The sequence below is a fragment of the Prosopis cineraria genome, unplaced genomic scaffold (genome assembly GCF_029017545.1).
Source record: "Prosopis cineraria cultivar Desert tree isolate PC_DT_omini unplaced genomic scaffold, ASM2901754v1 PC14, whole genome shotgun sequence".
Lineage (NCBI taxonomy): Eukaryota > Viridiplantae > Streptophyta > Magnoliopsida > Fabales > Fabaceae > Prosopis > Prosopis cineraria.
The window spans coordinates 21,350,045-21,422,133 of record NW_026555345.1 but is presented as its reverse complement, the minus strand read 5'-3'; the positions used below and the strand labels follow the sequence as shown (position 1 = coordinate 21,422,133).

The 72,089-nt window shown below is 30.5% G+C and overlaps 4 protein-coding genes and 1 long non-coding RNA gene across 15 annotated transcripts; all 5 read left to right on the top strand.

Moving 5' to 3' along the window:
- The first annotated feature begins 2,637 nt into the window (after positions 1-2,637).
- Positions 2,638-6,249, top strand: LOC129293617 (cell number regulator 2-like). 2 transcript variants are annotated; one of them, XM_054931675.1, is made up of 4 exons: positions 2,638-2,790; positions 2,902-2,973; positions 3,052-3,261; positions 6,055-6,249. In XM_054931675.1, exons 1-4 carry the CDS (start codon positions 2,673-2,675, stop codon positions 6,129-6,131), a joined length of 477 nt encoding a protein of 158 aa, XP_054787650.1. In that variant the 5' UTR covers positions 2,638-2,672; the 3' UTR covers positions 6,132-6,249. The 2 variants fall into 2 exon arrangements, with proteins under 2 accessions (XP_054787650.1, XP_054787651.1); XM_054931676.1 differs by lacking the exon at positions 6,055-6,249 and adding an exon at positions 4,987-5,272.
- Positions 6,250-19,719: 13,470 nt separating this feature from the next.
- Positions 19,720-21,916, top strand: LOC129293784 (probable 3-beta-hydroxysteroid-Delta(8),Delta(7)-isomerase). 2 transcript variants are annotated; one of them, XM_054931887.1, is made up of 5 exons: positions 19,720-19,957; positions 20,870-21,013; positions 21,134-21,242; positions 21,397-21,503; positions 21,608-21,916. In XM_054931887.1, the coding sequence occupies exons 1-5, from the start codon at positions 19,804-19,806 to the stop codon at positions 21,652-21,654; spliced, it is 561 nt and encodes a 186-aa protein (XP_054787862.1). In that variant the 5' UTR covers positions 19,720-19,803; the 3' UTR covers positions 21,655-21,916. The 2 variants fall into 2 exon arrangements, with proteins under 2 accessions (XP_054787862.1, XP_054787861.1); XM_054931886.1 differs by having other exon boundaries at positions 21,397-21,916.
- A 10,631-nt stretch (positions 21,917-32,547) lies between these two features.
- LOC129292184 (cell number regulator 2-like) lies at positions 32,548-34,360 on the top strand. The gene is made up of 4 exons (XM_054929738.1): positions 32,548-32,697; positions 32,810-32,881; positions 32,985-33,194; positions 34,069-34,360. Exons 1-4 carry the CDS (start codon positions 32,613-32,615, stop codon positions 34,143-34,145), a joined length of 444 nt encoding a protein of 147 aa, XP_054785713.1. The 5' UTR covers positions 32,548-32,612; the 3' UTR covers positions 34,146-34,360.
- A 5,885-nt stretch (positions 34,361-40,245) lies between these two features.
- LOC129292569 (cell number regulator 2-like) lies at positions 40,246-42,589 on the top strand. Its single transcript, XM_054930137.1, has 4 exons — positions 40,246-40,337; positions 40,454-40,525; positions 40,777-40,986; positions 42,433-42,589. The coding sequence occupies exons 1-4, from the start codon at positions 40,262-40,264 to the stop codon at positions 42,507-42,509; spliced, it is 435 nt and encodes a 144-aa protein (XP_054786112.1). The 5' UTR covers positions 40,246-40,261; the 3' UTR covers positions 42,510-42,589.
- Positions 42,590-50,274: 7,685 nt separating this feature from the next.
- LOC129292775 (uncharacterized) lies at positions 50,275-59,251 on the top strand. 9 transcript variants are annotated; one of them, XR_008588994.1, is made up of 9 exons: positions 50,275-50,424; positions 51,384-51,437; positions 54,951-55,063; positions 55,151-55,387; positions 56,658-56,832; positions 56,909-57,032; positions 58,245-58,532; positions 58,625-58,729; positions 58,803-59,251. It is a non-coding gene; the product is annotated as an uncharacterized LOC129292775 (long non-coding RNA). The 9 variants fall into 9 exon arrangements; XR_008588991.1 differs by having other exon boundaries at positions 56,909-58,532; XR_008588990.1 differs by having other exon boundaries at positions 56,658-57,032.
- Positions 59,252-72,089: the final 12,838 nt, after the last annotated feature.

Sequence of the window (72,089 nt, the reverse complement as noted above, 5' to 3'; positions counted from 1 at the left end):
CATGAGATTGGAGATGATAAACTTCTGTTTTATTTTTATTTTTTTTACAAGAGAGAGAAAATAAATATATGCCAACACAGATTGGATTTAGTGAAAGAGGTTAGTACCTCATGATGTAATGAATTAAAATTTGAATCATTGTTGTGAGATACTTCCTCTTTTAAAAATATAAGGCATTTTTAACTGAATCTCACCCCCAATAAAGCAGTTACTTACTTTCAAATTAATCCTATCTTTTCATATTTACCTTTATTAAATACTCTATAATAAATATAAAGTCATTCATCAATAGGAGCACTTAAAAAAAGAGTAATGATTACACCTTGAAAGACTAAAAATGACTTATATTTTTAAACATCCAACTCTTCAAAAAATGTCTTATATTTTTGAACAAAGAAAGTATATTCGCATTTAATACTAGGCTGTATCTTACATAGAAATTGTCTTTAATAGTAAGATACCTATGAGCAATCAAAAAGAGAAAAGAAAGAAAATAAATACTCCCTATAATTTTATTTATAAGTCACTTATTTTATGTAACCAAAAAAAAATTTAAACTTAATTTATTCTATTTTAAAATTTAATAAGATTTCATTTCTACTCCTAATAAAAATAATAAAAATTATTTTTAATATTTTTTTAACATTTAATTAGGGTAAAAAAGTAAAGATTAATATAAAAAATAATAAATTATCTTATAAATAGGATTATAATTAATCTTATTTTTATCTTATGAATAAGACAAAGGGAGCAAATGATTTATTATTAAGAAGAAGATGAAGAGAGAATGAGTCAATGAGGGCTGCAATATAGTACAAGTCCAATCTTAATGATCTGTAAGGATAAAGACTGCCAACTATAAGACAATATTGAGTCAATGTCAGTACTTTGGAGGGATTATTCATTGGCTTGGAATGAAATCAGAACGCAACCTTAAATTGAAGATTCTCCCAAAATGTCCCTTGTTGACAATTTGGCCTTCTCTTTATCTATAAAGTTAGGAATTAAGGTCGGCTCAATTTTAAGAGTTGATTTTTAAAAAGTTAAGGCATAAAAAGACTGACTTTAATAAATTAGATTATATTTTAAGATTTTATTTTGCCAAGTGATTTGGCCTTGGCCCTTGAGACTAAAAGAAAAATAATAAAATACTTTATAAATATGATCGAAATTAGTTTTTTTCCTACCTTGTAAACAAGACTAAAGAGGAGTAAATAATTTACTATTAAGAAGATGAAGATGAGAACGAGGAATGTAATATAGTACAAGTCCAATCTTAATAATCCATAAGGATAAGACCGCCAACTTTAAGGCAATATTGTGTCAATGTCAATGGCTTTACAGGGATTATTCATTGGCTAGGAATGAAATTGGATTACAACCTCATCTTTGAAGATTCTCGCAAAATGTCCCTCGTTGAAATTTAGCCTTTCTTATATCTTATTTATAGAGCTGGAAATTAAGGTTAGCCCGACACTTGAAAGATTAAGCCCTAAAGAGTCAGCCTTGCTAAATTAAATTATATTTTAGGATTATATTTTGCAAAGCTTAGCTTTAGTTCTCAGGATACTTTATTTTGCAAAGCTTAGCTTTGGCTCTTAGGGCCAAAAGGCCGACTTCATAACCTTGGTCCTAATATATGTTTTTTCTTTTTCAATTTAAAAACCTAATAAACATATTTATAATTCAATAAAAAGTTATTACACATAAAAGATTAAGTTTTGAAAAATAAATTTAAGTAAATTCACATCACAACAAGTATAGCTTAATCATAACCCAAATCCAATGTCGAGTTGGATTCATAGTCGGATGGATGGAAATGAAGATTGGATTGGGATTAGGATTGTGTCAAGTTGTTGGCGTTGCAAGTGGTAGGGAAGCCAAGCTAATGACAGAAGATGATGGTTCTTTTTTTTTTTTTATTGGAATGTCAAGCTATGGAAAAATCGTGCAAGGAAACTAAAATCAAGTCATGTCTAAAGCCATAAGGTTAATACAATCAAATGATAGATTATCTAAAATCATAATATCAAAATTATTTTGGGATGTCTAATGGGCTAGTAAGTCAGCACATCCATTCACTTCTCTATAAATATAAACAAAGGTGATTTTATAATCCTTCATGGTGAGCGGTGGTTCCGTTCAAGATTGAGAGTTTTTGTGGAGGCTGGACTTCTGCTGTCGTGACTCTTGAAGTGGTTGAATCCTTCTCCTTTTTAACTTCATTTCGTGACTGAGAGTCTAAGGTTTCAATCTTTCACATGCACTTTTAATTTTACTTTGTATTTAAAATTGAAATAAAATAAATAGGTCTAAAAAGGACCAGCCATTTTTTTTTGGCTCACTAGGGCTGGCCCTTTAAATTTTTCTGTATATTTGAATAAATGCCTTTCTTCTAATAATATATTCCCTTTTCCATTTTCTTCACACTCATTAAATATATCACGGTCCAAGCGCGCGAGCAGTGGTTTTATATGCAAAGTAGTTAATTATTTTTCTTCATACTTGAATAAATTCCCTTCCTTCTAATATAAATGAGTCACTGTCACGTTTCCTTATTTATAATTTTGTTATATTAAGATAATAAATGAATGGATGTCAGCCAATCAATTGATAATAGATGAGAATCGGAAAATGGCCTATATATACACAATACAAAATTTCTCATATATATGTCTAGCTACTTCTTCCTCTTCAATCAACTGACGTTCAAAATGAAGGTCGCTGATCATCCTCGTCATGGACAATGGACCACAGGTTTATGTGGATGCTTTGAAGATCCTGGAAACTGTAAAGTTCTCTCTCTCTCTCTCTCCCTCCCCCCTCTATACGAACTCACAGTCAATTCATTATAATTCAAGTGTGTCTTAACGTTGTTGATTGTTTTTCATTCTGTTGAAGGCTGCATGACCTGTTGCTGTCCATGCATTACCTTTGGTGAAAGTGCTGAAGTCATAGACAAAGGAAATACATGTGAGTGATCAGAAATTATAACCTTAATTATAGAGAAGTTGATCATATTACTCTTATTATTATCGTGTATATTTGCAGCTTGTGCGTGCGCTGGTTTAGTGTTCTATGCTCTGTCGTACGTGGGATGTGTGGGCTTGTATTCGTGCACGTACAGAAGAAAACTGAGAGGCCTTTTTAACTTACCAGAAGAGCCATGCAGTGATCGCTGCATTCACTGCTGTTGCACTTCTTGTGCTATTTGCCAAGAGTATAGAGAGCTCAGAAACCGTGGAATCGACCCCTCCTTAGGTATATATATATATATATCTCTCTCTCTCTCTCTATCTCTATCTCTATCTCTCTCTCTCACAAACACACACACTTCCTTTTTTTTTTCACTAGTTAGAAAGAGAAAGGCAAAGTGAGGGAAAAACTGAAGTGTGAGATCTACCATATTTTCTCTCTAACTTTTAGAGTGATTTTGGGAGTAGACGTAACTTTTAAAAGGACATAAAGACTACAGAAAAAAGGACTAAAAATTTATGGTAAAAGACCAAAAAATTATAGATAAAGATCTAAAAAATTATAAAAAATGATCAAGAATTAAATTGATCATTTTTTATAATTTTTTATGTCTTTTTCTGGTCAACTAATACTTAAAGCTTATTGTTATTAACAATAGTAGCTAGATTATATCATTTTCAAAAGTTTAAAAAAATATTACATAAAAAATGAGTTTAAAGTCCTAAATGTTTCTGAACTTATAGTATAGGGGTCAATTTGCTCATTTACATTAAAAATATGTAACTTTCCAATTCTATTCTTCTTTACGATTAATAATTATAATAAATTATACTCTACGAATTCAAGTGATAATAAATAAACAAGGGGTAAAATTAGAAAAAAAAATGAATTACTCTAATTTTGCTTATTTTAAGGATGAGAAGGATTATACTTATTAAATACATTATATAAATGCATTAATAATTACAATTGAAATCTTAATTGACCATCTTTTTAAAAGAAATAATAAATAAATTACGGATGCAGTTGAAAAAAGCTATAAAAACTATTTAATGCCTTATAACAAAGCTTAGCTTGTGAAAAATGTCTTATATTGTAGTTCTAAAGAGAATATGTGTATATATGTTTCTTTGTTTGTTTGTTTGTTTTTTTTATACAATGTGTGTATATGTTTCTACTCCTCTGTAAATATATACCTTCTAGTTTATCCTCTAAAAAGAAATAATATGTGCTTGTTTATTTTAATCCTTAAAATAGCATTTCATGTTTGATATATATATATATATCATTCTCTTGGTGAGTTCATAGTTAAAATGACCGAGTCTGTTGCAGGGAATATAATTAGATTGATGTCCTTGTATACATATTGTCCGAATAAATAATAACTCTCTTATCTTGCAATTCTGAACCTCTCTATTTATAAGGTGAAAATATATAGAGAAAAAATATAAAAATATATATGAGTATAAAGATGAACGCTTGAAGTGTATAAACACACTTGTATTATTTTAATTTGTAACACTTCTATTGCATGACTTTATGGATATATGTACTAGGTATATGAGTAAAATATACTGATCTCCTTTATATTTTACCTTGATTATAAATATCTTCCTTTTATTTTTGAACCTATATTAACTTCTCCTAGTATAAATAGTTACAAAACACAAGCATCTTCTTTATTTTTAAAATTTTATTTTTATCCACCTGACCATTAGTTAAATCGTTAAGTCATATATATTATATCAATATATCTATCTTTAAACATACATGTTGTCTAAAAATCATTCAAAATACCAAAAAAAAAAGTGCATATAGATTTTAAACTTTTTTATAATTTTAAATTTTATTTATGTGAACATATCTATTTTGCAATATTTTTATAACTAATTTCTTATCCATAGAATTTGCAATTCCGTCCCTATTCGCTAATTTTCTATGGAATAGCGATAAATATTTTCCGTCACTAAATAAGGATAAAGTTATTCTAACTTTTGTTACGCAATGCAGTCTACCGCTAATTTTTCAACAAGCTTATTCAGTCACAAATATATTAGGTGGACCAAAATATCATTGCGACGTCACTTGGTGGATCAATGCCACCTCACTGCCATGTCATCGCCACATCCTAGTTATCCAGTGGACCACTGCCACGTCACTGCCATGTCACTACCGCATCATTTGTCACTACCATATCAAATATTATCACCTTCAATTGTGTTTTGGTTAAGTTTGAACTTGTAACCCCATACTCTCATGTGCCTTTGCATCTACCTTGTTGCCAGTTGAGCTAAAAGGAACATTTAGTCTTAATTAACAAATTAAATATATAATACTAAACCACACAAACATATATTAATAAATATATTATTTAAATTATTATTACATATAGTATTTAAATTTACTTATTTTTTAACATTATATTTATTTATTAATATGGAAAAATTAATTTCTATATAATAATTATTTCTATTATATTTTATTTTAAAAAAGTAATTTTGATAATAAATTTAATATAAAATTGAAAAATAATTTATTATCATTATATATTATATTATAATTTGTATCTATATAATATATAATATTTTAAATTTTTATTTTATAATTATTTTATTTTATTTTTATTTTTAAATAAGAATAATTAAGTATACAATTTAAATTATTATTAATAATATAAAAATAATTGAAAATAATAAATTATTTTAAATTATAATTTTAAATTATTTATTTATAGCATAATAATAAATTATTAAATAAATTATATATAAATATATATTATAAATAATAAAATTAAATTAAAAATAATTTATGATGGAATTAGCGATGGAATTATGACAGAAAGTTTTGTGATGGAATTTTCTGTCTCAAATTCCATCACTAAATCAGAATAAGATATTCTAACTATTAATGATGGAATTTTTTGTCAGTAAATTATTTTTGACCGATTAGCAATGAGATAATGATAAAATTTTAATGATAGAATATTCTACAGCTAATCTGCTGGTTTTTTTTTTTTTTGGTAATGGTATATATATTTTGACAAGTTCTAATCCCTGTAAGCGACACATGTATACACAGGTTGGGCTGAGAATGAAGAAAAAATGAACAGGGCCACTCAAGTGCCTCCAAGCGTGGGACCATACATGACTCGCTAGAAATTTCTGCGCGCGCGTGTAATTCCTTTAGTATCTTTCTTCTGTGTGCGAAGTGCATGATTAAGTACGTTGGATTTGTATTAATATAAATAAAATATACCATGATATATTACGGCAAGATTGAGAAAATGTCAAATAGTTTTTTAGAATATCAAATTTTTCCTACTTACATGCAAATAATAAAATTTTTAATCAAGGAAAATAAGACACAAAAATTTCAGTAATCAATTCTAATATGCCATAGTATATGCTATGCAACCAATAATGCAATTGACAAAACAATTTTCAAACAAGTTAATTCAAACAAGTTTCAAACATAAACAAACAAAATATGTAAGACTATTACTTTATCTTTTCTTTTTTTTAAAACTGAAATTCATAGTTGACACCTAACTCACCTAATCAAAGGTAAACTTGTTCAAGCTATAAAATGTCACTCATGAATTAGATGATGGTATACTATGTGGTATAATTTATTTTCAAATAATAAATCTTCCAAATAACCTTCCCCAACCAAACAATTCATGCATATATGATTTCCAAATAGTTATGAATTTCAAACAATATTACATACTTCTAAAAATGAAATTTTCACACTAAACATAAATATATATCAGTTTTTTTTTTATCCCACTTGCAATATAATTTTGGAAGCAATAATTATACATTTTCAAAGCATATATTATCAACTAACACTAAATTTTTAAAAAAAATGCATACAACCAATCACACAATATACATTACAATATAGTAGTAGAAGTTACCTTTACTTTTAATAAGCAAGTTTTTTCAAGTGAGTTATCACCACTAACAATGCTAATGCTATGCTCTATATAATATTTAATATTAAACATAATTAATATTGCTGATTAAATACTATTCTCAACATAATCCTATGGTTAAATTAATTACACTCATTAAACCAACGCCCTTTCATATACTTTAAATTTTAAAAATTAATCATCTTTATTATTAATTCACTGTTAATACACTCATTTAATATCCCATTAACATAATTAACCTCTTGGGAGCTTTAATTTAGCATTGAATAAAACCCAAAAATCAAGATCGTGCCTCAAGCTACAAACCATCATCCCAATACCTTACAAATATTTTTTTTAGCTCAAATAAACTTCTAATCATCATAAAGAAATCTCAATTTTCTCTAAACTTTATTTTCTTAAAAAATTTCAAATCACTACTACAAATAAATTTCTCTATTCCAATTACATTTTCATAATTTAATAACCTCATTTCACTCATTAAAGCTATTAAAAATAATAATTTTCTCAAGTCATCCTTAATCTTAAAATTCTTAACATTTACAATACCTACAAAAACTACTAATGTTCACATTCAATAACAAACCTAAAAAATCAATCTATTTGGTCATCAATATAACCTCGATTAACTCAAAATAAACCATTAAATTTGAGATGTCATTACCAAAATCCTAAATCACAAATTTTCAACTAAACCCTAACTTTAATTCCTCAAATCAACTAATTGGGCAAAATCCACATCATATAAATTCTTATTCCACATCATTAACTCCATTAAAAACTAAATAATCAACTGAAATATCCAAAAGCTCAAAACTTATCAAATTTTAGATGCTTAACTATCAAGAAATTAGAAACCAAAGAGGATAAGTAATTAAGAAAAAAAAAATTGAAACACTTGTATGGCTTTGACAAGCGCCAAATCACATCCAATTATATTTTATTATGAAACCCAGCTCCCAACTCTCTCTTACTCTCGCTCTTACGCTGCGCGGGAGATGAAGAAAAAGATTGATGGACCGAGAAGCGAATGGGGGTGGGTGTTTGCCTTGTTCCATGGTAGTGTGGGCCTCGTGCATTTTTTTTAGTGTCATCATTGTTTGTTATTTTTTTCACCTCTTACTTTCTTTGTTTATTATTTTTGTCTATTAATCTTTATATATAATTTTTTTTTACTTACCTGAAATCTTGCATGAACTCAAATCCTCAGTTGATTTTTAGTAACATTTTTTTATAAAATTCCAACACTTCCATAAAATTCAAATGAATGAACTTAATTTCTATATTTTGTTTAAATATAAATTTTCATATTATTTAGGTAATGATGATATCCTAGGTAGAGAAATAATTTATATAATTTTGTTTGATTTCATGTAGCCTTTGTTTATTTCCAATTTTTTTATAATCATTGCTTGATACTCATCTTTAAAATTTAATTCTTCTGGGACAAGTTTTCTTTTCTCAAATAATTATCTAGTAATTTGTAATTATGCCATAAAATAATCTCATCAAATATAAATCAATACTTATAAATATTTATCACCTCCAATTTACTCAATAGATCAATTTCTAACATTGCTTAAATTCTAAACCAAAATTAGAATAATATAACAGTTGTTCACTCCTTACAAAAATTTTGTCCTCAAAATTTAAACTACCTAAACTAACACCCTTAAAAATTTTCTCAACTCACCTCCACTGAAGATTCTCAAGCATGGTTTCCCATCTTAACTCCATGTCCCCTCTTAAATAAGAATTATTATTATTTTTCTCATGATTTTCTTGCCATTTTCCCATCTTAACATGGTCCTATTTGCTAGCCTTGATTTTCATATACCTATATCATCAATCCAGGGTTGCAAATACCACGACACAGACTCTATTATATCTTTAGCACCATTGTACAAACATCACTCTCCAATCTATATATATATATATATATGTGTGTGTGTGTGTGTGTGTGTGTTTTGATCCTTACACAAAACCAGTCCTCACAATGTCATTTTATTGATCAGTGTTTACCCCTTAGAAACTCCTAGTGATTGTTCCTGAAATCTCCTTATTCCTCAAATAAAAATCACCACAAATTAAACCCAACCATACATACATATGCATATAAAATACTTTCTCTGAAAGACTAATACATCCTTAGTTTGATCTTTTCTCATTACTTTCAAATGCAAAATTTTCCTAATTCTGCGAAAACATCCGTCCGAGCCAGTTTAATAACTACAACATTTTTCAAGCCTCAAATAAACACCACAAATTACCTCCTCACCCTTAGCATCATTTACTTGAACAGTGACTTATTTTAAAAAATCTTCCAACTACATTTTCCAATAAATATACAATCGGTGAGTCTCTTGACATATGAAGAAATAAAACTTCAAAATCCTTTCAAAGGAGTCTTTCCTCTTTTTTTGTCCCCTTTCTGAGATAATCAGGGAAGACGTCAGTTACATTATCTAGGAAAACTAGCATTTACTCGCACAGGAGCATTTAATTACATGTAATATTTTTAAAGTATTATTTTTAATTTTTATAAGAGATGTTTTACATTCTATAAAAAAGAAAAAAGAAAACATCAACTTTTTAAAATTTATATGACATAAGTATGGCGCAATCAATAATAATAATAATAATAATAATAATAATAATGATAATGATAATGATAATGATAATAATAATATTTCTGATTTTATTCAATAAGCAATAAACATGACAGTAGCTAAATTCTTTGATTTGTTACCATTTTTAGTTTACTTAGGACATTCTGTAATATCTAAACTATACAAAATCAATTAAAAAAATTCTTAGCTTGATATAGCTATCTACTAATATTGAAACCATTCATGCATTAACATAACAAGTGTGTGTGTATTGAATAAAAGTGACACCATCAATTCCAACAATCAAAGAGCAATAACATTACAAGTCTCATTGTCTTCCCTGATTATTTAAAACACAAAAATTGAAAGGAGTAATCAAGCGATTGGATTTAAAACACAATAATTTGTTGGAAGTGTGTGTGTTTTTTATTGTCCTAAAATCTTCCCCCTTTAGTTCGCAGACATCTTTATTTGCACACAAATTTTAAGTTCAGAGAGATTGAGTTTGGATTTATACTTGATTTAATCCTCCAATAAATCCCCAAACACCTCAATGTAAAAAAAAAAAAAAAATTGAAATGTATGGAAAAAGTATACCCTTAAACTTTTACCCCTTGTTGGTGGCACCAGTAGTGTAGACGTAAACGACGAGTTGCTTGAGTCGTGCCTAAAAGGACACTATCCTTAAGACTATTTCGGCACATCGGGATGATGGATTGGCAATTTGTCAGGATTAAACAAGCACTTCCTGGAAAGCAATAAACCAAAACAACAGAAACTAAAAAACAAACTCAGATAAACACAAGATCAGAAGGAGAAGAGAATTTCCTTGAAAACTCAAGAAGCTGGTTAAGTTTATTTGTCCGCATCCATGGCCATATATAGTCTGAAGATGGAGACATGAATGTTGGCTCATAATTGTCGGATTAATGCTTCGGTTACACATGTATAAAACACCATTAATCTGGAGACATTAGCAGACAAATACGTCTAAGACATTAACTCACAAAATCAATTTTTACAAGTTATTTAATGCCCAAAAAACTGCCAAGGCTTCAAATTCAAATTCAAAACAGCAAAATCAGAGGTTTTTCGGGTAAGCTAAAAATAATTATTTATTTAACTATTTTGTAAAAATAATCCGGTAAAAGGAACCCAATGCCTCTTGAACTCACACACAGGGGGCGAATTGGCTAATTTCAATTGTGATTGTCATGTGTTGGCTTGTCTCATGTGTATGAGCCCCCTTCTCCTCCATGCCCATTTTACTAGCTTACTTCATTCCTTAGTATATATACACTAGGAGAGTCCTTCATTTAGTCAATGTGGGACTTTTGACACACACGTACTTTTGACACACACACACAATGATCTCCCATATATGTCAAAAGGATTTATGTTCGTCTGAGTTATTCATACGGAGGATAATCACTTTGAATTTGGTGTTTGTCGACTTGAATCAAACCTAGACTAATAAAACTTAGCACATAAAAAAGTCAGTGTAATTTTGTTATTAAACCAACAGAACTTGAGCGTGTATTAGAGGTCTTATTAATTGGATTATACCCCCACGTCACTACTATTAACGATAGTTTTGCACGTTATTGGCCATATGTGTGCCTGGTTTTAACAAATGCTTTAAAGATTTCACCACGATCTTATAAAAGCAGCCCTACTCCACATTTGTATAGGTGTTTTCATCAATTGTATCTACAATGAATACATCATCCATAAGAACTATGAAAACATTAAGAGCTTTCACTTAGGCTTCATTCAATGCATTCTAGCACTTTCTCAAGCCATAGGAAGGGACAAAAATTCAGTACTGGCAGAACTAACAAGTGACTTGTTCTTACCCATTAAACCCTCATGGGATCTCCAATCACAAAGGTTGGGTTGCCATCACCATTAATTTCAAACAGGCTTAAGTCCCATCCCCCTTGAAATTTTAATAATAAATTTCTTTCCTAGGGGCTTAGTTAATGGATCCACTAGATTTAACTCTGATCTCAAATAATCAATTAAGATGACCCTATTTTTAAGCAGCTGCCTTATAATATTATGTCTCAATTGAGTATGTCTATTTTGCTATTGAAGGTCTTATTTTTAGCCATTACCATTGCAAACTGGCTATCACAATGTAAAGATACTGATAGTATAGGCTTTTCACCTATTGGAATACTCACTAAGAAATTTTTAACCACTCAGCCTTAGTTCCAGCCAGCTCTATAGCAATAAACTCAAAATCCCTTGAGGATTTTGTGTTGATTGTCTGTTTTGCAGACTTTCAAGTTATTGCACCACTACCAAGAGTGAATATATAACTACTAGTAGATTTTGTCTCTTTCGAATATGAAATCTAGTTAGCATCACTATATCCTTCTAATATAGCAGGAAATCCACTATACAATATACCATAATTCATGGTACCTCTTAAATATCTTAAGACTCTCATTAGAGCCTCTCAATGTTTACTGCCTGGACAATAGGTATATCTACTCAATCTGCCTACAGCATAAGCTATATCAGGCCTAGTAAAATTCATCATGTGCAATAAACTCTCAATAATTTGTGCATACTCAAATTGAGCAACTAGGTCATCTTTGTGTTTTTTTAATTGTACACTCAAGTTATAAGGAGTACTCAGAGGAGCATCTTCAAGATGTCCAAACTTTCTGAGAATTTTCTCAATATAATGTTCTTGAGAAAGAAAAATTTCATTTTCATTCCTTATAATTTTTACACCTAAAATTACCTTGGCTTCACACATATCTTTCATATCAAAATTTGAAGAAAGAAAATTTTTTGTTTCACTAACAACACACATACTAGAGTCAAAAATTAGCATGTCATCCACATACAAGTATATAATCATACAATCATTATTCACAAGCTCTGTATAAACACACCTTTCTACTTCAACAGTAGAAAATTCACTAGTTGCCAAAACTTGATCAAGTTTTTTATGCCATTGCTTAGGCACTTGTTTTAAGCCATACAAAGACTTAACAAGTTTACAAACTTTAGTTTCTTGCCCAGGAATCACACATCCCTCAGGCTGTACCAATAAATTTTTTCTTCCAAATCACCATTTAAAAAAGCAGTTTTAACATCCATTTGGTGAACAAAAAGCTTGTAAATTGAAGCCAAAACAATAAGAACTCTTATAGAAGAGATTCTAGTCACAGGAAAAAATGTGTCAAAATAATCTATATTTTTTTTTGAGTAAAGCTTTTGGCCATAAACCTTGCTTTATATTTATCAATTGAACTGTCTGAAAAATATTTTTTTAAAAAAAATTCATTTACACTCAATAGCTTTAGCTCCTTAGGGCAAATATGCTAAAACTCAAGTTTTATTTTTCCTTAAAGAATCAATTTCAATTTCAATTGTTTCTTTCTAAAATTTGGCATCAGGAGAAGAAATAGCTTCATAAAAATTTAACGGTTCATCTTGCACTAAATAAGTGTACAAATCATCTCCAAAACTTGTTTCTTTTCTTTGCTATTTACTTCTCCTTAAAACCAAATCCTCATTTAAATTTTATTCAAACTCTAAATTCTCAACAGATTTAGAAACATGCTTAATTTTCAAAGGAAAAATATGTTCAAAAAATTCAGCATCCTTAGTCTCAACAATTGTGTTTTGGTCTAAAATATAACTTTTTAAAACTAAAAAAATGATAAGCTGCAATTTGTTCAGCATACCCAATAAACATACAATCAAAAGTTTTAGAAACAATTTTCCTCTTATTAGGATCGGGCAATAAAAATTTTGCAAGACACCCCCACACTTTCAAATATTTTAAATTTGGGGTAAACCCTTTTCATTACTCATAAGGTATTTTCTTTATTTTTCTTATGAGGTATCCTATTTTGTAAAAAACATGCAGACAAAATAGCTTCACCTCACAAGTTATCAGGCGCAGAAAAACTCACAAGCAAAGCATTCATCATTTCTTTTAATGTTCTATTTTTCCTTTTTGTAATACCATTAGACTCGGGAGAATAAAGAGGTGTTATCTCATGTATAATTCCTTCTTTTTCAAAAAAATCATCTAACAAAACATATTCTCCACCTCTATCAAATCTAACCTTTTTAATTCTTTTGTTTAACTGATTCTCAACTTTCGCTTTATATAAAAGAAATTTTTCAAAGGCCTCATCTTTACTTCTTAACAAGTATGCCTTAGTATATCTTGAAAAATCATCAATAAAGGTGATATAATATTTTCTACCACCTCTAATCATAGTTTGTTTTAAATCACCTAAATTAGTGTGAATTAAAGACAACAATTTAGATTCTCTTTGACTAGAAAATTGAGGTTTTTTACTTTCTTTAGTTTCTGCATATACTTCATATTTTCCAAAATCATTGTTTTTAATTTTAGAAAGTAGTCTAAGTTATCGCATCCTATATATATAACCTTCACTAGTGTGACCTAGTCTAGCATGCCACAAATCAAAGGAATCAACCATATAAACAAGCATATACTCAGAAGATTCAATCTTATTTATTTCAACAACATTCAAAATAAATAGTCCATGATTACAATACCCTTTGTCCATAAATACATTATTTTTTGTCATTACAATCTTGTTAGATTCAAATAACACTTTAACCCCAGCTTTTCCTAAAAGAGCAACTAACACTAAGTTTGCTCTAGCTTTAGGCACATGTAGAATATTGTTCAGAGCCAAAGTCTTTCCTGATGTGAGCTTTAAGACCACTTTCCCTTTTCCTTGAACTTTAGCAGTTCGGGAATCAGTAAGGTAAACACGGTCTTCCTCTTCCTTTACAAGATCATAAGAGGTAAACATCTCTTAGCTAGCACATATATGCTTGGTAGCCCCGAAATCTATTACCCATTTCTTCACATTAAAAATTAGGAGAGCTTGTGACATCACTACAGCAAAAGTATTGTCATGATAGCTCCTTCGGATCAAATTTCAGAGTGTACCGTTTCTCCGTCCGGTATCCGATCGACATGATTTTAAAGCCCACATAAAGCTTATAAAAGGTTTTACTTGTGACCTAAATTTTAAAGAAATTCAACGGTCAGATTAAGATTTGGACATCCAGATGTAAAAGTGCAATTTTTTTGTAAAAACTATTTTCAAAATTATCCAAATATCATTCTAATAGTCACAAATCTATGGGAACACTTTGGACACATCAAATAGAACTAAAAAGACCTGGTAGAACATGTAAATGATAGAAAAATTCTTTATACTAAAATTTGATCACCCGGGTGCCATTTTTTCAAAATGGACCCTAAACTCTCAAAATGCACAAATCATATAAGAGTGGCCAAAAACTATTCCAAATATCATATACACATATGAATACACATGCTAAACATTTTCACTTGGCTCAGAGATCTCTATGGGGCCCATGCACCCACTCTCTCTATCCAAGGTATATGTTTTCCTATAGCACACCATTTGCAATACAACCACTTTGCATTTGCTTGTGAAATCACATATATACCAAAATAAATATTTGCTTGTAGTGGAAACTTAGTCTACTAAATAAATTCATCAAAACCATACACCATAGCCAAGTTTTCTAGCCACAAGTCTATAAGCAAATAAAAATTCATACACAAGCCATACAATCCACACATACTCACGCACATATACATAATCATATCCTACTGGCACCCTAATCCTAAATATATTATAATAGATTTTCTCAAAAGAAAGGAGTTGCAATTCTTTACAATTCACAAACAACCCCTAGCTCTGCTCCTTTTCCCGTTCTCTACTGGTTCCTTCGCCTGAACCTGAAAATATTGAAAAGAAAGGGGTGAGACAACCGCAGTCTCAGTAACAGAGAAATCTACATTAATTATTACAAAGCAAGCCATAATCGAATAAATAAATAATAAATTTAACATAGTATGTAATTTAGCCATTTAAAATGTATGAATGCATGACATAGGCTGGTATGGCCTTTCATGACCAATAGAATGCCTCCTGATACTCTTTAACTCACAGGTAAACCTTATACCTACTTATACCTCCACAGGCACAAAACATAATATAAGGTATGATCTAATCCACCAAACTACCTATGCCCCTTCGACATGAATCCTGAGCAGTCAAAGATAACTCCCTCCCAGAGTCAGCCCAACTTACTCTCTATGTAAGGACTACCTTGGCCTAGGCACTCAACCTCACACTTCATATGTCGGATTCCCTCCCCCACTGAGAGGTGTCGAACACTCAATACACTAACCACTTTAGTGCACTGAGCTCACAATATGTAAGGCAACACTGAGTACTGGCAGTGTGCCATATAATATTAAAAGTCCACACCTTCTCATTGGTGAACTATCACCGAGATCATGCCTTTTATTCGCGTCTACCTTTCCCGAGTATTGACCACTTCAACATTCTAAGATGGTATAACATTTATAAATCTCCCTTAAATAGTTCCTTAGCCTATCTAAGGTACCTTAGTTACACTTCCTTAAGTGCAACTTCTATTCTTTATTATTACAATACATGCAAACAAATTTTATTTCCATAAAAACATTGTTAAATAATTAGAAAACATATTTGTACTATAATCAAAGTAGTACCCCATAACCCCTTATCAAGCTCATTTAATCTTTTAAAACATGAAATGCATGATAGCTAGTAATATTTATTCAAAAATAGCTAAAACAAAGTAATAAAAAATATAAATTCCCTTGTTACCTCAACCTTTTAGGACCCAAAAGGGTTCTTCTTGTACAAAATAGGACTTAGCTTATTCCTTAACTTCTCAATAAGTTCCATCAATAATTCTCTACAACATATAAGTGATCCATATCACTTATCAAGACAAATAGCATTAATGAAGACTATAACTCATGCCACACAACTTAAATTAATAAGTCATAATCCATCCTAATGGTCCATATATTAAACCAACCATTCACATAGTATCACTTAACCACCAAAATCATTTATTAGCCATCACTAGGCTAATTTTCAATTCATATAATTTTTAATTAATTAAAACCTTTACTTAGTGTCACCAACTTTTATCATTAGCCCTTATAATGAAAACCAAACCTTAATTTAAATCTTATTGGCCTCAAATAGCAAAATTATAACTAAATCAATAGGCTTAAACCATTGAGAAGCAAAACTCAATCTTTCAGGGTTTAATTTATACCCAAAACACCTCTTTTCATCTAATTATCCACTCAAAATATTAAATCACTATATAGAAACTCAAAATATCCTCCTTAGGATCCAAAGAAACAAAAGCTTACAAGAATAAAGCTTTTAGGATCAAAATTTAAAAATTTCCTCTTCCAAAAATTGAAGAAAATTAAGAGGAAGGGAAGAGGATTAAAGTAGGAAGTTTACCTATCATGTAGCTAAACTCGCAACGGTCATAAAGCCTCCTAGATTCAAGCCTAACTCTCTCTCTTTTTCCTCTCTCCTTCCTCTTACTCTCACGTGCTCTTTGTTCTTTTTTTCTGTGTTTCCTGCATTCAGTTTTCCCTTAAAAAAGCTGATATAAGACTTTAGAAAAAATTACAAGAAAAGGCCCAGTATTTTTTATTATAGCACAAAAGCTCGGGTCAACTTTGATAATTTTTTTCACAGTTAAAAATAAAATAAAACCCAACTTTTACTTAGTAAAATTTAAACTCTGGACCTCTATCAAATTATTCTAAATTTTAATTTAATTATAGATATTTTATTTTATTTTTTAAAATAAATTCAAGTCTAAAATTTTTTTAGGATGTTACACACCTGATCCAAGCTTGGACCAGTTTAGGCTCGAATATGTTTGATGAAGATTGAAGCATTAACTGATCCAAGCTTGGACCAGTTTAGGCTTGAATATGTTTGATGAAGATTGAAGCATTAAGCATTACTGAAGTCATGAAACTGCTATGAGCAATTCTAATCCAAGCATGGATAAGTGTATAGAGGTACCTCGCTCTCTATGATGTCAAACTTGCTTGGACATATGTCAACTAAGCTTAGATAGCTTGTTCAGTGCTGATGCTCTCTCTAAGTCAAACTTAAAAGTTAATAAGTGTTTCATTCATTCAAGCATGAATTATTATTTAGGCACACTTCAAGCTAAAACTTAGGATCAATCAAGCATGGTTCCATATATAACTTAAGTGTGAATTATATCACAGAAGTATTTCCAAGACACTTCCCACACTGACTCATCAAACAAGCATGGACAAAAACTTGTCCTTGCTTGGATGAGCACATAATGCTCACTAATTCTTCAACTAAGAGTAGACAAAAACTTGTCCTTGCTTGGATGAGCTCACGATGCTATGTCTAACTTCTAAAGTTGTAATTTAAGCAAGGTCCAATTATAGTTCAAGCTTGAATGAGAACCATTAAATCCTATATGCACAATGGATGAACAAACATGTGTGGAACACCTACAGTCCAAGTGTGGATGGAACAACATAAAGCATGAGCATATGTCAACAATGGTCAAACAAGCTTAGGCCACTTCTTGTCCAAGCTTGGATAAGACATTTAAGCTTAAAGGACTTATGAGCCCATAACTTTCTATATGATGTATTTTTATCATAGATAAACATGTATTTTAACTCTCAACAATTGTTAGAAAAATATCTAAGAGAAGAATAAATAAAGTAAACCTATTATATCAAATCTTCTATTGATCTTCATTCTTAAGTGTAACATGTATATGATGACTTTTAGTCTTCTTCTTCCTCATGCTCACTTATCTTTGAGTGCATCATACTTATGATAATTCCCATAATAGCTTTCTTCTTGATGTTTTGTCATTTGATTCATGATACTATATTTTTGCACAAGTAACAAACACCTTCCTCTTATTTTTGTTATTATCAAAACACATTGTTCAATAATGTGCTACATAGGACACATGATCTATCATAGTGCACATTGTTGACAACTAACTAGAGTCAACTTTCAGTGTGCAAAACTTTTTGCTTAGACCTCTAATGAAGATTATCCAAGCATCCATATGTAGATAAATAAACAAACTATCTAATGGCTTTGATTCCACAATAATTTGACAACATGTGGGAATTTTGGATGCCTTAGGCTATAACAAACTCTTTTTGCAATCTAAATAATCAACCAAGTGACCAAACTCAAACCTTAAGCCATTAGCCTCCATAACAACCTTAAACATAATTAACCTAAATAATCATGCTCAACAAGTTACAAGCATTCAAAGTGTTAAGACCAACAAATCACCACCCTAACAACATAATTCATGGTGGATCCAATTTCAAAACCTTTAGAACATGCTATGAATAGCTTTAATGTTGTAAAATTATGCATGCACTATCATCATACATTTGCATCAATACCATGAATCTATAAATGATCAATCTAGGGTTTTAAGACCCCATATGAGCCAAGATACACCAGTAACCCCTAAGTCAACCACTAGGCTATAATGCAAATGAATATACAGCTCCACAGAGAATGACCTCTAAGTTGGCAATATGAATATTTAAAATTACACGTAATATACTAGAAATCTTATTATACAATCTAAGAGTCTCTAACTTGGAATGTTTCCCCCTTGTCCTTGCCCTTATCTTAACCTGAAAAATTGTAAACAACAGGGAGTGAGATATAAAGAATTTATACATTGATTTGTATTAATAAAAGTTTATGGATCAAAGAATTCACTAGAAGCTGGATATTGATAATCTATTTAAAATATATTGACAATATTTGAGTAATATAATGATAATAAAAAATTAAATTACATAGAATCTTTAAATTTATTAAAATACTTGAACTTCTGTACCATCTTTAAAATTATTACTTTCACATCAATTATATCAAAATCATACCTTTACTCAATTTATTTTAGTATATACTATACATAAAAAATATTTAATAAATATAAAATAAATACATGTAATCTCAATTAAACTATTAAGAAATTTGAATAGTTGATTTTTTTTTCAAAGACCAACTTCTATAATATCACAAAAAAACTTATATAAATTTAAAAATTAAAAATGCATAATTTTTTAATGAAATTTTGGAAATTTTATGTATTTTAAAATTAATTTAATATTCAATACAGTTGCTAATAGTCAATAATTATAGCTGTCCAAAAGAAAACCGACTAATTAATCCTCATTTAATGTGGTTACTTTAAAAGGTTACATTTTTCTCATTCATGTATGCATTATTTATTCATTTTACATGTGCCTGCGTTGATGCTCTCAGAATACTCCACCGCGTTTTCCGGTCCGTCTCCACAGGGGTCCAGCGCAGAGCAGCGACGATGGAAGGGTCTCAGGTCTCACACAGTCATCCCTATGAACCAAGGGACTTGCAGCTTCCTGGTTTTGTTCCCTTAGTCCTCTCTCAGTCCACCATTGTTGGAGTCTACGGTGTCGCTTCTCTTCTCGTCGTCTCTTTCATCTGGATCTTCTCAGGTACCCTTATCCAATCTGTAGATTCATTCATTGGGTTCTTTTCTTCGTCCAAAAAAATGACTCTTATGTTCCAAGTTGAAATGGACATTTCTATACTTCAGGGTAATTGTTCTGATTGATTTGACTTTTTTTTATTGCCCACTAAAAAAAATTAGTATAATGCCCGTCTTTAACATGTTTGCTCCGAAGAGTTTTCCGTATAGAGGTCTTTTCTGAGGGAGAGTTTTATCTTTTCCCCACTCTTTACATGTTGAAATTATCTTCTCAGTTCTCAATGTTGTTGTATTTGGTCTCTGCTGTTCCAGAATGCATTAGATTACCTTGATTGCGTATTTGAGCGCATCATTTTGTATAGTACATTACAATATTTGGCTAGCGGGTGTTTTCCCCCCCCCCCCTCCTTGTGAAAGATCTGGAAGAAAAGTACTGGCAAGGTTTTCCTTGGAATCTTGATTTGCCCTGGCCAAATTATACATTATACGATTGCTGAAATTTATGTGGAAATTTTGATTATACACAGAAGACTGAACCTACTCTGCCATTCATTCTGCTGCTTGCAATATTTTTCTTCTTGCTGGATTTGAGGGCTATATTTTGCTTTAGACAAGAACTATGGATAAAATTTTAGAATCCAATTAGTGTGCGCGCTAAAGCAAACGTGTTGTTTCATTTTCAGTGTCTCAGTTCATTCAATTTGATTAGGAAATCACTCTGTAAGTGTGCATATTCTCTTCACGCTAGGTGCATTACCATATGAGCACGCAAAATCATATGTTCCGCTTCAAATTTCAAGTCGTTCGCCTGGATTTATTCTTGGTCATTCCAATGCAAATTTCTTCCATCTGGTAAAGGAAAACGAATATAGGTAACTCATTTTTATTTCTGTTGACATGACTGTTTATCTTTTCACAGGACGCCTGGCCAAGAGAACAATTGATCGTGTGTTAATGTGCTGGTGGGCCTTCACAGGCCTCACACACATTATTCTTGAAGGCTATTTTGTTTTCTCCCCAGAATTTTACAAGGATAAGACTGCCAACTACTTGGCTGAAGTTTGTGAGTCTCTTAATTTCTTTTTCACGTTGCTTACATCACATTCTTAGCATTTGAACTTGTAATTCCTTTCCATGAATTAGCAATGTTAGTTGATGAAAATCCTATATGAACAATTGACAGGGAAGGAATATAGCAAGGGGGATTCAAGGTATGCTGCAAGGGATGCCGGGATTGTTACTGTTGAAGGAATTACGGCAGTTTTGGAGGGTCCAGCTAGCCTTTTGGCTGTGTAAGTTCAAAAACAAGATGACAAATGTTATGATGCTGAAACAAGTCAATGCTTATAAGTCCATCCTAATTCTGGGTTATCTTATAACTTGTCAACTTCTTTTCTGTCATTTTCCATTTTCGCCTTGTGTTTATGCTGCCATTGTGGATTACAGATATGCAATAGCTACTGGAAAGTCATACAGCTACATACTTCAGTTTGCTATTTCTTTAGGACAGCTATATGGAACTGCTGTATATTATACAACAGCCATTTTGGAAGGTGACAACTTCTCTGCTAACACGTTTTACTATTATGCATACTACATTGGAGCAAATTTCTCTTGGATTGTGATCCCTTCACTCATTTCCATTCGCTGTTGGAAGAAAATCTGTTCGGCCGTCCAGAGCCAAGGCCAGACCAAAAAGGCTAAAGTTCGCTGATGCAGGGTTTCAGATTATCAGGTTTTCAAAATGATCAAGTAATTAATAATGGTGTATTGGTGGAGGTTAAGCATGGAGAGAATTTTCTACTTATCCACAGAGCATGATTAGTTATAAATTTTCAGATATGCTAGACGTTTAGATATTTAATTCTCTTAAATTTGCTTATCCTGGGATGAAAAATTTCACCATGGCCACGATGGATATTCAGAATTTACTCATTAATGCACTAGTTGGATTTCTTCTGTTTTTTGTTGTAATATAAATGTCTTGGAGATTCCTGGCTAGTTTTTAATGGTTTCCTAACAGTTGGTGGGGGCCCTCTGAATGCTTACTTGCGCATGAAAAACCTTGCAAAACAAGTTTAGGATTAAAGTACAAATTTGCTGTCAAAATTTTCAATCAGATATACCCTATATTCTTAAATATTTTTTAGCACAATTTGGCTCTAATATTTTTTTAATTTCGCACAATGTTACTTTGCTGTTACTTTTCTCTATTTTAATCGTTAACTTTGAAAATTTAGTGTGTTTTATTTTCAATTTATCAAAAGTCAATTCAATAAAAGTTCATTTGACAAAAGTCAATTTGGTGAAAGTTAGCTATTGTAACGAAATTTATATTTAAATATATTTTTAAAAGTCAGTTTAGCAAATTGAAAGTTGTTTGAATTAATAAAAATTTATGCTTTTAAAATGTACTTTTTATATGTAATAGCGAAAAAAAACATTGAGTTATAATAATTTATAATTTTTATTATAAAAATATAATATATTAGCAATGTTTAAAAAATGTGAAATAAATTTAAAATAACGTAAAATTTAAAATGCTAAATAATAAGAAAAAATATAAAATTTAATTTTAAAAAAATATGTAATAAATAGTTAAACATTTATTAATATTGAATAATTACATGATTGATGGTTCGATCTATAATATATAATTTAATCTTTAATTATATATTTATGTTGATACACGCACGTATATTTCTATTATTTATGCATATGTGATATAACAATACAAACAGTTATTACGTTTGAGATGTTTTTCATGCAAATTAATGAAAGTTATTACGTTGTTTTATTTATTAAAAAAATGTCTCAATTTTTAATCATACTCTTATTGATTAAAAAGATATAAATATATGGAAGATGGGGTTGCTTTCTTTTTCATGCAAACTCACAATACTTATAAAAATAATAATATTAAAACTATAAGAGAACGAAATTCACTGTCCTGTAATTTTTTTTGATTAAGACATTGTCCTCTAATTTTTTTAAGTTTTATTTTCTCATCATTTCAAGCTGAGTGGCTGGCTCAAGTCTGACTCCTCATCATCGCGGCAATTTTCCTCGGCCCTCGCATCATGCACAGTTCAGAATTCCCAAACACACAAATAAAGTTAAAAACAAAATTATTTTTGATTTGTTAGCGTCTGTTTCTTTTTTCCCCCTTCTCTCAGAGAAGCACAAAAACAGAAAAGAAGCTGAGTCTGGAATAATTGAGAGATTTGAACCACACCGATGTTCGAATCGATTCATCTCGTTCTCCACTTCTCGGCTCAAAACTCCTCCCCCAACCTGTCATCATTTGCCGTTGCTGGGTTTCCAACTCGATTGAGCAGCCACTAATATCATACTCATAAAATCGATAGGTTTCAACAATACGGTTTTGCATCTTCGTCGATCTGTGTATCTTCTAGCTGGGGATCTGAGAATTTTTGGGAAGGGGAGGTATAGGAGTTGCATAGAATGATGCCGTCTCACACGGATCTGGACTGTCGGATCGAGCATCTGATGGAGCTTGGGGAAGGGAAGAGATGAAGAGCTCGGGATCTGTAACTAGATAGCAGAGGAGAGACGGAGGAGCGACGACGGAGCGACGGACGATCAACGGACGAGCTAGAGACGAGTTAGTGAGAAGCAGCAGAATGAGAGACGCCAGCGTCGGTTGCACGTGAAGAAGGAGAAATATGAGGGTATGATGATCTGTTATAATATTAGGTATCAATCAGTAACTGCTCACGTGCCTGATTTGCATTTTAGAACTTATCAAAAGTTGCTTTCTATTTTTTTAGTTTCAAATCCATTTGAAAGTCTTTTTTAAAAATGTATATTTCATTTAAAAAATATATTTTAAACAATATTTTATATTTTAAAAGTTAAAAATTACATTTAAAATGTGAAATGTGAGCCACCCAATCCATCTTTAATTATTTTGTTTTGTGCCTAGCTAAACTGTCACCTTGACATCCATGCATGAGATTTTTTTTTTTTAATTATTGCCACATCATCGGTCTTCTTCCCCCCTCCATCTTTCTTCCTCAATCCTCTGCAAAATCTATCCCCAGAAAACCTAGATTTTGGCCTATTTCTCAAACCCAAATTCATAATTCTTCTTCATTCTTCTTCTCCCCCACGCGCGCCTTTCTCTCTCTCTGTGTGGAAAACTGAAAAGTGAAAACCATATCCAGATAAAATCATTGAGCAATATTCAAGTGCTAAATCATAATGAATTGCATTATGAGAGAAGCATCGACGAGATGTTAGTGTTCAAAAACTTAACCAGAGCAAGAATCTTGAGTAGAGATAGAGTCGAATCACCCATAAATAGCGTTGCATAGACAATCAGACAGAACTAGAGCAAGAAACCAAAGTAAGAATGAAGAAGATTGCATTGTCATTCTCTTCCAGCAAAAGAATACTTAGCCTCACCTTGGTTCGACAGTAATCTAAAACTCAAGTGATGAAGCCAAGGAGATGAATTTTCAATGAACACTGGGTTGATCTGAAAAGATCGAACCTAAAAACATATCAAAGTAGAAACCAGAAAGAATCGAGCCCATAAACATAGAAAATCATTACAAATTTAATCTAAACCATAAAATCCGAAGAGAAATAAGAAAATCATAATCTCAGATTTACAATACAATAGAAACCATGGGTCTCAGAATAAAACATTGAGGATTCAAATTCAAAGGAAGAACTCAAGGGCGTTGACGAACTGAATGCTATGTTGTATGTGTGTCAAAAGTGTGTGTGTGTCAAAGTCCCACATTGATTAAAAGAAAGACTCTCCTAGTGTATATATACTAAGGAATGAAGTGGGCTAGTAAAATAGGCTTGGAAGAGAAGTGGTCTCGCGCACATGAGACAGGCCAACTCAAGGCAATCGCAGTTGAAATCAGCCGATTTGCCCCCCTGCGCGTGAGTTCAAGAGGTAGTGGGTTCCTTTTATCGGATTATTTTACAAATAAATAATTATTTTGGCTTGCCGGAGAAACTCAAATTTTGGCTGTCTGGAGTTTGAAGTCAAATTTTGGCTGTCTGGAGTTTGAAACGTTTTTTTTTCATTAAACAAATTAATTTTTTCTAAACGGTTGTCTTCCCAAACGTTCCCAACGTTTCCAGAGTTGAATGCGTTTTGTGTAACTCCAACGTTTCCAGACAAGTTTTTAAATAATTTTTATGAGACTGTAACCAAGCTTTTAAACCGGTGGTAACCTCCCAACGTTCATGTCCACCTTCGGGCTATATATAGCCATGGGTTCAGACAGAGCGAAATACAGAAGCCTCTTGAGTCCTCACGGTTCTCTCTTCCTCCCTATGCCAATCTATCTGTCTGTGATTACGTTTGGTCTCCGTTGTTCTGTTCCCTCGTTCCACCGAGGAAGTGCTTGTTTAATCCTGGGGAACTGCCGGCCGTCCGAGGGTGTGCCGGAATAGTTCTTAAGGACAGTGTCCTTCTGGGCACGACTCAAGCAACCAGTTGGGAGTTTGCTGTTACACACGTTTGCCGCCGGTATTATTCAACATGCTATTCTTGGGCTCTTCCATTATGTGAGGACGTAGATGAACTCAAGGGCGTGAGTCTTAGGTTTTGGTTAAACCCTTTTCTAGGTTATGTAAAGGAAAACTACTGAAGAACGAGGGAGAAGAAGGAATGAAGAAGATGAACTGGATCGGCAATGTTGATGTGAGCATTCGATCAAACCCATTGTGCTTGACGCAGATTGAAAAACCTAGATCCTTAAGCCCAAATTGCAGAGAGAAGAGACACGATGAGTTTCAACCTAGATCATGCTCAGTAAGTTGTATTGCGATGGGGTTTGAAATGATCCTTCACAGATTTTGGTGATTTCACTGATGAAGAAGAAGAAAAGCTCCTAATGATCCATCGCCATGAAGATCTATGCATAGGTTACAAATTTATGGAAAGATCCTAATGGTCCATCACGAACGATTGCCAGAATGGGGTAGAGGAAGAAGAAAAGCAAGGGAAAGGGAGGAGAAGTAGCAGCTTCGAGAATGGCATCTGGAGGGGAGAAGTGGAATGGACAATCCAACATGGCAAGCTTACTAAGCAAATAAGGGTGAGATAACAATCAACCTAGTCAAACATTAACGGTAGACGACATTATACCAAATTTAAAAATATTTGAACAAAATAACATTTAAAAAAATGGCAAAATAATAATAAATTTTTTTAAAATATATAAATAATAATTTAGTCTTTTGAGATATCATAATTCTCCTAAAGTCTCTAAATACTTTTCTGTCATTAATGAATTTATATAAATTATCAAATTGCTCTTATTGAAAATAAATTATTCATAATTTTTCTTCTTATATTCACAATTTTTCTTCTTAAATTCACAACAATATAATAGCAAATCATAACTTCACATGTTAAATTTCTTATTTGTTGTTAAATTGTTGCAAATTTAAAAAGAAAAGTTGTAAATCATTTATTTTTAATAAGGGTAATTTAATAATTTATATAAATTCATTAATGACAGAAAAGTCCTTAAGAACTTCAAGGGAATTATGGTGTTTCGAGTAATCAAATTATTATTTATATATTTTAAAGGAATTTTATTGCCATTTTCTCTAAAAAAAATAGAGGATATCAAGTACACCTGAGTAAAAATGTCAAGGGCAGATTTATACCTTAATCTAACAAATTTATAGATATGTTAAGGCAAGAAGAGGAAATATAGGCTTTTAACTCCATAATGCATTGCGTAGTTAAAGATGGAGATATGACAATAGCAATACTGATGCTAAGACTTGTCATCTGTCAAACTATTATAGAATACATTTATGCTATGTTTGGATGCATGTGAATTTGAATTTAAGCTAAATTTATTATTTGGTAATTAAAAATGTGTGGAAATCCAAATCCTGCTTTAATTGCTTTGTAATTTCAAATCCGTTTTAAATCCTTATTATTTAAATTTCAATGAAAGCTTCTCTCTTCATTCACGTTCATTCATAAACTTCACTATCTTCTTAACTTCGACATTGCTGCCTCCAGCTGACATCACTAGTATGATGGCACCAACTGAGACTGGAATGCAGGTGTCAATTGAGACAGGAATGCGAGCATTGATCGGGACCTAACGATCAACATTTATAGGGACTGGACTGCTATCGTCAACCGAGATCAAATGGTCAACTTTGACCTATCACTAAGGCACCAATTGGGACTGGATCGTAGGTACTAAACAGGATCGAGCAGCTGGCATTGTTAGGGATAGGACTATCGACGCCTTCCTGGATGGTTAAGGAGGACAAAGAATGGACGGCATTGATTAGGACTAGACTGTTGGTTGTGATTGAAATCTAACCGACGACAATGACCTCGACCGGACGGTCGATTTTAATTGGAAATTGCACGAATGGCTAATTAGGATTGTATGACTAAGGCAAACTGAGACTGAACGGTTAATGTAGGCTAGGATAGGACTATCAATAATGACCAAGACCAGATGGTTGGCTTTGATTGAGACCAAATGGCAAGAGCTGACTAAGACTAGACCACCGGCGATGATTAAGACAAGTTAGCTAGAGTAGACCGAGATAGGACCGCTGGGGACAAGAAGGACTTAAGGGCTGACTTTGATCCGGACCAAACCACCACATCAACCAGGACCATGCTCCTTCGTTGCTAGATGCTAGTTTGCCATCATCGTCATCACTTGATACTTGTCCAATTTCATCATCCAATATTGATTTGCCAGCATTGAATCATCCAACTTATGTCAGTTTGCTGCCACCGCCATCCAATATTGGTCCATGATCACTATCTTCAATTCATTTTCCTTCATCATCTAATGCTAAACGCCATTATCAAAAGGGAATGTTCTTTTGTCATCATCCAGGTCTGATCCACAGCCCTCATATTACTGTAATTGTCTCGTGCTAATCCTTTGGCATTGTTTGGTATCGAATCGTCAATGTCAACTAGGATTGGACTGCTACTATCGATTGAGACTGGATCGTTGATGTCATTCTAGTTTCGATAGGCAGAGTCGATCGTTAACATCATCTGAGTTGCCTTTAAATTCAAACATAGAATTTAAAATTTGAAATTTTATTTAAGATCCAAACAAAGTTTTTTAATATTATAATTTGAAATTTTTTATACCATCCAAACAAATAATTTAGAATCTATAAATTTCAATTGTAAGATTTCAAATATAAGATTTTAAATTCAAATTCCTAACTTAAATCCACTAATCCAAACACAACTTTAAAAAAATTACTGAAGAATTATTCCAAAGTCCCACACAATAACTGAAAATTCTCTAAAGTCCTATCAATCACACAAATTATTATGCAGTTCCAAGGTCTTTAGAAGTAATTAATTTTTTATGCACATTTAACAAATACCCTTCCTTTGGCTTTTTTTTTTTCAAAAAAAAAAATCTTCTCCATTATCGTCAATGCCAAAACCACCATCACTGGCTAGTTATCAGTAAGCAAATTATTGGTCATGAGTTGGTAGGATTTCAGGACACAACCTCTTGGATCCCAAAAGGTTATATTATTGCTAGACCATGAAGCCATTGGATAAATACAACAACAATAATAACTGTGACAAGCCTTATCCCACTACATGAAAGCTTTATATATATATATATATATAGAACTTAATGTCAATTACAAAACATTAGTAGTCAATTCTTTTTGCCCTATTGCCATTTCGTTGGCTTTATTGTCATTGCCCTTTGCCTCATTATAAATAATTGGTGTCATGTAACTTGTGCATTTTATTAAAAACTTATTTTACTTTAAATTATTTTAGTTGTCAATGCTCTTTTTCTTCTTATCATTTTCTCTTGCTCTATTGTCAATGCCCGCTATCTCATAAATAACTGATGTGGTATAATTTATGCATTTTATTATGAATTTATTTTACTTGAAATTATTGTCATTTTCGCTTACCTTGTTGTTAGTTCCCTCTACCTAATTGTAAATAACTGCCCATGTTTTCACTACTCCTAAAAAATACTTTAATTACTACCAAATGTGTAGAGTAACAAGTGCATTGAAGCATTGAACCTTGACATGGCTCACCCAAATAAGAATGAGAATTTTTTTCCTCTATGGGTTAATTTTAAAAACCATGCTGCCTTGCGTGAGGGTGGAGATGGAAAAATTCTCTTTCCTCCTTCTTTCTAGAGTAGGAAAGAAGGGCCGGGCCTGGAGGGCTACCCATTTAAACCCATTTTTATAAAGGCTCGGGCTTCAAAAAATGATATTTTTTAAAAAAAATTAGGCCTTCAAGCCCGGCCTTGGTAGGCCCTAAAAAAAGAGCTCGGGCTTGGGCGACTCTTTTAGGCATGTTTTTATTTTTTCCTTAAAAATAAAATATTTATAATTTTTAAATTGAATTTAAACTTTAGAATATATGTTTATACTTTAAAATTAGAATTTATATTATTTATTTTTAATTTTTAAACATTATGATTTGTATTTTTAAACAATATATGAAATATTATAATTAAAATTTTTAATTTTAAAAAATTTTAAATAATAATAATAATAATAATAATAATAATAATAATAATAATAATAATAATAATAATAAAGGCTTACAGGTCTTGTCCTGAGCCTTTTATATAAGAGTTAGGCTTTAAAAAATAAGACATTTTAAGAAAATTAGGTTTAAGGGTCAAGCCCATATGGGTCAAGCCCACCCGTTCCCCCCTCCCCCCTCTTCTATTCTACCAAGAAAAAATAAATTCTAATGAAGATTAGGTCCAACAAAAGAAATTAAAGCCTATTTGGCAACTAGTTTTGAGACGAAAGAATAAAAAAACTTTATTTGGTAATACATTTTTAAAAAGTATTTTAGAAAACAAAAAATAAAATATTATTTTAGAGAATAAAAATAAAAAAATAGGTAATTTGAGATTATTATTTTGAAAAATAAGAGAGAATGAGAAAAATATATATTTTTATTTTTTTTGTTTTCAAAACATGTTTTACAAAACATCTTAGAATAATAAAATAAAAATAATTCCAAACAACTTCTTAATTTCTTACAATATGATAAATCAAAGTTTGGATGTTCATTTGGAGAAATGCTTACATTTAATTTTCAATTATACTTTAAATATGATTGTTTTTAATAATAAAATACGTTTGTACAATAAAAGAAAAGGAAAGAAAATAAAGAAATGATTTCCTATTAAAAATATGAAGATGAGAATTGAAAGCAAGGACTTTAATATAGTATAAGTCCAATCTTAATGACATCCCCACACGTTAACGAGAACAAGGACAAGGATTATTTCATTGGCTTGGATTTTAGAATGAAATTTGGCCTTCTCTTTATCTTATCTGGCTGTCTCTTTGTCAAAGGAATGATGATGACGTGGCTTCTCAGCCTCCTGGTCAGAGGCAGAACATGGTCAAGGTCAACCTTTGATGTCGAATTGAGAATGTTCAAGGAAACGTGGTTATCCCCATAATGAGCATGTTTAGAGCACCATCTTAATCATTGATTTGGTTAAATACAATCATATTAAATTTGGATAATTTACTTTTAATTTAAATGATCTAAATTTAATGATGATGAGCATCCAAACTGAATCCACACTACATACAGTCTAGCCATAGCTTTGACTGAGCAACTTCATTTTTCAAGGGTAGCATATAGTTATATCAAGTATGCTCTGTATTTCTAATTTTCCGTACAGAAAATGTCGTTGTAGTTTATTTATGTTGCGCCGCTAATCGCGGCGTTAATCAATAACTTTGCTAATACGTACAGCGAAAGCCAATGAATGCAACATGTCACTCTTCCCATAGATTACAACTGTACACAAATTAAGTCAAAGTCAACTCCAATTGTTTTTCTTAAAAGAAAATTAAAAAAATTTTAGATGAATTGAAATATACTAGAAACATTACGATAAGCGAGAACTTTAGAGATATTATATATTATTCACTAATATATTGACAAAATGTAAACTTGCAAATATTTTGAAACATATAAGTTACATATATAAATATATGAAAAAAATATACATTTAATTCTTTAACTTTATCTAAAAATTCAACTTAATCACTTAATTTTATAAGATATATTTTCCATCATTTAACCTTAATACTCTTAATTTTAAATGATTATTTTTTGAGTTAATAATTGTCATTTAAAAAATTAAATTTAATATGTAAGCATTTGAGAATGTTTTCTTAATATTTAAAAATTTAATGAAAAAAATTATAATAGAGCTAGTTATAATAGAACTAATAGTGTTAGGATTAAAAAATTTAAAATACAATTTATAAAATTAAGAGACTAAAATAAAATTTTAGGTAAAATTAAAGGCCTAAAAGTAGGGAGAATTTCAATAAAGATCCCTTTGGTCACACTTATTTAAATTTAAAGCCCGTAACTTAAGAGACCAAAATGAAATTAAAGGACTTAAAATACACTTTATAAAATTAAGTGGTCAAAATGAAATTTTATGAAATATTAAAGCACTAAAAGTAGAGAGATTTTCAATAATAAAGACCCTTTGGTCACACTTATTTAAATTCAAAGTTTCTAAATTTTTAAAATTGTGCTATAATCCAAGGATATTAATTTGATATTAAATTTATAAGAGAAATAATAAAATTGCCCCTCATTTAAATTAATATTAGAACTTCTCTACTTTACTTATTTATTATCTTACTTCACTTGTTAATTTAGCCACGGAATGTTGTTAATTTCCCTACTTAACTTATTTTTATTTTAGATGTCTAAATCATTTTAAGATAACTTATTAATTCCTATGCTATATTGTTCATTTACTTATGGACTATTGTTTATTTCCCTGCTTCAGTTGTTTATTGCTAGACTTTTATTTAATTTCATTCCAGAAAAATAAACAAATAAAGTAAGATAATTAACAACATTCTGTAAGTAAATTGAATCAACTAAAACACTTGCATACAATACACCCATCATACTAATGATAACAGGCCTAGGTCAAATGAAACAAACTTAATTTTTCTTAAGATTGATAGTTCAAATCTTGGGGATGAGAAAATAAATAATGTTTGGAGAGTTATCTCCAATATTAATTTTTACAATATTCAAATTTGACTTGATAACAGAATTCAATGGGTTATGAGCAACAAGAAACTATATAGAGTTCATGATGTGCCATGTGCAACTTTGCAAGGCCAGCCTTGCACTATTAAAATAGTGAACAAATTCAACATCTATTAAAAAATATGAAGGGAAAATGATTATTGGGTGCAAAAGGATTAATTAATAATAGTTAGTTTTCTCGACAAAATTAAATTTTGTACAAAAAATAAATTATAAATAACAATTCAAATAATTACAAACAAAAATTTCTTATTATAATCTAAGAACTATATTTTATACTTAAATACTTATTTAAAGTATCTTGTTCGACATTTTAAACTTAAAAAAAAATTATTAGGAACCCACCTATCATTAATTTAAGGTTTTGGGGCCTAATTTTCATTTTCTCAAAAACAAAGCCAAAGTCAACCGAAGGAGCTTTCTCAATGGCCTATATATACACAACATACATAAATTCTCCAATTAAATCCATCTTCACAAATAAATAAATATATATATATATATATATATATCATATCTGGCTACATCTTCACCTTCGATCAACTGATTCAAAATGTATGACGCTGATGCGAAAGCTCATCCTCATCATGGACAATGGACCACAGGTTTATGTGGATGCTTCGAAGATCCTGGAAATTGTAAAGCCCTCTCTCTTTCCCTCTCCCTCTCCCTCTCTCCCCCAAATTAACTCACTGTCAAATTCATGTTAATTCTAGCGTGTGTTGTTGATTGTTTTTCATTCTGTTGAAGGTTGCATAAGCTGTTGCTGTCCATGCATTACCTTTGGTCAAAGTGCTGAAGTCATAGACAGAGGAAATACATGTGAGTGATCAGAAATTATAACCTTAATTATTACAACTACTGTGTTAATGTTATATATAGACGTTGATCATATTACTCTTATTATTATCGTGTATATCTGCAGCTTGTGCGTGTGCGGGTTTAGTGTTCTATGCTCTGTCGTACGTGGGATGTGTGTGCTTGTATTCATTCACGTATAGAAGCAAACTGAGAGGCCTTTTTAACTTACCCGAAGAGCCATGCAATGATTGCTGCATTCACTTCTGGTGCACTTCTTGTGCTATTTGCCAAGAATATAGAGAGCTCAGAAACCGTGGAATCGACCCCTCCTTAGGTATATGTATCAAGATTAATGTAATTTTTAGTACTTTTACATTTGGGAGATTAGAGATATTGATTTCGTCTTTTAAATTTAATTTTTATCACTTCGATTCTTAATATTTACTTAGTCTTTCAAGTTTTACATGACAACAAATTAGTTCTGAAAAAAGCTGAAGTATAAATTAAGTTGTTGATATGAAATAAACATGCAGACCAAATAATACATATAAGCCAAATCTCCTAGTCCTAATTATTGATAGTAATTAATGATATATAGTAATTCAGTCCCTCACAAAATTTTCCAACAAATACGTTATAAATATTGATATAAACAATAATTTCATATTTGTGTCTTATTTTTTTTTTTAAGAATTTCATCATGGACCTAACTATTATTCGTTTTTCTTTTTGGGACTTAACAGTTATTCTTCTTAAAATTAAATTGACGTGGTTCTGTGAGATAAGTGGCATGATTTATACTATAAGAATATTATGATTTTGTACATAATTGATTGGAGCAATATGAGCAATAGTGTGTGCGTGCATTCCGTCTTTCTTTTTAAATTTTTAAAATAAATAAATCTCTTGTCTTCAAATTCTGACCCGCTATATTTATAAATCGGAGATATGGTAAAAAATAAAGAAAAGAAGAGATGAGTGTAAAGATCATGAAGGTGAGCTTATGTATATAAACACTCATATTAATATTATTTTAATTTGTATTGTGACACTCCATCCTAATACATGTATATAAATTATTCATTTACTCCGAATGTAGTTAAATATTCTCTATGAACAGTTCATTATGTCAAAAAGCTCTCTTTTATTTCTTATCTCTGTATATTTTCACAAGTTCTAATCCCTGTAAGCGACACACAAAAACACAGGTTGGACTGGGAATGAAGAAAGAATGAACAGAGCCACTCAAGTGCCTCCAAAAGTAGCACCAGGCATGGCTCGCTAGAAATTTCTCCCTCAACTTTCTTGGCTCTTCTTCTCAATGTTCGATTCTGTTCTATATAAGTTCTGTAATTCCTTGAGTTTGTTTAATTTCTTCTGTGTGAAGTGATGATTGATTACGTTATTGGATTTGTATTAATGTGTTATTCGTATTAATTAACATGAATAAAATATATACCCTCCGTCCCAAATTATAAGACACTTTTAGAAAAGATTCAATGTCCCAAAATATAGGACACTTTAATAAAAATAAGGTTTCATTAATGATGGTTTTTTAATATTACTCTTCTCATATATTCTTTTTTCAATATTCTTTTATCAATGAAGTATTAAATGAAGAGTATTTTTGAAAGTTTATTCTTTTATCTTAAAAAAATAAGGTTATAAAGTGTATTCAATGAATTTTATTAGTATGTGAGATTTTATCTAAAAGTACCTTATAATTTAGGATGAAGGAAGTATCATGCTTGTACGGCAAGATGGAGAAAATGTCAAGTCATTTTAGAGTATATTTAATTTATTCTACTTATTTTAATAATCACTATGACATGCGTGTTGCTTGTCTAAACACATATCAATACAATAAAACTACCTTGTGAGATCTATTAATCTTATAATCTTTAAAACTTGTTTAGCTTTTATAAGGCATATTTTTCTGAGATAATATGCTCAAAAATATAAAGGATATTTGGGTATTTCAATATGCAATTAATAATATTTTAAAAAAATATACTTAATTAAGAGCTGTAACTCATAAATTTTTTTAATTAAGACATGACTTATTAAATTAAGGTATACATAAAGAGTATATAATTTAAAAAAATTAAATTTTTTTGCCAGAACAAATTAATTTATTAATTGAAGATATAATTAAATTAAAAATTTCTTACAATTTTAAGTAAAGTGAGTAATGGTTATCTAATAAGTTTCTGAACATTGTGGAGTAAAATGCAAATATATGCACACCCACGCACACTAGTACTCTATTTTCTTTTTTCGCACAAACACACGCTAGTTCTCTGTACGGGTCCGTCTTCGGCACCAAGGTGGTCATCAGGCACAGAAATTTTGGGCCATCTAAATTCAGACTTTTAAAATTTTAATTTTAATTTTATATTTATTAAAATAAAAATTTATAATTTTTTAATAAATATGATCATCATCGATTTAGATAGTACTTATCTAATTTAAGTGATGCAATTTAATATTATAATTTTTATAAAGTGATTATCTACATGTACTTTGAACAGCTCAGATTTAATATTAAATTTTTATTTGCAATGTCTAGATTTAAAATGTTTATTTTTTATTTTGATGAATACAATATTAAAAAATAAAATATATAATCCTTTAACTAAAAATTTTTTAAAAATATTTTTAAAAAAATTACAAGTTAAAAATTTTATATATGAACTATGCAGAATACCTATGAATAATTAATATATAAAAAATATAAAAATTTTAATATTAAATTAGATTCTTCAAATTAAATATAGAGCAAATTATTCATTAAAATATTTATTAAAAATTTTTTATAATTTTTATACATTTTAATTTTGAAAAGTATAAAATAAATATTAAATTAATTCTTTAAATTTTGACCATCCAGATTTTGATTCAGATTGTATCATCTTGATGAGCACTGAAGATAGATCCATACTCTATTCATCCAATCCTATATGTAACTCATTTTTTAGGGAAAAAAATTAACGTAAATTTTTATGAGTCACTTTACATAAAAAGAAGAAGCATTAGATGTTTTCTTTCAAATTTTATTCTTTCACAAATTTTTATGAATAGATTAAGGTTCTATACCAAAGAGAAAATATTTTAAATATAACACATTTAAAAAAGGATAAACTAGAAAAAAATTATTTTCTAGAAAATATCAATAATTTAATTACTTTTTTATAGTTTTGTCATGGTAGTTACATGTGATTTATATATAGAAGCTGAAGAAGTATGTACAAGGGAAGGACCAACTGTAATTAGGAAGAGGCTGTTTTTTTGAAAACATATATTATCAACTTTAATTTTTTAATATTTATTATATTATATATATTACTCTAGTCCTTTGCTTTTTGTTTCCCAATGTATCACTATAGATGACAGTGTTGAGACTAATCCTTTGAGAAATATAAGTGCTAATTAAGAAGCTGTCATCTTCCAAGCAATAATGTTCTCTATATACACCTCTAGGAATCAAACTCTACAATGGTGTTTAATTGGCTCAGACTACTGCTATATGTGCCACACTCACTTAATTTCCTTTGGTCTTATTTATAAGATAAAGATAAAATAATTTTTTTTGGCTTTATTTGTAAGTTGAGAAATTCTTACATAGACTTGATGTACCATCATTCATGCTCCATCCAAAAGTAAATAAATGATATTCAAATGGCATTAAATATAAATTAATATTTTTGTTTGCATATTATTGGTCCTGATTTGTCATATTTCTAATTTTACTCCTAACACTGCAACATACAGAGCGTATTAAAATTGAGTAGTATAATATTTTAAAAGAAGATCGTTAGTTGACTAAAAAAATTATAGCAAATGACCTAAAAATTTAAATAACTTAACTAATATTAAAAATATAAATAGTTTCTTTTACGCACAAAAGGCACAACCATTTAAGTATTGTTTTGAAGAGAAGATCGATTTGTATATAAAAAATAAGAAATCAACTATAAATTTATAAAATCCTAGCTTGGATTGTTAATATTTAAAAAGTAATTTATAAATTTTTAATGAATATTTATAAATAATAATATGTAAATTATTAAATATGAAAATATTTAATATTTTATCAATACTTATTAAATTTTATTTTAATAAGACTTCAAGGTACCTAAAATTGCTAAAAAACGACCTTAAGGTGTCCAACACTTCTAAAAAAAAGTTCAATAGTAAATTAGCACTAAAAGATATTGTCATAGTCTTATTTGTCATTGTGCATAGACCCCATATACATCCACATTAGCAAAAAAAGAAAAACTTAATGGCCTCCTAATAAAAGGGTGTTTTTGAACCTCAACCAAAAAAAAAATATTTCAGGGGCAAAAATTGCCCTGCTTAAGATCATAGGATGTCCAGCGCTCCTGAAAAATAAATATAAGAGCAAAATTACCCTATTTAAGATTATAAAATACCCAATGCTCCTGAAAAATAAATACAAGGATAAAATTAAACCTTAACCCATTATTTTTATAAAAAATAAAGCAATTGAATAAGATGTCTTTATATACTTTATGAATAGTATGATTTTCTATAAGTTATATTCTTTCCTTTTAGAATTATAAGGGCTTTTAAATGAATTATACTCCCAATAAGTTAGATAATTTACTTTAAAATTACACATTCTTTTCATATTTATTCTTATTAAATAAGGTGTCTTAATTAAAAAACTTTATTAATTACACCTCAAATTAATGATATTTTTTGAAAAAAAATTATTAATTACACTTTAAAAGATTCAAAAGGCCTTATATTTTTTATGATATTTTCAAAAAAAATTCTTATAATATTAAATGGAGCGAGTAATTGATAGGAGCAATATGTGCAATAGAATTTTGCATTCCATTTTTTCTTTTTAAATTGTTAAAATAAATAATTTCTCTCTTGTCTTGATTTTTTTCCTTTTTTTTTCCTTTCTGATAACATGTCTTGAAAACTTTCTAATTCCTCTATATTTATAAAGAAAAGATATGGTGAAAAAAAGAAAAATAGAAGGAAAAAAACAGATTAGTGTAAAGATGAACGTGAGGTTATATAAACAAACTTATATTATTTTAATTTGTAACACTCACTTTTATTTCATGAATTTATGGATACACACACACACACACACACAAGTATGTAAATAATTCATTTACTCCGGACATAGTGAAATATTATATGAACAGTTCATTATATGTTCTTTCTAGCAAGTCATGCCCCGTGCTATACGTTTGGTGCCTTTTGTGGAATTCATAGTTGGAAAGTTATGAACTTTCCTGGAAAAATTAAAGGACTGAGAAGCTTGAAACGGTATTCTGCAACTTATGGTATTATTAGCTGATGTTGACTCATCAAAGCATATTTTGGTGAATGCAATTCCATAGAAAATGAAGTTTAACGAAATTGACAGCATCTCTTTCTTTGTGTATTGTTTGGGACGAAGACTTTACAAGTCTCATGGATGGGGCAATAATTTCTTCATCAATATGTCACGAACACTCTTTTTTATTTTTTCTTTAACCAATGAAAAGACTGGATGATTTGTAAGTATTAGAAGACTTGACTATGAACGATGTGATGTGTTAATAATAGATGTTTTTTGAGTATTGTTTGGGACGAAGACTCTACAAGCGTAGAGGACGTGGCAACGTCTTCATTAATTCGTCAACGCACATGTTCTTTTTCTCTATTCTACTTCTACTTTATATGCTAACGCTGTCATTTGGGAAATTTAATGGGTGTATATGTACCTTACCATTGATTTAAGAATATTATAAGTTCATAAAAAAATTCTCAGTATTTTTGCATCTTATATTCGTTTCCTTTTATTGAAACGGTCAATATTAATTGAGTTTAGTCAAATTTAACAGGATGCAAAGCAAGTTCACGGATATTCCTATGTGTATGGAGTAAATGAATGTGAATTGTCTCCCCTGTAAAAGGGCATAATGTATTCAAAAAGAGAGAAGAAGAAAACATAAATGATAAAATTTGAGCCTCCGTCAAATTTTGTCTATAGGGAAATGACAATTATTGTCAAGGTATTAATGATAATTAAAGACTCGAATTATTGAAACGTCATAAAAGAAGTATAATTTTTATTTGAACTAAAAAATAAATAATTATTAAAATTAAATAAAGAAAAAATGATAATAAAATCTCATTGAGTTATGTAAATATCATTTTAATCCATCAAAAATGTTATAATTCTCTTAGTATTTAGAGACTTTTCTATCAGTAATAAATTAATATAAAAGACTAAATTATCCTTGATTGAAGTAAAAATACTAAGTCTCAAAACAAATACTTCGCACCCTTAATTTACAAGTTTTATTTTAAGGTCCACAATTTTTCTTCTTAAACTCACAACAATTTAATAACAATTCACAAGTTCATATTTAAAATCTTGATATTCCTCAAGTGGTACAAATATTAATTTCTATGCGCAAGTTTTATTCTAAAGTTTACAACTTTTCTTTTTAAATTTACAAGAATTCAGTAGCAATTCACAAGTTCACAAATATCTATTCTGAAGCTTGGAATTTTTATTTCAATTAAAGATAATTTGATCTTTTATATTAATTTTTTAATGACAGAAAAGTCCCTAGTGACTTTAGAAGAATAATGGCATTTCAGAGGACAAAAATGTCATTTAAATAATTCAAAGTGATTTTAATGTCATTTTTTTAAATAAATCATTACCAACATATTTCATTGGAACTACAAAAAAACTTAAAACTTCATTAGCTCTGTTTTAAAATGTAATATGTCTTTACCTCTACCCCTAATAAAAATAAAAATAATTATTTTTAATAATTTTTCATAACATTTAATAAGGGCAATAAAGTAAAGATAAATATAAAAAATTAGTGAAGCTCCTTATAAATAGAATCAAAATTAATCTTCTTTTTACCCTATAAATAGGATAAGAGAAATAAATGATTTACAATTGAGAAGATGAAGATGAGAACGAAGATCAAAATTAATTTTCTTTCTGACTTTATTTCGTGACTTGTGAACGAAGTGGCTAAGAATTTAGGGTTTGATTCAATATTTCATATGCTTTTTTATTTAGCTTTACCTTGTCTTTAAAATTGAAATAAAGAAATAATAGATCTTAAAAGGACGGGTCCTTTTAATTTTTCTTCATACTTGAATAAATTCCTTTCCTTCTAATATATTTCTTTTTCTTCATACTAATTAAATATATTGTGGTCCAAAAGTGTGAGCAGTGGTAATGGTTTCATTTAATTTTTGTTAGGTTAAGATAATGAATAAAGAATGAATGTCTACCAATGAAGTGATAATGGATTTTGATTGGAATGGCCTATAAATACACAATACAGAATGTCTCATATATTTACCTACTTCTTCACCTTCAATCAACTGATATTCAAAATGAATGTCGCTGGTCCTCCTCGTCATGGACAATGGACCACAGGTTTATGTGAATGCTTCGAAGATCCTGGAAACTGTAAAGCGCGCTCTCTCTCTCTCTCTCTCTCTCTCTCTATATGAACTTCAATACAGTCATTTCATTATAATTCAAGTGTGTCTTAACGTTGTTGATTGTTTTTCATTCTGCTGAAGGCTTGCTGACCAGCTGCTTTCCATGCGTTACCTTTGGTCTAAGTGCCGAAGTCATAGACAAAGGAAATACATGTGAGTGAGAAATTATAACCTTAATTATGATAATTTGTGTTACATACAAATGTTGATCATGATGTTAATTAATAAAATCCTTTATATTAAGCATGCTTGATGGCAGTTAACTTCACCAAAATAGTTTAAGCTAACTGATTAAACACTACTTTTAATATCCATCTTCTAACTTGTAAGCGTAGGAGATTTATTTGACTTCTTTATCGCTAATACATAATAATATTACTATCATTATATATGTATATTTGCAGCATGTCCCTGCGCGGGCTTCGTGTTCTGTTGCATGGCGTACATGGGATGCGTGTGCTTGTATTCGTGCACGTACAGAAGCAAACTGAGACGCCTTTTTGACTTACCAGAAGAGCCATGCAATGATTGCTGCGTTCACTATTGGTGTACCGTTTGTGCTATTTGCCAAGAATACAGAGAACTCAAAGCCCGTGGACTCAGCCCCTCCACGGGTATGTTTTATATATGTGTGTATATGAATATATGTACGTATGTATGCTCCTTTTTGTTCATAACAATTGATAACTAATTCACAGTTATATTAAAAAAAAAAGTTAGTTAGAATCTTAATTTTTTGAAAAAAATTATACTTCCTCCGTTTGTTAATACAAAGTAAAGTTAACCAACTTTATACTTATTAAAAAATGACAGTTAAATTTTTAAAATTGTTTTAAAATATGCAGTAAAAGAGCAAATTAAGTTCTAAACTATAGATTTAAAAGTGGCTGAGACGTTAAATTTTTTTTTATAATATTCTTCTTTAATTTTTGAAAATGATATAATCTGGTCTCTCCCATTAACAACAATTTACTTTGACTATTATTTGACTAAAAAGTGACAAAAAATAACATAAAAAATTACAGAAAAAAACTGAAAATCACATTAATAGACCAAAAAATTGTAGAAAATGACTACAAGAAGATTTTATTGATCATTTTTATTAATTTTTGAGGTTTTTTTATTTTATTTTTTGGTCAACTAACGTTCAAAATTTACTTTTATTAACTGTAAAGGCCAAATTACACTGTTTTTAAAAATTAAAGAGAAATATTTGCACAAAGAATGAGTTTAGATCCCTAGATTTATAATTTAAGGGGGTCAATTTGCTCTTTTTCCTAAAAATTTATATCTTTTCAATTTTATTCTTTTTTACAATTAATAATCATACTAAATTGTACTCTATATTAATAAAGGGATGATATGGTGAAAAAATAAAAATAGAGGAAAAAATATGAGTGTAAAGATGAACGCATGAGGTTGTATAAACACATTTTAGATAGCGCTTGGATTGATGGATTTAGATTTTAGATTTGAAATCTTGCATTTCAAATCCCTGTATATCTAATTTTTTTTGTTTAGATATTTTAAAAAATTTCAAATGAGAAAGAGAGAAGAATTGAAATTCCAAACAAAAATTTAAAATTTAAAATGTGAAGAAAAGATATGAGAGTCAAAGAAATATTAATAGTGAAAATCTGAAAAATGTTTAAAGTGATTAGAATTTCAAATGACTTGGATGTAAATTAAACTTGAAATTATAAAAGAATTATAATTTGAAATGGATTTGAATTTGAAATTATATTTTTTTAGATATAAAAGGAGGAATTTGGTCCAAATTAAATTCAAATCCCCATTAATCTAAACACACTATTATATTATTTTATTTTAATTTGTAACACTTACTTCTAAACTCATATGGATATACAATACACACACATGTATATCGATGTATGTATATACAATTTAAAATGATTCATTTACTCTGAATATTCTCGCCCTGAAACAGTTCATTATGTCCAAAAACCTCTTAGTTTTTCTTTCTTATCTGTGTGCGTGCGTGCGTGTGTGTGTGTGTGTTGACAAGTTCTAATCCCCGTAAGCGATGCACAAACACACAGGTTGGACTGAGAATGAAGAACAAATGAACAGAGCCACTCAAGTGCCTCCAAACGTGGCACCAGGCATGGCTCGCTAGAAATTTCTCACACAACTTCACACAACTTTCTTGGCAATTATACTTTCGTCTCCATCTGCGTTTGATTCCATTGTGTGTAATTCCTTTGGTCTGTTTCTTCCCTATGTGAAGTACGTTGTATTTGTATTAATATGCATATGCATATGAATAAATAAAATATAGGAAGAATGACAGTAAAGTTTCAAAATAGAGAATTAATAACAATTAGGTCCTGGAGACAATTTTCTAAAAAAATATTAAATATTAATTCAGATAGTTTCAGTTATAAATAAGACATTTAAAGTCTAAATATAACTCATAGTCTACAATATAATTGCAATTACTGTTTACAATTATCTGAATTAATATTTACAATTTATTTTTTAAAAAATTTTGTCGGGACCTAACTGTCATTAATTCCCTATTTTAGGACTTTATTGTCACTTTTCTTAAAATATACCATGATATGCATGATTGAGAAAATGTTGAATAGTTTTATATGATATTAAATTTCTTCTGCTTATATTATCAAAATAGGCAAATGAAAAAAAAATGTATCACGAAATGAGATAATTACTCTATGAAATACTTAGGGGCTTGTATAAGTTTTTTTGTGAAATTCAAAATAATAGAAAGTGAAATTGTTAAAACCGAAAATAAAACTATTAATAACAAATGTAAAGTTGTTATTTGTTGATATAAGAAGCTTGGTTGTTAGTTTAATCATACAATAACCAGCGTGTTTCCTATTTTAATAACTTCGGCTTAGTTATTAATAACTTCAACTTATAAGTATAAACAGTACATCTAGCCATAATTTTAATTTCGTTATGCATTAACAATAACGCTTGCTCTATATATGTATATATATTTACAACTTTAAGTTCATTGTTAATTACTTTAGTTTATATTTTAACAACTATATATTTCTGTTATTCCGTAGAGGATCGAAGATGTTATTTGGTAAAAATATTTATGATATGTAAGTCCTTGAAAATTTCAGAGTAATTACCTCATTTTGAAGTATTTTTTGTCATTTGTTAAGATTTATTTATCATTTTTCCCAAGTAATTAATCACCATATAACATGAGTATTATTCGTCTAATAAACACGTATCAATACAAGTAACTTGTTATCGGTGAATCTTATAATCAAAGTTGTTTTATTTTTATTGAGTTTTCAAAGTGTGCATATATAGTAGTTATTTAATGAGTTTCCAATTATAGCAGTACACGCTCAACAAATGCCATTGCAACTTTGTCATGCGAGGTCCCAGATTAATTTACATTTTGGAGCAAACAACAAGATACACAAAGTAATTTTAAATCATTAATTACTTTCTTTCAATTTTATCATTTTGCAATTCTGAATGAATAAATTAAAAAGTCATGTGTGGGAGAAAATATTCTTGAATATAATGCATTTATCAGTTGTAAATTGGAAATTTTTTTTAATTAAGTCTGTATCAATAATTTAATTACCTCTCTTTAATTTTGATAAGATAGTTAAAATTGACTTTTATATAGGAGTGGAAGAAGTATAAAAATATATAAGCATTCCATCCGATCATATTTATAAGGTAAAGAGAGAATGAATTTTTTTCCATATATATTAATTAGTCATGACATTAAATTTTTATTAGAAGTTTCTCCTTTTATCCTTTATTAAATCTTGGTTAGAGAAAATATATTATTAAAATATGCCTAATTATTTTAAAAGGGGCAAAGTAAAAAACCTTTTAAATTTCTAGACAAAGTTAATTTCTAAAATTTTATTTTTCAAACATTTGCCTGATTATTTTAAAAGGGGAAGAGTTAAATATTTATTAGAAATTTTTGTTGTGATTTTTTTTAAAGCAAAGAAAATAGAAAATTACATTACAATAAAAAGATTACATTATACAAGGCATAAAGTCCATGGAAAAAACTAAATATTGAAAAGAAAATATCAACACGAACAAGTCTATGTAGTGAGAAAGTATATGTTCTTGGAAACAATGTGAGTAGAACCTAAATGAACCTACGCAAGGCAAACTGTGATGTGAATTGAAGGAAGTAACCTAATTCCATTGACATGTGTTTTTTTTTTTTTTTTGAAAATAATTATGATCATGGGTTGAATCAGTTGATGTGGATCTACAATGGATGAATTTACACTGAAAGAACATAACTTTAAATTCATGTACTTTACTCAAGTTTTATTATAGGTCTTTATATTTTTATTGTTTAGTATTCTAATTTCCTCCATGAGCAGTGTTATAGGGACCTAAAATACTAAAAATAAAAGTGTAAAGATCTAAAATATCTCTCAAAAAAAGTACAAAAAATTATAATAAAATTCAAATAAAGTGTAGAGACTTAAAATTATAATTTTTCATGTACACAAAAGTAAATTTATCAGAATGATAACAGAACAAATTGCATCAACAAGACCTTCCTGATGATGAAGTTTATTTAGAATGATAATAGAACAAATTGCATCAACAAGACCTTCCTCATGATGAAGTTTATTTAGAATGATTGGCAATCATTCCACAATACTCATTAGAGCTAAAAGTTGAAGTATGAAGTGATGAAAGGCATACAAACCATAGAGTGAACGGAAGAAAGGGCATTGAGCAAAAATGTTCAGCTTTATCGATATCACAACCAAAAGGACAGTGAGTTCTGTTTAGTGAATGATGTTTTTGCAGAACATCTCCCAAGGGCATCCTTTCACTTTGAGAAAATTATTAAAAATGTATTTAAATTTTGTGACTTTGCAAACTCTTGAAATTTCTATTGATAATTGCTTTGTTTCTTATAATGTTGATAGGTGCAACTTGCAAATAATCTCTGGTTGTGGTTGGTTTTGGTTACTAAATGAAAACGTGTCAATACTATGATATGGGGAGGGACACACATCATCCAATTGCGACCCAACTTGGTGCACACATAGCTAACTGAAGGAGCAAGACAGGGACACGTATGATTATATGTATGACGAAAATCTCGGTTAAGTCTTTGAAAAAAAAAAATAATGACAATTAGGTTTTAAATAAAATTTTTTGAAAGATAACTTGAAAATATTCATTAAAACAGTTACAAATTTAAGAATTTTAATTATACATAAGATAGTTAAATTCTAGTACCCATGGAAAAAGAACTCAAAAGAAAATTAATACTTTTAACCCTACAATAAAAAGGCAGGTCAGATAGTAAATGGGGCTCACATGTAATTCACATGGGCAGATCATGGTGACATTGATGGTTCTATGATGGAAGGATAAAGTTGTTATAAAAAAATAATTTATAAAAAAAATTATCTCACTTATCAATACAAGGTACCTAATATTTAAAAAAAATTAAGAGAAAAATGATCTTTAACCCTTATAATTAACTTATATATGTAGAAAATATTAATCATTTGATCCTTGTAATTTTAACTTAATTATAACTCAATTCTTAAACTTTGACTTATTATAATTCAGTTCCTAAAATTTTAACTTCATTATAACTTACTCCCTAAATTTTGACTCTTACAATTCAATCGTTATATTTTTAATCATTTAAACATTTATTCATATATTTTAAAAAAATAAAATTATAAAAATCAAAATTATGTATTTCCTTCTTAATGGTAATAAAATAATCAGCACATATCTTTTTATTTTCTTTTATTTTGTTGGAATAGTTTATTTCCTACTGAATTTCCAAGTTTCTGGGCATTGAATAAAGGGTTATCTACATTTTAACGTTTTTGTCAAATAAAAATGGGAAGACCGACGATTGAAAAATGTTACTGTAGCAATCTTGATTGATGGACAATTTTTCATTTATCATTCTTCCCCTTGGATCTCTATAACTGATGCCTCGTTTTCCATTCTATAATTCCCGCGCTGTTTTTCCCTGTTGCATTGAGCTGAAAGATAACACTAATAGTTGTGATTATTTGCTTTGTAGTAGTGCAAAGAGCATGTCACAAGTATGGAACACTATCAACTATATTTTCTAGCTTGCTTTTTTTTTTTATTAAAAGGCCAAAATATTTTAAAAATTTTTCGTGTTCTCTCTCTTCTACCCACACCTCAGTTTCTTTTTCCTTTTTCTTTTTTTCTTTTTTTTTTGCCCCCTAGAAAAATACAAGACAGCTAGCTATAAGCTAGTAAGGATAAAAAGACAAACAAAGAAAACTAGGCAGCTTCAGTAGGATAGTTCTCATTACAGTCATTCAGCATTAACGGTATACACACTTCAGGAGGCTCATGTAAGAACCACACGGATCAGGGGTCTCTCCAATTTTTTCCCTCCTTTTTCCTCCACTTCCCCCATCCTCACCATTCATTAATTTTATCATTTAAAAAAATTATTTAATAAAAAAATTTGAATGGTGAGGATGGGGGAAGTGGAGGAAAATGGAGAGAAAAGAAGAGGAGAGACCCCACTTCCGAGTTCACACAGCCCTGGAGGAGTACTGTGCCAATTTAGCTAAAGCATCAGCACACATATTTGCTTCACGCCGGACATAGGATACTGTGACGCCCAAATGTTCACAGATGGCATTTTGTACTTCTTCTGATATCTCCTCAAAAAAAGGATGGTCCATAGATACCCCTCTAGAGATAAAATTTTTAGCCTCTAATGATTCAGAAACAATGCATGCTTTACTAGTTGCAATATTCTTGCAAAGTGCCACACCACCTCCAATAGCTTTAACTTTCTGCCACTGTAACAAGTAAGTTCCCCATGTTATACGTGAATCCTTGAAGCCAATCACCTCTTGAGTTTCTAGCTAGTCCCCCACACGCTGCATTATTTTGCATACTCCTTGAAGCATCCATATGTATCCAGGTTTCACTTTGTAGCGGGATAATCCGATTCTGAACAAAAATAGCATCCCTGTCTTGGCAGTGAATATTAACATTACCTATATCACGTTCTTCCATCAATGTCCTTCTGCAAGCTTGGATGATATTGTCAGTGTTATATCTAGTGCCCTCAAAAATTTCCTTACACCTCATTGTTCATAACAGCCAGCATAAATGCCCAAACCCTTTGATCAGCCAATTCTTGAAAAGATTTCCTCCACTTAGATGAGGCGTTCCATTTGATCCACACCTGTTTGTTACAAGAGAAGAAAATGTCATGAAAAGGAGGGCTAAGAAGTCTCTCCCAAAGCTGTTTGGCTCTCACACAGTCTCTTAAAATGTGTATAACACTTTCCTCACTCCCACACTCAAACGGACAATTTGCATTTTGTGTTTGTCCTCGCTCTGCTCTTAGGAGGTTACTAGGCAGTCTCTCATGTAGGACCTTCCAAAGAAAAACTTTCAATTTTTCCAATAAAGGCCATTTTCATAAACATTTCCACACTTGACTAGGGCCTTCTGATGCTGTACCTTCAAGGAATTAGTAAGCACACCGGACATAGAATCTACCATCCCAACTATTCACCACTAGAAACGATCATTCTAGCCATTAAGGTCAAGCTTGACAATCATGATTTTCTCTACAATGTCATTAGAAAAATAATTTTTCAGCAGTTGCCAATTCTATTGTCTAGATGGATGAAGGAAGTCATAGACTTTGGTTTGAGGATTAAAAGGGTGATGAAAATTGGAAACATAGCCAATCAAGGGCTGTTCTAAAGGAGCCCAATGATCCCATCAAAAAATTTTCGTGGCTCCATTTCCTATTTTCTTACTAACTTCCTACGCGAATTTTTCCCATAAGGCAAAGATGCTATTCCAAATATGAGAAGCATTTCCCTTCTTGGTCACCGTTGGTATGACTACCGTCCTCACTTGTATTTAGCTTTAAGGCATTGAACCCAGAGTGAGTTCTTATTGCAAAGGAGGCCCCAATAAAGTTTCATAAGGAAAGCTTTATTTTGAATATGAAGATCTTTAATACCAAGCCCCCCAACATTCTTGTTGCCTTTAATAGTCTCCCAAGCTATCATATGCATTTTCTTTTGATCTTGTTTATCAGTCCAAAGAAAACCCCTACTTATCTTTTCAAATTCCTTCAGAACACCTTTAGGTATGAGCATTGTCTGTATGAAGTAAGAAGGAAGGGTTGAGATAATAGACTCAATCAAGACCGTCCTACCTGCCATATTCAAGAAGTTAGTCATCCAAGAGAATAGCCATTGTTGAGCCTTCTAGTTGAGGATAAAGAACATATTCTTACTCATCCTTTTGTGAATAAGTGGTATTCCCAAGTATTTTCCCAAATCTCGGGTGAACCCTACACCAAGACTTTAACTTATTTCAATAGCCTGTTGGAATCAGATATTCTCTGAACAGAAGAGTCTAGTTTCGACAAGGTTCATCCTGTGTCCATAAGCCTTATAGAAGGTTTCCATAACTCTCTTAATCAAAGAAGCTTGTTTCAAGAGGCTTCAGAGAATAAGATAAGATCATTAGCAAAGAAAAGATGTGATATGGCAAGACTTGTAACAACAAATTTGAGGGGTTTTCATTTTTTGCTCTCACAAAACTAGTGAATAATCATTTCTAGCATTTCCATACATAGAACAAAGATATAAGGGCTCCAAGGGTCACCTTGGCAGACCCCTCTAGAAGGCCTAAACTCTTGAGAATCTCACTACTAGAAAAATACAAATTAGTGAGGGAATTTAGCGATTGATTGTCTATTCCTCTCTAAAATGTTTAATTGGCGAGGAAATTAGCAAGGAAATATTTATTTCATACCTTGCCTAAAAATTAGCAACAAAAAACAGCGAGAGATTGTCAATTCTTCTCTAAAATAAGATAATTAGCGAGAAAATTAGTAAGGCATTTTTATACCTCTCTAAAATGAGAGATTAGCGAGGGATTTGCATTCCTCTAAAAATAAGATAATTAACGAGAAAATTAGCGAAGAATTTTTATACCTCTTTAAAATGAGAGATTAGCGAGAGATGTTGGGGGGATTTTGCATTCCTCTCTAAAAATAAAATAATTAACGAGGACATTAGCGAGGCATTTTTATACCTCTCTAAAATGAGAGATTAGTGAGGGATTTAGCCAGGAATTTTGCATTCCTCTCTAAAAATAAAATAATTAGCGAGAAAATTAGCGAGGTATTTTTATACCTCTCTAAAATAAGAGATTAGCGAGGGATTTAGCAAGGGATATTGTATTACTCTAAAATAAGATAATTACCTAAGAAATTAACTAGCCATTTTTATGCCTCTCTAAAATGAGAGATTAGCAAGGGATTTAGTGAGAAATTTTGTATTCCTATCTAAAATAAGATAATTAGTGAGGAATTTTGTGAGGCATTTTTATACCTCTCTAAAATGAGAGATTAGTGAGAGATTTTATATTTCTCTCTAAAAGAAGATAATTAGTGTAGGATTTAGTTAGGGATTTTGTATTCCTTTCAAAAATAAAATAATTAGCAAAGTATTTTTATATCTTTATAAATATATAATTAGCCAGGAAATTAACAAGAAATATTTATACCTTTCTAAAAATATATAATTAGCTAGAAAAATATGGAAAGATATTTTTTTATACTTCTCTAAAAATAATTATATTAGCAAGAAAATTAGCAAGGTGTTTTTATGCCTATCTAGATTGACTGATTGAGATAATTAGTAAGATATTTTTATGATTTTTCACTCCTCTTTATAAAAAATTATATTTTTTAATACTTCCATAATTTTCTCAATATAAAATTTTATTTTTTTCTTAATTTTTTGGGAGTAAAATTCAAGTTGAGCACCACTGCTAACATGCATTCCCTCTATTTTTTTCGGCAGTCGAAATATGGATTCATAGCTTTCACCGGTCAGAGCTCTAAATTTTCCAAACCCTCGACACTTTCTCACTGGCTCTTTGTTCTTTTATCTCTTGTGGTTTCTTCTATTCAGTCGCTCCTTGGCAAGATTCCTCTTGCGGTGACAGTGCTCCTCAGTTCCTCCTCCTACGATGACATCCCCAGATCAGTATGCTTTCTTGTAACCCCTCTCTCTTTTTCTCTCCTTTGTTTCCAACCTCTATCATCAAAACCTAGTCATATGTTCCTCTGATTTTTCCCTTGAATCATGTTCGTTCCCCTCTTTTCTGCTTCGGTTTCCCTTTATGCTTGAGTAATTTATTTGTGAAGAGACAGACTTAGATGGAGTGGAATGATTTGTGGCTGTTCTATCTCTGGTTTTGATTTTGCTTATCGATAATTGATTTTTCCTACCATTAATTGAACTGGGAACCTTTCAAAAAAGGCAATAATGTGACATGAGTTTGGTTGATAGCGCATGGCTGGCATTAGACTATTCTGAGAATATATGGTCACTAGGAGATGCAATATCACGCTTTTTGCCTAACCAACAATACCCAAAAAAAAGAAAGAAAGAAACAAAAAGAACCCTCTGAAAAATAGAATTAAAAGGAAGTTATTTTAGTTGGTTGCTGAAATTTGTGTATGCATGATGGAAATAAGATACTTTTGTTTGTTTTTCTCACTCTTTTTTCTTTGTTTGCCTGATTGATTTCAAATTTGACCATGATTGGAAGAAGATTGAAGCATTTGTTGGTTCAAAAACTGTAATCCAAGTAATTATCCTAGAAGGGAAAGGGAAACAAAGAATATCATATCATTAGACATTGGGTGCTTTTGATTTCATTTGATATAGTGAAAAAATCTGATAAATCGATTCTTGAATTTTTTACTTCAGTTGTATGGTAGAGTGTCATTGCTTTGATTTCAAGATTGGAGATAAGCATTAAAATTGAAAAATTGCTGATTGTATTATATCTGTAAAAATAGTATGGTCTTTTATGATTGAGGTGAATGCAGCAATTTATCTGTTCTTTTTATGTAGAATTTTTTTGTGGAAATTATATGATTTATTAGATTATTTGAAAGCTCTATAATTAATTATAATTTGAACCGTCTATGATATAGGTGATTTTGAATTGAATTATATTTATTGAGGCACTTGGGGTTGAGCTAAAGGAGGTAAGCTCAATGACACATGATTCCATCTTCTCTTTAAATAAGTTGGGGTCAATTTTTACGTTTTATTCCCTCATGATACACAGATTTTTTTTTTTGAGAATTCAATCTTCAGATATTAACTAGCAAGTTTGGAATGATTAATATCATCCTCCAGATTTATGGGGAGATCATTAATATAGTAGTTATCGTAATTACTGAATTTTAAAATTCACATTTGATTCATTCCTTTTATATGTGTGTTCCATTTAGTATCAATAAAGATTGACCTTTTGTCAGTAAGCACATATAAAACCTCTAACCAAAAATTTCCTAGCTGCTGAGAATGAAAGTTACAAGAATATCTTGCCCAACACATGAATATGATTCCCACTGAGTAGCAACCCAAAAAATTGCAAATGCCAAATAGACTAACATTACTGCAAGTGAGAAAATAGAAACCTCCTCAACCTTAAGAATATTCATAGTCTTCCTCCCACGTTTTGGATATATTCAGTACATAAAACAAACAATATGGTTGAGAAATATAAGATATCAAAACTAAAATGTTTTAGTTTAACGTAAATTTAAAACAACCCAAGATTAGTTAGATGTTGATTCAAAACTAAAATTAAAAAATAGCATCATTTGACATATATCCCTAGCTTCTTCTTCTTCTTCTAGTTTTTTCCCCAGTATAACTGCTAGCTTACATTAATCAATGGAAAACATACACAAGATGGCAATACATGTCCCTCCTGAGCAGTGGGCAAATTGGAATTCTAGACTGTAACATAATAAAATACAAAACTTTAAGATCTTGGATCAACTTCTTCAAAGAGTTAATATACAAGGCTCACTAAATTAATGCTTCTAATAAACAATTATTTATTTCGCATGCTTGGCTGGCTCCCGTAAGTTCTGTAAATTCTTGTTTTTTAGTGCATACTTATATAATAGCATTTTGAGTTTGTTATAACTTGAATACTTTTCAACTTCATCCAGTTGCAACTTACTCTTGTTATGTTACTCAAGGTGTAAAAGTTCATTATCATATTATTAATATGTCTTGTCTTTTCCCAATTGTGACTTCTTTAAGCAATCTTTTATAAATTGATACTTGTCTTTTCATATGAATTACAAATATATTGTAATGTTAGCAATAACTTTTCATATGTAAGATGAGCCACATCCTATATAATCTTGTCATTATATTTTTTTGTATGTTTATATCTGTTCATACATAAAAATTAATTGGGTTGATTGGATCTAAGTGAAATGGTTAGAGCACATTCTCTAAGCACTCTTTTTATTTCTTTTATAATGTAGAAAGCATGAGGGGTGATAGAATTTGGATGTATAATAGAAAGGATTAAAGTAGAAAAGGGGTAACAAAAGAATTTGTCAATGGTGTAGATAGTTTCTTAGAATTTGCAATATGTCAAGATAACTTTGTTTCTGATGGCAAGATAAGATGTCCTTGCTCGAGGTGTTATAATCGACACTTTCTTGAAATAGATATTGTCAGAACTCACCTTTATAAACATGGTTTTGTGCCTGAGTACTATCAATGGGTCTCCCATGAAGAATCTTACATAGCTATGGATAGGGCAAAATGTAATATCAATTGTACTTCTCAATTGAGCGAGGAAAGTGTGCCCATTATAAATCCTTATCGTAGGATGGTTTTAGAAGCTGCTGGTCTTAGTTTTAGTCCAAATGTATTTAATGGGGATGGGATTTTTGTTGGAGATGAAATGCTCAGAGATGAGGAAGAGCTTCTTAATTGTGAGGCTAAGAAGTTTTATGAAATGTTAAAAGGTGTAGAGGAGCCACTTTTTCATGGGTATAAGACTCATTCTACATTATCCGTGGTAATAATATTGTTGAATATCAAATCTAAATTTAACTTGAGCGAAAGTTATTTTAATCGCATATTGCAACTAATCAAAGAACTTTTACCTAGAGATGCAAAGTTGCCTAATGACTTGTATAAGACAAAACAGATGGTTAGTAAGCTTGGACTAGGGTATGAGAAGATACATGTGTGTGTCAACAGTTGTATTCTTTATTACAAGGAACACAAAAACAAGATCACTTGTCCTAATGTGGTTATCCTTGTTATAAACCTAGGAAGAAAGGTGATAAACAGAAGCATAATATACCTTATAAGGTTTTGCGATACATGCTTCCCACCCCTAAACTATAAAGGTTATATATGTCATCAAAAACATCTGAACACATGACATGGCATACAACAACTCATCGAGAGCAAGGGGTGATGAGCCATCCATGTGATGGGGAAGTATGGAAGCATTTTAATCAATATCATCCTTCTTTTGCTGCAGAACCTCACAATGTTCGATTAGCTATTGCATTTGATGGTTTTAGTCCTTATAGACAAATGTCTCATACTTATTCTTGTTGGCCAGTAATTGTCACACCATATAACCTTCCACCAGGAATGTGCATGAGTACCCCTTACATGTTCTTAACTCTCATCATTCTCGGTCCAAAGAGCCCTGGTCAAAATATAGACTTATACGTGCAACCTCTTATAGAAGAGTTGAAAACATTGTGGGAGGTTGGTGTAGAAACATATGATTCTTTTAGGCAACAAAACTTCCAATTACGAGCTACTGTTATATGGACTATAAATGACTTTTCTGCTTATGGCATGTTATCTGGATGGAGCACACATGGCGTTTTATCTTGCCCTATATGTATGGATCAAAGCAAAGCATTTTACTTGAAAGAAGGGAGAAAGCCATCTTTTTTTTATTGTCATCGTCAATTTTTACTAAGTGAACATCCTTTTCGAAAGGATAGGAAGTCATTTAAAAAAGGTAAAGTTGAGAAGTCATCTCCTCCAAGAAGATTATCAGGTGAAGAAGTTTTGGAAAAAGTGTGTCACTTTCCTTCTGTTATGGAAAAAATTGGGACAAACAAGCTTTTAGGTTTTGGGGATGAACACAATTGGACCAAATAGAGTATATTTTGGGAGTTGCCATATTGGCACACAAATCTTATAGACATAATCTTGATGTGACGCACATTGAAAAAAATATGTTTGACAACATATTCAACACTGTCATGGATGTCAATGGTAAAACAAAAGACAATGTAAATGCAAGAAAAGATCTTTCTTTGTATTGTAGTCATCCAAATTATGAGTTGAAAATAAATGTTGATGGTAAGATTAGCAAGCCTATAGCACCTTACACCTTAGGAAAGGAAAAGAAGAAGATGGTATGTGAATGGGTTACAAATTTAAGGCTTCCTGATGGATATGCATCAAATTTATCTAAATGTGTTGACATTCAAGCTCTTCAAATGTCAAAAATGAAAAGTCATGATTGTCATGTTTTCATGGAGAAGTTGCTACCAATTGCATTAAGGGACTTAATTCCAGAGGCAATTTGGAATGTCATAACTGAAGTTAGCATGTTTTTTAAAGATTTATGTTCAACTGTGTTGCAAGTAGAGCAAATGCAAAAGCTAATGGAGAATATTGTTGTCACACTTTGCAAATTGGAGAAAATATTTCCCCCAGGATTCTTTGATTCCATGGAACACTTACCAATTCATCTTCCATATGAAGCAATGGTTGGTGGTCCGGTACAATATTGATGGATGTATCCATTTGAGAGGTAAAATGTTCAAATTATTTATATGAAAAATATGGTGATATTATGTGTCAATCTATTATAAATGACTTGTATAATGCATTTATGTAGGGTTTTACATGACTTGAAAAAGATGGTAAAAAATAAAGCTCGTGTGGAAGGTTCAATTTGTGAAGCTTACTTGATGCAAGAAATTTCAAACTTCTATTCATATTATTTTCTTCCTCACATTGAAACCAAGCTAAGCAAAGTAGGTAGAAATGATGATGGTGGTGAGGTTACTGCACCAGATGGATGCCTTTCAATATTTACTCATCCAGGTCGGGCTAGTGGAAAGATGTGTAAAAGGTATTTAAGTGATGAGGAATTCAATACAGCTATAATATATGTGTTTTTAAATGGTGTTGAGATTGAGCCATTTTTGAAGTAAGAGTATCACATGAATTAAATATTATATTTAATTAAATATCTTGGTATATGAAATTGACACGCCTATGTGAAAAATGTAGAATTTTTGAAGATCAATTGGTGGTAGAAAATCCCAACATAACTGAGGAAGAGATTGAGAGGAAGACAAACAATGAGTTTGCAAAGTGGCTAAATACATATGTCAGTTTCAAAATATATCATTTAAAACATTATTATTTTTACTTCTTATATCACTAACTTTTATTTATGTCCCTTACTTTTAATAGGTATTTGATCAAAAAAATGGTGTACTTGATAGTAGAGTGAAGTACTTGGCTTTTGGTCCTTTTCGAGAAGTGCATACATGGCATCAATATAATGTCAATGGGTACAGATTTCATACAATGGCATATGGCTCAAATAAAACAATCATGAATAGTGGTGTTTGCATTAAAGGAAAGTGTTATGGTGATTTGGAGAATGACTATTATGGGTTGTTAAATGATATAATTGAATTAGAATATCATAACTCAAGTTTAAAAAGAACAACACTTGTGTTGTTTAAGTGTGATTGGTTTGACCCTATTATCAATGGGGGATGGAAGGTGTATAAGCAATTTGGTCTAGTTGATATTAATCACAAAAGGATGTTTATGAAGTATGAACCTTTCATATTAGCTGAACAATCTCAACAAGTATATTTTGCTGAATATGCTTGTAGGAAAAAGGAGAGAGCTGATTGGTGAGTTGAATATAAAGTAAAAGCTAGAAGTATGATTGACTCACCAGATTTGGTTTATCAAGAGGATGAAGTGTCTGAGCTGATTGAACCTGATGTAAATGATAGGCTTAATCATTTGAGTGTAGAAATTGAACATGAAGAGAAACTTGTGGATGTTCAAGATCTTAATTGCGAAATAATTGATGATCAACGGCATTTAAGTTGTGGAGACACAGAAGAATCTGAATTTGAGACTCAAGAGGAAGATAGTGAAGAGGAAAGTGATGAAAATATCTAATATAAGGAGGAAGATGAAGAATCAAACTAATAAAGTATATTTTCTAACATAATTTAGTATAAGCTTATTAGTATTAAATCTATTTGCCAATGTTTATTTATTGCATTAATTTATTTATTTTTTTCACATGGTAAAATTAACTTTTTAATTTGCTTATATGTTACTAATAGCTTATGAACTCTTTTCTATAGCAATGCCTAAAGGAAGAGGTCAAAGAGGAATATTAGAAGGTAGAGGATGCAAACATGCTGAAAGGAGTGAAGATAATTCTAGCACACCATGTAGCCAAGAGTATTCAGAAGAAGTTGTGAACACACATGCTGGAAGTGTTCGACCACACTTATGTGTTGTTGGGAAAGGGGATTCGTATGCTTATAAAAATTTCAATCCCTATTCTAGATTTATTTTCAAAAATGTAACTTAAAAGCATTTTATTTTGCAGGTTATCCCCACATGATGCAGTTCACGATATCACCAGAATATTTAAAAAATCATTCTCAAGTGCCTGGCTCACTTGGACTTCCATCCTATCTCATGTTAGAGACCAATGACTTGACGAACTAAATGTATGTTAATTCTTCATTTTTAATTGTCATGGATAAATCTGGAAAAACATGGATAACCTGATCCTTGGGACCATTTAGCTTTAATTGTCCTTTTCTGTTACACACACACATGGTGCATTCTTGTAGTATTATGTTGGCCTTTTTTTAAAACCCCCTTTTCTATATATGCACAGTTCCACTCTAATAAGTCAAGTTAGTCATGTTGCGTGTTTAACTTTAGTGTTTCATTTTATCCTAACTAATTTTGGATTATTTGTTCGAGTTCAAGTCTTACTTGGATCAAGAAATTGGTGTTTTAAAGTGACTAAAAATAGGACGTTGGCTTATGCTGACCATAAAATACTGGTTTTGTATTCAGCAGCCACAAGAAGTAAGAACAATATAGTTTGAAGTTTATGTTATTCCTCTTCTCCTTTTTATTATTCTCTTAGAATATACAAACATAAAGCTCCTTGTTTTCCACTTGAATACTGGGAGAAAAGTAAAGAAGGTAGAAACACTAGTTTACATATGCATAAAACCTCAACAATAAGTCACCATAGATTAGAACCACCAGAGGTGCATGTATAACTACACTTGATTGACGTCAAGACCTGGTAAAAAGGACCAAAAGGGTAAAAGTCATACTCTTTATCCACTGCATCCGCATTTGGAATTGGAAATGGTGGTTCAATTTCCCAATTTTTTGTGTACAGGGTACTGTCAGTAGTTGCCTTAGTGATAATCTACAATAAGGATGAAAAATCTAATAAAATTATAGAGACAAAGTACAAACATAAACAATCTTTCAAATGAGTTTGCATATTATGCTAAAGTTCAATATGAAGAAGCTGTGTACTTTTACTTTCCTTTATATCTCTTATCTGATTGTCATATACTAGTATCCTTTATGTTGTATTTCTGTTCCTACTTTTCCGCTACTGTTAGGATAAGTTTTATTTTATTCAATTTTGTAAGCCTATCTCTTGGGATCTTATAGGAAATAATTAAGGAAAATAACTTGTTTATTTTGTTTTGTAAATAAAGTAAAACTAACATTCAAACATAAGTACTCAACTCTTGAGTTTGATATATTTCAGCTGCTTTTCTCTCTTCATTATCTATATTGTGTACATGTATTGGTGTATTCTTATATTGCTTGCTCTTTGTTCCTTACTCTACTATTAGACTATTTTCTATAACTTTTGAGCTTATGTGCTACTTTTAATTTAGAGATTATATCATTGGGAGGAAAATGAAACAAAGATAATAAGATATGCCTTTAAAGCCATTGGCTCTAGACGACTCAGTGATATTCTTGGTAAAGAAAGGAAAAAGCATAGGGAAAATGAAAATTATGTTCCCAATTGGATAAGTGGAGCTCACTGGAATGAACTTGTGCAATATTGCAATACCCCAAAATCCAAAAAGATTTCAACAATCAATTCAAACAATAGATTGGCAAATCCATCTCTTCATACAGGAGGATATATTCCCACACATTTGCATGCTGCAAAATTGGTAAGTTTTAATTTGTATAGCTGTAAAATATGTTTCTTTGCATTATTATTGATTTGATACTAACTTTATAATAATGATTATTATATTTGTAGGAAAAAAGCACTGGAAAGAGAGTGATGTTGTCCCAATTATATGTGGCTACACATAAGAAAAAGAAAGACAATTAATGGGTTGATGAGAAATCAAAAAACACTTATGTAAGTTTAGATTCTCAAACTAAAATGATATCTTCATGTTTTGATTATTTATTAATTCATTTGAACTTTTTAGGTGACATTCAAGAAACATATTCAACAAGCTATTGGAATTTTTGAAGAAATTATTGAGGAGGAAGATGGACAACAAGGAAATAGTGATGCTGCTGTAGGACTTGAAAACGAACATGCAGGGGAACAGCCAACCCAACAAGTTGCAGATGATGACCTTCTTCAAACTCAAGCCTCTCTCCCTTTAGAAAAAGTGGCTCAAGCATGGTTGAAGGCTATCGGGGGAAAAAAGTGGTAGAGTTTATGGATTGGGATCACATGCTGTTGTAGTATGTGGCTTTGCTGGCAACTCTGTATTCCACATTAACAATGCTCCATCTCCTGCTGCTCCCTAATCTACAACTGTAAATAATGTTGTTCAAATGCCTGTATTTGAAGAAGCTGTTAACCGTGCTGTAGAAGTAAGGGTACAACATGTTCTTGAAGAAAAGATGAACCAAGCATTAGATCAAAGATTGTCAAATATGAGACTTTCAATACAACAACAACAAACAACAACAACAACAAGCCTTTATCCCACTAGGTGAGGTTAGCTACATGGATTGCAAGACGCTATTGTGCTCTATCATTTATCAAGCTTTTAGGAATATTATTAATTAAGAGATCGCGTTCAACAACTTCGAAGAGTGTTCTCTTAGGCCTTCCTCTACCTCTCTTAATCAGACTCAAAGTTATATATTCCACTCTTCTTACTGGTGCCTCCCTTGGTCTTCTTTGTACATGCCCAAACCATCTCAACTGATTTTCTACCATTTTTTCCTCAATAGGTGCCACCCTCACTTTTTCGCGTACGTGATCATTTCGAATTTTATCTTTAAGTGTATGTCTGCACATCCATCGTAACATTCTCATCTCTGCTACTCCAACTTTATGCTCTTACTGTCCCTTTAGAGCCCAACATTCACTACTATATAACATTGCCGGTCTGATAGCAGTGCGATAAAACTTTCCTTTAAGTTTATTAGGCACCTTACGATCGTAAATAACTCCTTTAGCTTTTCTTCAATTAAACCACCCAGCTTGAATTCTATGTAAAATATCTCCACTAATTTCGCCATCATTTTGAATAATGGCTCCCAAATATCTAAACTTTTCTACTTGAGGTATAATTTGATCTTCCAATTTCACTTCTAAATTATTGTCGAATAGTCCTTTACTAAATTTACAATATAAATATTTCGTCTTACTTCTACTCAGACGAAAACCTTTCAACTCCAATGTCCTCCTCCATAACTCAAGTTTGCAATTAACCTCTTCTCTTGTCTCTGCTATAAGAACTATATCATCCGCAAAGAGCATACATTTCGGAATTTCCCCTTGAATATGTTCCGTCAAAAAATTTAAGATTAAGTTGAACAAATAAGGACTCAGAGATGATCCCTGATGTAGTCCAATCTTTATAGGAAAATTCTTTGTTTGACCACTAGGCGTTCTTATACTAGTTTTTACCCCCTCATACATATCTTGTATGGCTTTAATATAAGCAATACGTACTCCCTTTTTTTCTAACGCTTTCCAAAGCACTTTTCTTGGTATACGGTCATAAGCTTTTTCCAAATCAAAAAAAACCATGTGTAGATCTTTATCTTTACAACGATATTTTTCCATTAATCCCCTTAGTAGATAAATCGCCTCTGTAGTTGATCTACCTGGCATAAAACTAAACTGATTCTTAGAAATACTTGTCTCTAATCTCAACCTGTGCTCAATTACTTTCTCCCACAATTTTATTATGTGGCTCATGAGTTTAATCCCTCTATAGTTAGTACAATTCTGAATATCTCCTTTATTTTTATAAATAGGAATTAATGCACTTCTCCTCCACTCATCAGGCATTTTCTTGGACCATAAAATCACATTAAATAACTTAGTTAACCATCTCACCCCTTCTTCACCTAAACATTTCCACGCTTCGATAGATATACAATCAGGACCGTTGGCTCTACCATTTGTCATTTTCTTAAGAGTTTCCTTTACCTCCTTATCACGTATTATTCAATAGAATGAAAAATTTTGTTCTCCTTCACCATTTACTAAATCCTCCAAGTTACTAGATGAACCCTCTCTATCTTTGAAAAGTTTAGAAAAGTAAGTCTCCCATCTATTTTTAATTTCATCATCTGTAACTAAAATTCTTCCCTCTTCATCCTTAATACACCTTACCTGTTCTAGATCTCTTGATTTTCTTTCCCTACTCTTGGTAATCTTATAAATATTTTGCTCTCCTTCCTTCGTCTCAAGGCTCTCATAAAATTCTTCAAAAGCTTTAGAACGAGCTTCACCCACAGCTCTCTTAGTTTCCTTCTTAGCCATACGGTACCTCTCCCAATTTTTCTCATTGTTACACAAATGTATGACTTTAAAAAATAGTTCTTCTTATACTTGATTTTATCCTGTATACTATTATTCCACCACCAAGACTCCTTATCTCTCGGACCAGAACCTTTTGATTCTCCCAAAACTACTTTTGCAACCTCTCGTATCTTTTTAGCCATATCCTCCCATATGATGTTAGCACTTCCCTGAGATTCTTAAATTCCTTTATCCAAAAGATTTCGCTTGAAAATATCTTGCTTCTCACCTTTTAATTGCCACCACCTAATCTTTGGTGCTACTACTTGTCGACATTTTTGGATTTTACTTATAATACACACATCAAGGACTAGAACCCTATGTTGTGTTGTTACAACATCTCCGGGGATCATCTTGAAATTTTTACAAAGTCTTCTATCTGTGTTTCTAACAAAAAAAAATCAATCTGTGACCTTAAGGCTCCACTTTTGTAAGTGATGAGATGCTCATCTCTCTTCTTGAAACAAGTGTTGGCAATCTTAAAATCATACGCCAATGAGAAATTAAGAAGAGTTTGTCCTTCATCGTTTAGCTCTCCAAAACCAAAACCACCATACACAGTGAAAGGGCCATTCGAACTCTAGGTGAAAGGGTCTCAACTCTACAGCAAAATGCCAATAGCTCTAATTCCTCTAGGCAACAAGATTCTAATCATGATTGTGCAAAATAACTTATGTATGAAGTGTTTTGAACTTGCTGTGTACTTTTCTTGTATTTTGCATAACTCTCTATGTATGAAGTAGCTTGAACTTTATGACTATAATTGATATAGTATTAAATTTTTGTTATATTAATGTGATTATTGTTTATGATTAAAAATTTGGATGGATGATAAGCTATCTCGTTATACAAGAACCAAAATATTAAAAATTTAGAATTTGCTAAATTAAATTAGTGAGGAATTACTAGAGGATTATGTTAAAAAATTTCACAGTTTTAGCGAGGGCTTTAGTGAGGGATTGTCCCTCGCTAAAATCAAATTTAGCAACAAAATAATGAAGGCAGAAACCCTCGCTATAAAAAATAGCAAGGGATTGGTCCGTCGCTTTTATCTTGCCAAAATGGTGAATTTTAACTGAATTTAGCGACCGATTAGCGAGGAATAGTTGTCATCGCTACGTTTAGTGAGGGATTTTAACCCTCGCTATTTCTTTGCTAAATTATAAGATTATATCCCAATTTGCAAGGGCTTTAGCGAAGGATGTATATCTCCTTGCCAATTAGCTAGGGATTTAGCGAGGGATTTATCCCTCACTAAATCCCTCGCTATTTACCAAGGAGATATAAATCCGTCGTTAAATTTAGCGAGCCCGTTTTTTGCAACGAATTTAGCGAGGGCTTGAATCCCTCGCTAAATACTATTTAGCGAGGGAATATGATCATTTAGCGAAGGAATGCTAAATACTATTTTTCTAGTAGTGTCTTCTCCATTCCATATGACCTTCATTATGGCGGTACTTATACATGCCACAATGAGATGGATGAACTTCTCCCTGAGGCATATTCTCCTCATTATATTCTTGATGAAAGACCAATCCAACCTGTCATAAGCTTTCTCAAGATCGACTTTGATAGCCATGTAACCTCGTTGCCTTTTCTTATTTCTCATGATATGGATGCCCTCTTAAGCAATGATGATATTATCACAGCTTTTGTGCCCTGCTATGAAGCTACATTAGTTAGGCTTGATAAGAACGTCCATGTATTTCTTTAGCCTATCTACTACAATTTTGGTAATAATTTTAAGGCTAACATTGCAAAGGGAGATAGGCCTAAATTCTTTTAGACAAGTAGGTTGATCAACCTTTGGAATCAAGCAAATATTTGTCTGATTTACATCATTGACCTTCTGGGATTCTCAAAAATCTCATGGACAAGCTTACAAACCTTCTCACTAATGATTTCCTAATGAGCTTGATGAAAGTGAGCTTCTAGACCATCAGATCCTGGATTTTTAAGGGCTCCCATAGAAAAACATCACTTCCTTAATTTCAAGATTCGTCAGGTCTCTTTGTATAATATCAAAGTCTGTGGCTAAGAGTCTAGGGAAAGAGGTGGGGATGGCATTTGAGTCATGAGTAATCTCTTCTCTTATATAGAAATTTTTAAAGAAATTGCTTGCCATTCTTTTCAATGTCTCAAGTTCATCAACCCACCTATCAAGGTCATCCTTAAGGGTAGTCACATGTTTCCTCCTTCTTCTCACAAGGGTTGAGGCATGTAAGAATCTTGTGTTCCTATCACCCTATTTCAACTAATTATAATGGGACTTCTAGTAGCATATAAGTTCCTCTTCGGCCAGTAGTTTATTATATTACCCCCTAGCCTCATTTCCAACTTCCTTAAGCCATTTCTATCATCAGTGATGTGAGCTTTATCAATACCTTCCAAATATTCAAGAATGGTATTTTTTCTATGAGGGATCCTGCTAAGAACCCTTTTGTTCCACTCAGTTGCTTTCTGTAGGAAGCAATAGGCTCCTTCACACCAATTCTGGTCTTCCTAAGACTTTTTGAAGACATCTTTGAAACTTTTCTCCATAGACTACGCTGCATTGTATATGAAACTTTGCCTGAAGACTTTCTTATTAGAGATAGAATAATCAGCTACCACAATCACACAATGATCAAATTTAAATCTCAAGAAATTCCTAGATTGATAATGCGAGTACTTTAAGGTCCAGGCATAATTGCAAAATTCCTAGTCTAAATTTTCTTTCACTCCTTCCTTTTCCCAAGTAAATCTATCACTAATAATAAGGATATCAAAGAGCCCAGAGGCAGAGATGCAGTTATTGAAATCATTCATGCTTTGAGTACTAATAAAGGTCCCTCCAAGCTTATTATCAAGCCTTCTAAAGGCATTAAAATCCCCTATAAGAATCCATAGATAACTTATAGTAATAGCTAAAGTTTCTAACGTAACGATTCTCAGAGATCACGTTTGTGGTGTTCTTGTGTTTCTCCATAAATAAATGAAGCAAGAAAGAGATCTTGAGAGGAAACATTAGTAATACTACAATGTAGGATTTGGGTAGAAGTCAGATATATCTAACATCAAATTCACTCTCGTTCCAAAGTACCCAGATTCCACCAGCGAATCTCGTAGCTTCTACACAAATTCAACTAGAAAAACCCATTTTCCTAACCACCCCATCAGCTTTAAATCCACTAAGACATGGCTCCAACAAACATAAGATGTTGATACCATATTTTTTCACAATTTTCTTAATAAGGTTCGGAAACACCTTTCCTCTGACGCCCTAATAGAACACATTTATTACACATTTTTATATTAATTAAAATCATTTATAAGGCTTTATTATCTCAAAGTACACATACATTGTATTAGACTAGCCTGTTAGATGGGACAGCCCTTGAACTTATAAATATAGACCCCACAGTACATATAAGGTTCCCCGATGTGGGACTCATCATAAAGCCACAATTCATGTTTTGTTGTCTGTAATATGAGCAAGATTTTAAAGAAGAATTACTAATTAACTGATAATTCAATAGTAATGAAGATTAATCACATCAACATTATCGATAGAAGTGTAAAATTCCATAGGAAGTCCCAAATAGACCATAAGGAGTTGAGCAAGTTTTATTCAGCCACTAGATCCGGTAATTCAGGTGAGCCGAGCTTATTCAGGTTAGGCTTAATTTGAGCTAAACTTATTTAGATCAAACTTAAAGTATCTTACCTTTTTAAAAAAGTCTATGTAGTCAAGCCCAATGCTAAATTTTTTTAGTTGGGTTTAAGTTGGCTCATCGAGCTTGGCCAAAATTATCAACTATGTATACGTATAGAGCCAAAAATTTTAATGGTCCGACTCAATTCTGGCCATGTTTATTCAAATTACACTTAAAGTATCTTACTTTTTTAAAAAGTCCCTATAGTCAAACTCAACACTAACTTTTTTTTAAATAGATTCGGGTTAATCTATCGAATTTGGCCTAAATTACTAGCTTTGTTGGCAACAAAGGTGCTCGGGAAGTTTTATCCAATAAAAACTATAAGGAGTATGGGCTCGGTGATCACTCTCACATGTTGCAGCGAAGGAAGGGAAGGAGTGAGGAGAAAAAGAGAGAGAAGCATATAAGGAGAGAGGAATAGTGCCATGTCAACAAAAATGAAAGAGGAATAGTGCCATTTCAACGTCGTTCTTTCTTTTCTTTTTTGAATGTTGAAAATATCAATTAAATTATCCAATTATTAATTTATTAGAATTTATATACTCCCTTTATCCTAAAATATAAGACATTTTTTGAGAGATTTGATGTTAAAAAATATAAAATATTTTTAATCTTTTAAAGTGTAATCATTACTTTTTTTAAAGTGCCCCTATTGAATAAATCATTTTCTATTTATTTTAGGATGAAATGCTCTATTAAATAGGAGTAAATATAAAAAGATATGGTTAGTTTAAAAATAAATAACTATTTTGTTGGGATAAAATTCAATTAAAAATATTTTATATTTTTTAATGGAGGAAGTAATGGTAATAAATTAGGGAGATTTTTTTTTTAATTGTAGTTACTTTACCTACAATCTAAAAAAATCACATTTTTTTGTTTAAAAGATAACTTTTAAATATGGGCTCTAGTTTCCAGATCGGCTCTATCAAGAGCTCATATGGACGGCAATTTTTTTCACCTGTTAAAAGTAACATTCTATAGTGGATCTAACTATAATCCGTGAAAAATAAACTTTTTACATGTGCTCCAGCTTAAACTAATGTAAAAAATTTATATTTTACATGAGTCATACAACTACAGTAAAAAATTATGGACTTTAATTTCTACATGGCCTCTTTCTACATGGGTTCTAGAATTAATATAAAAAGTCATTTTTAACATATATAAAAAATCTTTTCTATACTAGTAATAACTTCAATTAGTTATATAATAATCAATACGCTTCTTATATTAACAATTTTACTTTTATTATTAACAATTTCAGTTTAGATTTTAATAACAACTACACTTTCTATTATTTTATAAAGTGTTAAAAATGTAATTTCACAAAAGAATTTATGTCAGATAAATTTTTAAGAACTTCAAAGTAATTATATCATTTTTGTAGTACTTTTTTTATTTGCCTATTTCGATAAGATCTTATTTTCCCTGTTAATCATAAACATGACATGACTATTGTTTATCTAACGTGATCGATGAAACTTATAATCAAAGTTGGTTTTAGTTTTATCGAGTTTTCAAAGTGTATATATAATGGTTATGTAACGAGTTTCAGATTAACGTAGACCACGTTCAACAAATGCCATTGCAGATTTGTCATGCGAAGTCCTGGAAATTACATTTTAGAGTAAAATATAAGATACGCCCTTTTTTATAAGTTACTTTGAAGTTTGAATTATTAGTTATTTTCTTACAATTTTACCCTTCTCACAATTTTATGTGAACAAATTAAGAGGTTACATTGTTTTTTTATTAAATCGTTTAGTGGAAAACTTTGGAGTATTATCATCTCTTGTCCAGACTAATATAAAACCCCTCTGTATGGAACTTTTACATTATATCACAAAAAATTAAGAGATTGTGAGAGAGAAATTGTTTTTAAGTATAATGTATTTAATAAACTGTAAGCTAGAAAATTTAGTTCTTTTTCAAACAATATTAATAATGAGTTAAAAGTGACATTTATATATTAGTGGAAAAAGTTTAAATATGGAGGGAGTATATTTATAAGGTGATGAGGTTGAGAAAGAATTTTTTGGTCTTATTTACAAGCTACTTGATTAATTTTTTTATTATATAATAAGGGCATGTTTGGATTTCAATTGGCAAAAACTGATTCTAAAAAAAATTGATTAACAAAATCTAAAGATATTTGGATAATATTTTCTAAAATTAATTTTGATAATTGAATATGTTTGAATAATTTGTCAGAATCATTTATAAATATGGAGTAAATGGAAAATGCTCAAGTGTTAAAAATTGATTCTCAAATGGAGGGAAAAAACATTTTATGCCAAATGGAGTTTAGAAAAATTGAGAGTATTTGAATAAAATTTTTTAAAACCATGATTTCAGACCCAAAATTGATTCTATATGTGTATCCAAACGAGCCCTAACTTTTTGCTTTTACCTCTATTAAATATTAGTGAGAGAAATTATATTATTAAATTATATATTTAATAGAGGCAAAGTTAAAGTTTTAAAATGCTAATTCACCCTTCATGTATGTATTTAAAAATGGAGCATGCTCCTATGATGAATATCTGCTAATTTAATAATTAGTTGACTTAAAAATTATAGAGAAGAGCCTCAAAATTATAAATAAAAAAGACAAAAAAATTAGAGAAAAAGACTTTATAAGAAAATTAATACTTATTAAGTCCCTTAAATTATAAATAAATCTCAATAGACTGGTCATAAAAAAAAATCTCAATAGACTAATGTTTTCTTTAACCCTTATAAAATATAAAAATATCATTTTAATCAATAGCTTTAACTGGCTATTGGGTGATTACCAAATCATCAACGCTTAAAATATTGGTAAGTAATTAAAAATTTATATTTTTTTAATAAAATCTTTTTAAAATATTAAAAATTATAATATTTAATAATTTAAATAATATTATTTATAAATATTTATCCAAAATTTATAAATAAACTTTTAAATATTAACAACTCAACTAGTTTTTCTAAAATTTATGGGTGAATGTATCTTTCACACTAATTGATTTGTAAATTAAAATAGCATATGATAAATTATACTCTCTCCGTTTAAAAATGTAAGATATTTTTTAAAGAGTTAAATGTTCAAAAAATGTAAGACATTTTTAGTCTTTTAAGATATAATCATTGCCTCTTTCTAAAAGTATCCCTATTGATAATAAATTTATATTTATTATAGAGTGTTTAATAGAGATATATATGAAAAGATAGGGTTAGTTGAAAAGTAAGTAATATTTTATTGGAGGGTGAGATTTGATTAAAAATTTCTTACATTTTTTAACAAAATGAGTAAGTCTTCTTCTAAAATTAATAAGTCCTCCTTTAAAAATTTGTGCATCTTAAAAGTTAACTTATAAATTGTGTGTCAAGATTTGTAAATAATAATAATAATAATATTTAAATTATCAAATATTAAAACTTTAATAAAATGTTGTTTCAAAAAATTAATATTTCAATTGCTCATTTGTGTTGTTGCTACCAATGGTAATCTAATAATCACCTATTAGCCAATCAAAATGATTGGTACTAAAATGATATTTTAGTTTTTTTATATATGTAAAAAATAACATTTGTCTGTTGGGATTTATTTGTAATTTATGATAGTTAATCAATATTAATATTTTTATAAGGTCATTTTCTATAATTTTTTTATTTTTTTGTGATTTTTTTTGGCCAACTAATAGTTAAATTAATGGATATTTAATAAATGGGACATATTGCTCCATTTTTTAATATCTAAAAGACAATATTGCACTACCCTTGACTTGAGGGTGCCTAGTGCACATAAAATATAAAGTCTAGAGTGAATTAATACTTTAACCCAAGTTAAAAAATTATTAAATTTTTAAATAAAGTTAATGAGTTTTAAAATTTTTATTAATTCTAGTAAAACATGTTAAAAATAACTTATAAAAAAACTAAAAAAATGTGTGTATAAATTAAGCACCTTCAACTATTTCACTAGAACCAATGAAAGATTGTTAAGTTATTAATTTTCTCTAAAAATATAATAAACTTTCAATTCTACTCCTATTTAAATGAAAATTTTTTAACGATGAAAACTTGTATACTTAAGATTCTTGTATCTAATTAAATTAAAACAGTTGAATCTTTTATAGATTATTTTTTCTATAATAAATTATTTTTATTAATTTAGTTAATATATTAAGATTCATATGTTATAATTCAATTTGATATAAGTATATTAAGTATATAAGACTAAGTACATAAGTCTTGTCCCTTTTTTAATTTACATTACATTCTATCTTATAGTTAATGAGTTTAAAAAGGGGTAACATTTAACAAATGTTGTTAATACTTATAGTGTGCCTCATATTAAGGATCAAAAAATGCTTTTAAAAGGTACCCTATAATTACTAGCTAACACAGTTTAAGAAATTAAATTTTGAAAGAATTATATCAAAGTCTTACATAAAAAAATTAATTACAACACAATCAATTATCAATAGACCTTATAGTAATTATAATTTTTTTATGTGAGACCTAGTTGTAATTCTCTCTTAATCCTAACAATTATGTTTGAAATTAATCCGGCTTAATTATTCTTAAATCTTGGCTCAGCCACTAAGGACAAAATATTAATTAATTAACCTACATGCCATCCATCCAATAGTCGGAAGCGATGGCCTTGATAAATTAATGTCAAGAGTAATTGGACAATACAAGTGAACAACATTATTCTATCCAAGTGATGAAACCTGCTGAGCTGGCCAAGCAGGCCTGCTGATCAGAACAAGATTATGAGATTTGAGAGAAAATTGTGGCATATACATGCATTCGCATACCATTAATATCATAGCCAATCAATGCAAGAAGTCGTTCTTTCCTCCCATATTCTCATACAACTACAATAATGCATGTGCCTGTATTCACTCTTTAGTTATGCTCTCATATATAGGAGAAAATAACTAACTTCACAATTTTAAAAAGTTAATTAAGTATAATAATTATGTTTGAAAATAAAAAATAGACTAAAATACTCTTGTACATAATCAAATAATTCTGTATTAATTTTTTTCATGAATAAAAACTATGATCTTATGAGGGATAATTTAAAAAACTTGTGATAAATGCTTATTAAAATGTGTAATTTTATTTATAAAAATATACTATATGTGACAGTTTTTCCTATATTTAAAAATGGAGAAAGTATAGTAGAGACTAATTTCATGTAAATATATACTCCTTTTAATCCTATTTATAAATAAGTTTTAATATATTTTAGCGAAATTAGGAAAAATTTTAAAATTTATTTATTCTCTAAAAATTTAATAAGCTTTTAATTTTATTTATATGAAATACACATATTTTAATAAAATATTTTTTCTCACTTTTGGTTGGTTCGAGGGGAGGGAAGGGATTTTAAAAGAGGAAATTAAATGTGCAAATAGAAATGGATTCATTAAAATTTTTCCTCTCCTTCCCTCCATTTTCCCATCCAAACAAAGGTTGAAATTTTTCTTCCACTCAAACCAAACACAGTTAATGAAAGATAGAAGGGAAAAACTTGTAATAACTAAAAAGTCAATGGCATGTTTTGACTAAAAATATCATTCTTGTTGGCCTTAGAAATAAGACCAAACGAAATAAAGTTTAAAGAGTATGTAGACTCCTTTAATAAGAGCTCTTCAATTATATAAATTTGGAAAAATTCAAATAAATAATTTAGAAATTACTTACAACATTTTCAATGAATTTCAAATATCAATCTCATAAAATAAACTGCTCAAGCATCAAAAGAGCATATGCATTAATAATACGCTCATAATTAGCTACAAAAGAAAACGGAATAGTTGAAATGCTTGCACAAAATACACATACATAAGCCAACCATTGTTGGCCTAGTTGATAAGAACTAGCAATCTTAAAGCTCACAAGAGTGTAGGATTGCCATGTTATTAACGTATGAAATTCTCATTAATTATTGGGTAATCAATAAAAAAATGCCTCTATATACAGGAATTTGTTCTTTCGGTGAGTTGTCAAATAACTCACCAAATTTTTTATTCACAATAGAAAAAACTACGCTTCAACTTAATAGATCGATACAATTGAATGGGCCAAGAGAGTTGAGAGAATGTAAAGGATAATTAAACTATATAATTAACAATGTACATTCGTATAGCAATAACGTCCAAAAACCTAGCTTTAGGCAGTTGATCAATTTAGTTTGCAGGCCAGCCTTGAACTATGAAAATATATATGTTGAACAACTTGGAGCATTTTAAAACATTCATAAAATTAAGAAGTCAAAGTCTTCCCGTATATATATATATATATATATATGACGTCTAGCTATATGTACTTTGTCTATCTTTTATCAAACTGATCCAAAATGTACAACGGTGGTTCCAGTGCTGCTCATTCTCCTGGACAATGGACCACAGGCTTATGTGGATGCTTCGAAGATTGTGGAAATTGTAAAACTATATATCTTATTTCTCTTCTACACACACACACAATAGATTATATTCATTAATTTGCTTAAATTCAGAAACATGTTTTGGTAAATGTATGTGTGTATGTTGTTCTTGATTTCCCATTTGATTCAATTTGTTTTGAAGGCTTGATGACCTGTTGTTGTCCTTGCGTTACGTTTGGCCAGAACGCTGAAGTCATAGACAAAGGAACTACATGTGAGTTCATCAGTTCATTATCATTGTTGTTGATGTTGTTAGTAATCAAGTTTATATTGAGAGATGATGGTGATGATGATATGTATGGATGATATTATTGCAGCTTGTGCATGCGCTGGGATAACACTGTATTGTCTGGGACACATAGGATGTGCATGCTTGTATTCGTTCACATACAGAGGCAAACTGAGAGGGCTTTTTAACTTACCAGAACAGCCTTGCAATGACTTCTGTGTTCACTGCTTCTGCAATTATTGTGCTATTTGTCAAGAGTATAGAGAGCTCAAAAATCGTAGATTTGACCCCTCCTTAGGTACATACATTCATGCATGCATGCATGCATACTTTACTTGATGTGGGATCATGCAGCATATCTTAAAAATGATTAGTGATAATTAAATTGGACATTGTGTTTCATTAATTTTAATTTTTCCGGTAGTATTTCATTTTAGTTCAAAATATGTAGTCTTGACAACCATATATTTCACTTTTCTTAATATAAGTCAGTTGAAATCTTAATATTTTAAAAAAATTGTACATAATTTCAGTTATATTTTCTTTAATTGTTTTATGTAAGGG

Excerpts from the sequence above, each read along its gene's own strand:
- LOC129293617 (XM_054931675.1), top strand. The coding sequence starts at position 2,673 with ATGTCTAGCTACTTCTTCCTCTTCAATCAACTGACGTTCAAAATGAAG. Across the intron at positions 2,974-3,051 it reads CATAGACAAAGGAAATACAT|CTTGTGCGTGCGCTGGTTTA; the intron begins GTGAGTGATCAG and ends GTATATTTGCAG. Across the intron at positions 3,262-6,054 it reads TGGAATCGACCCCTCCTTAG|GTTGGGCTGAGAATGAAGAA; the intron begins GTATATATATAT and ends ATGTATACACAG.
- LOC129293784 (XM_054931886.1), top strand. The coding sequence starts at position 19,804 with ATGGAAGGGTCTCAGGTCTCACACAGTCATCCCTATGAACCAAGGGAC. Across the intron at positions 19,958-20,869 it reads TTTCATCTGGATCTTCTCAG|GACGCCTGGCCAAGAGAACA; the intron begins GTACCCTTATCC and ends ATCTTTTCACAG. Across the intron at positions 21,243-21,396 it reads CCAGCTAGCCTTTTGGCTGT|ATATGCAATAGCTACTGGAA; the intron begins GTAAGTTCAAAA and ends TGTGGATTACAG.
- LOC129292184 (XM_054929738.1), top strand. The coding sequence starts at position 32,613 with ATGTATGACGCTGATGCGAAAGCTCATCCTCATCATGGACAATGGACC. Across the intron at positions 32,698-32,809 it reads CTTCGAAGATCCTGGAAATT|GTTGCATAAGCTGTTGCTGT; the intron begins GTAAAGCCCTCT and ends ATTCTGTTGAAG. Across the intron at positions 33,195-34,068 it reads TGGAATCGACCCCTCCTTAG|GTTGGACTGGGAATGAAGAA; the intron begins GTATATGTATCA and ends ACAAAAACACAG.
- LOC129292569 (XM_054930137.1), top strand. The coding sequence starts at position 40,262 with ATGAATGTCGCTGGTCCTCCTCGTCATGGACAATGGACCACAGGTTTA. Across the intron at positions 40,338-40,453 it reads CTTCGAAGATCCTGGAAACT|GCTTGCTGACCAGCTGCTTT; the intron begins GTAAAGCGCGCT and ends ATTCTGCTGAAG. Across the intron at positions 40,987-42,432 it reads TGGACTCAGCCCCTCCACGG|GTTGGACTGAGAATGAAGAA; the intron begins GTATGTTTTATA and ends ACAAACACACAG.